The sequence below is a fragment of the Diceros bicornis genome, chromosome 4, assembly GCF_020826845.1.
Source record: "Diceros bicornis minor isolate mBicDic1 chromosome 4, mDicBic1.mat.cur, whole genome shotgun sequence".
NCBI classification, from domain to species: domain Eukaryota; kingdom Metazoa; phylum Chordata; class Mammalia; order Perissodactyla; family Rhinocerotidae; genus Diceros; species Diceros bicornis.
The window spans coordinates 97,472,224-97,542,900 of record NC_080743.1 but is presented as its reverse complement, the minus strand read 5'-3'; the positions used below and the strand labels follow the sequence as shown (position 1 = coordinate 97,542,900).

General features: G+C 40.4%; 1 protein-coding gene across 1 annotated transcript; it reads left to right on the top strand.

Moving 5' to 3' along the window:
* Window positions 1–38,019: 38,019 nt before the first annotated feature.
* TIPRL (TOR signaling pathway regulator) lies at window positions 38,020–69,405 on the top strand. Its single transcript, XM_058540122.1, has 7 exons — window positions 38,020–38,222; window positions 44,486–44,665; window positions 45,352–45,451; window positions 55,525–55,656; window positions 63,623–63,718; window positions 66,232–66,294; window positions 67,259–69,405. The coding sequence occupies exons 1-7, from the start codon at window positions 38,119–38,121 to the stop codon at window positions 67,400–67,402; spliced, it is 819 nt and encodes a 272-aa protein (XP_058396105.1). The 5' UTR covers window positions 38,020–38,118; the 3' UTR covers window positions 67,403–69,405.
* The last annotated feature ends 1,272 nt before the right edge of the window (window positions 69,406–70,677 follow it).

Genomic DNA, 70,677 nt, shown 5'->3' with positions numbered 1-70,677 from the left:
GCTACTTTAAATGTCAATGGACTAAATGCCCCAATTAAAAGGCATAGGGAGGCTGATTGGATAAAACACCAAGACCCATATATATGCTGCATACAAGAGACACACTTCAGACCTAAAGACACTCACAAACTGAAAGTGAAGGGATAGAAAAAGATACTCCACGCAAATGGCAATGAAAAGAAAGCTGGGGTAGCAGTACTCATATCAGACAAAATAGACTTTAAAACAAAAACTGTAAAAAGAGACAAAGAAGGGCATTACATAATGATCAAGGGAACAATCCAACAAGAGGATATAACACTTGTAAATATCTACGCACCCAATGTAGGTGCATCTAAATATATAAAGCAATTATTAACAGACATAAAAAGAGAAATAGACAGTAACACAATAATAGTAGGGGACTTTAACACTCCACTTACACCAATGGATAGATCATCCAAACAGAAGATCAATAAGGAAACATTGGCCTTAAATGACACACTAGAACAGATGGACCTAGTAGATATATACAGAGCATTCCATCCAAAAACCAAAGAATACATGTTCTTTTCAAATGCACATGGAACATTCTCCAGGATTGATCACATATTAGGCCACAAAACGAGTCTCCATAAATTTAAGAAGATTGAAATAATACCAAGCATCTTTTCTGACCACAATGGTATGAAACTAGAAATCAACTACAGGAAGAAAATCAGAAAAGCCACAAATATGTGGAGATTAAACAAAATGCTACTGAACAATGACTGGGTCAATGAAGAAATCAAAGAAGAAATAAAAAAATACCTGGAGACAAATGAAAATGAAAATACGACATGCCAGAATTTATGGGATACAGCAAAAGCAGTTCTAAGAGGGAAGTTTATAGCAATACAGGCCTATCTCAACAAACAAGAAAAATCTCAAATAAACAATCTAACAATGCACCTAAAGGAACTAGAAAAAGAAGAAGAAACAAAGCCCAAAATCAGTAGAAGAAGGGAAATAATAAAAATCAGAGCAGAAATAAATGAAATAGAGACTAAAATAACAATAGTAAAATTAATAAAACCAAGAGCTGGTTCTTTGAAAAGATAAACAAAATTGACAAACCTTTAGCTAGACTCACCAAGAAAAAAAGAGAGAAAGCATAAATAAGTAAAATGAGAAATGAAAGAGGAGAAATTACAACAGACACCTCAGAAATACAAAAGATTATAAGAGAATACTATGAAAAGCTATATGCCAACCAATTCGACAATCTGGAAGGAATGGATAAATTCTTAGAATCACACAACCTTCCAAAACTGGATCAAGAAGAAGTAGAGAATTTGAATAGACCAATCACCAGTAAGGAGATCGAAACAGTAATCAAAAACCTCCCCAAAAATAAAAGTCCAGGACCAGACGGCTTCCCTGGTGAATTCTACCAAACATTCAAAGAAGACTTAATACCTATCCTTCTCAAACTCTTCCAAAAACTTGAGGAAGGGGGGAAGCTCCCTAACTCATTCTACGAAGCCGACATTACCCTGATACCAAAATCAGACAAGGACAACACAAAAAAAGAAAATTACAGGCCAATATCACGGATGAATATCGATGCAAAAATCCTCAACAAAATAGTAGCAAATAGCATACAACAATACGTTAAAAAGATTATGCACCGTGATCAAGTTGGATTTATTCCAAGTATGCAGGGACGGTTCAACATTAGCAAATCAATCAACGTAATACACCACATTAATAAAATGAAGAATTAAAATCACATGATTATCTCAATAGATGCAGATAAAGCATTTGACAAGATACAGCATCCATTTATGATAAAAACTCTGAATAAAATGGGGATAGAAGGAAAGTACCTCAACATAATAAAGGCCATATATGACAAACCCACAACTAATATCATCCTCAATGGTGAAAAACTGAAACCTATCCCTCTAAGAACAGGAACCAGACAAGGATGCCCACTGTCACCACTCCTATTTAACATAGTACTGGAAGTCCTAGCCAGAGCAGTCAGGCAAGAGAAAGAAATAAAAGGGATCCAAATTGGAAAGGAAGAAGTGAAACTGTCACTATTTGCAGATGACATGATTTTATATATAGAAAACCCTAAAGAATCCTCCAGAAAACTTTTAGAAGTAATAAACGAATATGGTAAATTTGCAGGATACAAAATCAACATACAAAAATCAGTTGCATTTCTATACACTAACAACGAAGTAGCAGAAAGAGAAATTAAGAATACCATCCCATTTACAATTACAACAAAAAGAATAAAATACCTAGGAATAAACTTAACCCAAGAGGTGAAAGATCTGTACACCGAAAACTGTAAAACATAGCTGAAAGAAATTGAAGAAGACACAAAAAAATGGAAAGATATTCTGTGCTCTTGGATTGGAAGAATTAACATAGTTAAGATGTCCATACTTCCTAAAGCAATCTATGGATTCAATGCAATCCCTACCAAAGTTCCAACAACATTTTCCACAGAAAAAGAACAAAGAATCCTAAAATTTATATGGAAAAACAAAAGACCCCGGATAGGTAAAGGAATCTTGAGAAAAAAGAACAAAGCTGAAGGTATCACACTCCCTGATTTCAAAATATACTACAGAGCTATAGTAACCAAAACAGCATGGTACTGGCACAAAAACAGATACACAGATCAATGGAATAGAATCGAAAGCCCAGAAATAAACCCGCACATCTATGGACAGCTAATCTTTGACAAAGGAGCCAAGAACATACAATGGGGAAAAGAAAGTCTCTTCAACAAATGGTGTTGGGAAAACTGGATAGCCACATGCAAAAAAATGAAAGTAGACCCTTACCTTACACCATACACAAAAATTAACTCCAAATGGATTAAAGACTTGAATGTAAGACCTGAAACTATGAAACTTCTAGAAGAAAACATAGGCAGTATGCTCTTCGACGTTGGTCTTAGCAACATATTTTCAAGCACCATGTCTGACCGGGCAAGAGAAACAATAGAAAAAATAAACAAATGGGACTACATCAAACTAAAAAGCTTCTGCACAGCAAAGGAAACCATCAACAAAATGAAAAGACAGGCTAACAATTGGGAGAAGATATTTGCAAACCATACATCTGATAAAGGATTAATCTCCAAAATATGTAAAGAACTCATGCATCTCAACAACAAAAAAACTAACAACCCAATTAAAAAATGGGCAAAAGACCTGAACAGACATTTCTTCAAAGAAGATATACAGATGGCCAACAGACACATGAAAAGATGTTCAAAATCATTAACTATCAGGGAAATGCAAATCAAAACTACAATGAGATACCACTTCACGCCAGTCAGAATGGCTATAATTAACAAGACAGGAAACAACATGTGTTGGAGAGGATGTGGAGAGAAGGGAACTCTCATACACTGCTGGTGGGAGTGCAAACTGGTGCAGCCACTACAGAAAACAGTATGGAGATTCCTCAAAAAATCAAGGATAGAACTACCATATGATCCAGCTATTCCACAGCTGGGTATTTATCCAAAGAACTTGAAAACACCAATGCGTAAAGATACATGCACCCCTGTGTTCATTGCAGCATTATTCACAATAGCCAAGACTTGGAAGCAACCTAAGTGCCCATCAAGGGATGAATGGATAAAGAAGCTGTGGTATATATACACAATGGAATACTACTCAGCCATAAGAAACAATGAAATCCAGCCATTTGCGACAAGATGGATGGACATTGAGGGTATTATGCAAAGTGAAATAAGTCAGAGGGAGAAGGTCAAATACCGTATGATTTCCTTCATTAAGTAGTAGATAATAACAACAATAAACAAACGCATAGAGACAGAGATTGGATTGGTTGTCACCAGAGGGGAAGGGGGGAGGGAGGAGGGCGAAAGGGATAATTTGGCTCATGTGTGTGGTGATGGGTTGTAATTAGTATTTGGGTGGTGAACATGATGTAATCTATGCAGAGATAGAAGTATAATGATGTACACCTGAAATTTATACAATGTTATAAACCAATGTTACTGCAATAAACAAAACAAAACAAAAAAACAAACAAAAAAAATAAAATAAATGTGCCTTCTCTAGTACTATCTTTATTAGATGTTAATATAAAAATATTTACTTTCTTAAATTGTCTGTTCATTAGTAATATTATTTATAAATGACTTGTTTCTCAATTTCTTTTTTTATATATAAAGGTAAATATAGATTTGATAAATCTCTTTCCCAAATATTTCAAATCTCAAATTAAAAATTGATGAAGCTTTGCTACAAGAAAACTTTAGGTAATGGCTATCTCCACAAACCAATGACTAAATACTTAAAAAATATCTTAACTATCCATACAATGGAATACTTGAAACAATTAAAAATAATGAAATAGATCTCTCTGTGCTGACATGGAAATTTGCCCATAATATAGTAAATGAAAAAGTTCCGGAAAATATGTAAGTAGTATGGTCCCATTTTTGTAAACATGCGTGTGTCTGTGTGTACGTTTGTATGTGCATTCAAAGAAGTCTGGAAGAGTATACACCAGACCAGAAACAGTGATTCCATTTGGATGTGGGTTAGTGGAAAATGGAACTTTTACTTTTCACTTTGTACACTTTCTGTAGTGAGTTATTTCTAGTAAGTATGTGTTATTTCATTATTTTAAAAATATAAGTTTAAAATAAAAAATACAGTTAAACACTTGATAAATATATCCAAATATACATATTAATATGTTTTCATCTACAGCAAATATTTGTTGAGCACATATCATGCATGAGATACAACTGAGCAAAACAGACAAAGATCCTGCCCTCGAGAAGCTACATTCTAACCAAAATTAGAGCAGGATGAGGAGGACCTGGATGCAGAGGACAGAGGGTAGTTTTTGATATTAAATAGGGTGATCAGGGTAGGGCTTATTGAGAATCTGACACTTGAGCAAAGACCTGAAGGAGGCCAGGATGTTAATCATTAGGATTTCTGAGAAAGGGCATGGCAAACAGATGGATCAGCCAGTGCAAAGAATATAAGACAGGTGTGTGCCTTGCATCTTCAAGGAAAAGCGAGAAGATGGGGTGGCTGGAGCAGGGTGAGCAAGCCCCATCTCAGTAGTAAGAGATGGGATCAGACAGGTAAGAGAGAAGAGGGGATTCATGTAGAGCTGCACAGGCCATGGTGAGGACTTTGGCTTTTACTAGGAGTAGAATTGGAAGGATTTTGAGCAGAGGACGGTAGTGTCTTGGACCAGAATGCTGTCAGTGAAGGAGGTGAGAAAGAGTTGGATTCTCTCTATATTTTATAAGTAGAGGTAATATGATTTCCCTATACGTTAGATGTGGGGTATAAGATAGAAAGAAGTCAGGGTTGACTCCGGGGCTATTGCCCTGAGCAGCAGGAAGGATGGAGTTGCCATCAACTGAGATGGAGAACCCTGGAGGTGGAGGTAAGTGATGGAGGTCAGAAATCCAGTCTGGACATGTTGACTTTGAGATGTCTATTAGTTATCCAAGTGCGGATGTGAAGTAACAGTTGGAAAGAGGTGTGAGCCACAGATATAAATTTGGAGATCTTCAGTATACAGATAGTTTTTAGAGCTACGAGATTGGGTGTGTTAATTTCCCAGGACCGCCATAATAAAGTGACACAAACAGGGTGGCTTAAAACAAAAAATAATTATTGACTCAGTTCTGGAGGCTAGACCTCCTAAAGCAAGATGTCGGTAGGGTCATGCTCTCTCTGAAACCTGCAGAGGAGAATCCTTCCTTGCTTTTTCCTAGCTTCTGGTGGTTTGCTGGCACTCTTTGGAGTTCCTTGGCTTGCTGCCAAAGCACTTCAATCTCCACCTCTGTATTCTACCATGTTGTTCTTCTCTCCTGTATCTCTATCTCCGTGTCTCTTCTCCTCTTCTTTAAAGGACAACAGTCATATTGAGTTAAGGGCCCGTCCTACTCCAGTAGGACCTCATCTTCATCTTAACTAATTACGTCTGCAATGACCCTATTTCCAAATAAGGCCACATTCTGAGGTACTGGGGTTTAGGACTTCAGCTTATCTTTTCGGGGGACACAGTTCAACTCACAGCACTGAAGCTGGTATCACCAAGGGAGTGAGTGAAGATAGAGAAGAGAAGAGGACCAGTGACTGAGCCCTGGAGGGGTGCCACCTTGAGAGACTGAGAAAATGAGGACAGCTGGAGGAGGCTGAGAGGTGAGGCGTCCTGGAAGCCAAGTGGAGAAAGCATGTCGAAGAGGAGGGAGTGACCATCTGCACACAGGTCACGTATGAAAAGGCTTGAGAATCGATCTTTGGAATCAGTAAATTTTCCTCACAACCCTGGCAAGAGCATTTTGGAGGAGTGTGTGGGACAAAGCCTGATTGGAGTGAGTTTAAGAGCGACTAGAAGGAGAGAAGCAGGAGGAATATTGAAACTCTCATCTGAGGAGTTTTGCAGCAAAAATATAAAGTATTGAGTGGAATAGGAAATAGAGTCAAGAGAAAGGTTTTTTTTTTTCTTCTTAAATAGGAGCAGAAAGAGCGTGTTTTTATACTGATAGAAATAATCAGGTAGAAAGAAAAAAAAATCCACGTAGGAGAGCAAAAATTACGGGAGGAACGCCCTTGAGTGGCAGGAGGGCTGGGGCCCAGTGCAGAGGTGGAGGGGTTGGCTCAGGTAGGGGCACGTGGGTCGTCCGTGGTAGGAGTGTGAAGTCCCTGGACCTGGCAGTGGTGCATGTGGTGGTGGAAGTCTGTGGACATTTTCTTCTGAATGATTCAATTTTCTCAGTGAAGTAGGAAACAATATAAAAGGCCAAAATTGAGAATGAGAGTTGAGGGGAGGAAAAGAAGTTGTGAAAATATCACACAAGAGGGTGTGAACAAATGGTCCAGAGACATAGCATATGACTGCATGTCAGCATCGAGGGCCCATTAGTTTCCTGATTATGAATTTAAAGTGAGACCAGTCAGGCTGTTTTTAATCAGGCGTAGGTATACAGTATTTCATCAAATCCAAGATACCACCGATTGTAAGATACATCATGATTTCAGAGATGTTAAAATGTGGAAAAGACAAAAAAAAACTCTGTCATAGAACTGATGAAATATATCCATACATCTAATATATATGTAATATATGTATGTACATATACCAGTATACATAGATGCATACCAATACACATACACACACACACTCACATGCACACACACACACACACACACACCCCAATATACCTATATCCCAATTTTCTGGACTTTTTTACTAAGGATAGCCTGTGTCCCTCCTTGAACGCCCTGATTTAAGGCCTGCAGAGGTCTTTCAGTTCATTCAGATTTTCTCCATGTTACTAAGTGTTTTTTTCTGCCACACATTTTATTAGCTTTCCCAGGGAAATTACTATGTTATCAGTCATCTTCCATTGTGGAAACCCTGGATTCCCAGGGCAGTGAGGGACCTTCCAGCCCCACCCAGTGAGACTTTGGCAGCTACTCAACACAGCCAGGATTAACGGTTTTCCATTCTGCTGCCTCTTCGGCTAGGCCCCCTTAAATCTGAAGGGTTCTCTCGGCCCCACCTCTGGTGGGCTGGACAGGTGTGGAAGGCAGAGGTGGGGAGTCAAAAAGCCTTGGTCTCCCAGACCCCAAACTGGGTTCCAGCCAGACCCAGACCTCCCATTTACAAAATGCAAAACTTTGGGTAATTCAATTCATTTTTCCTCATCTCATTTTTCTCCAGTGCACTACCGGGGTAGTAATAACCTACCTCACAGAATTCTCATGAGAGTTAAATGTGGTAATATATACACTGGTTTTAAAACCCGAAAACTCTGGAGTCAGACTGCTAGGGTTCTAGCACTTAGTGACTGAGTATCTTCGGGCAAGTTATCCCCTTTTACTCTCCCTAAGCCTATGTTCCTCCCTTGAGAAATGGGTAGGATAATAGGACCTATTTCATAGAGTAGTCATGAGAATTACATCATATAATGCTTGTAAAATGCCTAGAACTTAGCAAGCTCTTAATGTGAGTTAGCTATCATCATCGATTTTATTATTATTATTGCTAGTATTAGAATCTGTCTTAAACTGCAACGTGCTGAATAGGAATATAAGAGATTATAATAATTTTCACCACTATTATGACTCTGCCCAGAAAATAGCATATACCAAACCAATGGAGTTTGTGTTCAGGAGGTGATTTAAGAGTTTGTTTAGGGACTGCCCCGTGGCTTAGCAGTTAAGTGCACGTGCTCCACTACTAGCAGCCCGGGTTGGGATCCTGGGCGCACACTGAAGCACTGCTTCTCCAGCCATGCTGAGGCCGCGTCCCACATATAGCAACTAGAAGGATGTGCAACTATGACATACAACTATCTACTGGGGCTTTGGGGGGAAAAAAAGGGGGGGGAGGACTGGCAATAGATGTTAGCTCAGAGCCGGTCTTCCTCAGCAAAGAGAGGAGGATTAGCATGGATGTTAGCTCAGGGCTGATCTTCCTCACAAAAAAAAAAAAAAAGAGTTTGTTTACAGGGTATATACCAAATGGATCAGAGATCTAAAAGTCAAAAATGAAACCCTGGGCCAGCCCAGTGGCATAGTAGTTAAGTTCACTGGCTCCACTTCAGCAGCCCTGGGGTTCACAAGTTGAAATCCCTGGTGAGGACCTACACACCACTCATCAAGCCATGTGTGGTGGTGTCTCATATACAAAATAGAGGAAGAGGGGCACAGATGTTAGCTCAGGGCTAATCTTCCTCAGCAAAAAGCAGAGGATTGGCGAAAGACATTAGCTCAGTGCCAATCTTCCTCACCAAAAAAAAAAAAAAAATGAAGCCCAAATAAGTTTTAGAAGAAAGCTGAAGGGCCGGCCCCGTGGCTTAGCGGGTAAGTGCTCACGCTCTGCTACTGCAGCCTGGGTTCGGATGCCGGGCATGCACCAACGCACCGCTTCTCCGGCCATGCTGAGGCCACGTCCCACATACAGCAACTAGAAGGATGTGCAACTATGACATACAACTATCTACTGGGGCTTTGGGGATAAAAAAAAAAGGGAGGAGGATTGGCAATAGAGCTCAGAGCCGGTCTTCCTCAGCAGATTAGCTCAGAGCCGGTCTTCCTCAACAAAAGGAGGAGGATTAGCATGGCTGTTAGCTCAGGGCTGATCTTCCTCACAAAAAAAGAAAAGAAAAGAAAAGAAAACTACCAGAAGAAAGCTAGATTTGTTACCAAGCCCTAAGGGACCTGTGACCCGCACGTGGGTCCTTTTGCCCGGAGGCACTCATACCAATAGAACAAGACTGGTTTGGGAATAGCAGAGCAGAAAATTTATTTGTTGATCAACAAATGGAGGAGGCAGAGCTCATGTCCTAAAACACCTTCTTGCTCAAGGGAAGATGAACAGGGTTCTTATGGGATGTGAAGAGGGAGGGGTCTCCGCATCATCGCTCGGGGCGGGGGCACTTGGGGCATGCACAGATCTTCCCTTCTTGTACATGGCACCTTTTGCACATGGCACCCCATTGCCATCTTGGACCTTTCTGGTTTGGACTGTTGTGGTTTGGTCATCCAGCAACATTCTGCCTTGGTTCCTATAAGCAAGCACAACTTAAAAACAAAGCATTAGACATGGAAAATGTTTTAGGGACTTCTCTGGGTGACAGAGTCATTCTTTTATAGCCTCAAAGTGGGAAAAACTTTCCTAACTATGATACTGTATCCAGAAGTAATAATAATAGAAAAGATAAATTTGACTACACAATTAAAAAAACATTTGTGAAAAATCACCATAAGCAAAGTCAAAAGAAAAATGATAAACTAGGGGGAAATACTTGCAACTTGCCTCACAAAGGACTAGGTGACAATTAGGATCCTGGCAGGAATCAGAATTCACTCCCAAATGGCCCTAATGAAGAGATTTTAATGAAGGAATTATATGCAAAGATAAGGCAGGGTTAAGAGAACAAACCAGGGATGTGACCCGCCCAGGAACAAGTGGCATCAGGACATCCTTAGCTCACCTAGGGCAGAAGAGACAGGGGAGAAAATAATGTTATCAGAGCCCGGTGGGAGCTGAACTATTGAGAAGGAAGTGCTCCTGAGAGCTTTATCAAGGGAGATGCAGTCCCTGCTGAAGCAGGGAGGGAGAGGGGGAAGATGGCTCCACCCCTCTCTCCTCCCACCCACCAGTCTTCTGCCAGTGCTTCTCATTGGCCACACCCACCCAGACACCAACTCACAGGGGAGTCAGGGTGATGGACCATGCAAGTGTCAGCCTCCCAGGCCCAGAGCAGGACAGCTGGATTTGCTGGGAGGTGCAAATAGATAACAACCAGCACAGGCTGCTATCTCTAATGTGTGAAGAATGGGTAAAAATTTAGAAGCAAAATATCAAACACTTAATTAAAAATGGGCAAATGATGAAGACAGTTCACAGAAAAAGAAATGTTAAATGCTCTGTGAACATAAAAAGATGCTCAGTTTCACTCTTGAAATGCAAATTAAAACTACTCTAGGACCAAGTGTTGACAAGGACGCGGAGCAACCAGTACAGCCCGCCCGTACACTGCTGTTGGGAGTGTGGACTGGTGCAATCACTTCGCAAAATGTGAACCATTCCCTCCCAAACCTACACATTCAAACCTTAGGACCTGGCAATTCAACTCCTAGCAGATATGTGTAAATATGTTCACAAAGACATATATTGAAATGTTCATAGCAGCACTGTTTATAACAGCCCCAAACTAGAAATTACCTAGAGCCCATCTGTAATGGAATGTAGAAATAAATTGTGACACATTTACACAATGGAATACTATGCAGTGATGAGAATGAATGACTTACAACCTCACACAGCGACATAGGTGGATCTCACAAGCATAATGATAAGTTAAAAAAAAAGACCCTAAGGGTCTATGTTATATGATTCCACTTATAAAAAGTACAAAAAGAGGTAAAATGAATCTCTGCTATTAGAAGTCAGGTTAGTGGGTGCAGTGAAGTGGTAGTGACAAAGGGAACTTGGTGGGGGTAGTGCTGGTAACTCTCTGTCTTTTGACCTGGGTGTTGGTTGTACAAATGTGTTCACTGTGAAATTTAATGATCTGTATACTTATGTGCACTTTCTGTAGGCATATTATACTTTAATAAATAGTTTTGAGAAACGACACTCGTGTACTATATTTCACCTCAGACTGACAAACATGCACAAGTTTAACACCGTACTCCACGGGAAGACTGTAGGGAAATAGGCCATCCCACACACTGCTAAGGAGGGCATGGAAGCTCTGCATCCCCACCACCCATGCCCTGTGCATCTCTTCCATCTGGCTGTTCCTGAGCTGTATCCCCTGTAATAAACTGGTAATAGAAAGAAAGCACTTTCCTAAGTTCTGCAAGTCATTATAGCAAGTTATCAAACCTGAGGGGGGGCTGTGGGAACCCTTGAATTTGTAGTTGGCCAGACAGAACCGTGAGTAGCCTGGGCACCCCATTTGTGGCTGGCGTCTAAAGGGGAGGCAGTCTTGTGGGACTGAGCCCTTAACCTCTGGGATCTGAGCTAGCTCCAGGAGCTAGTGTCAGAATTGAATTGAACTGTCGGATATCCAGTTGGTGTTGGAAACTCGGAGAATTGTTGGTGTTGGAAGAGACACCATGCGTTTGGCATCAGGGTAGGGAAATGATCAATTACGTATACATTTTATCTTTGATCCATAACAGTAGCATTTCTAGGAATCTATCCCAAATATAAAATGTTGCCTTCAAAAGGCGAAATTATTTATTTATAATTACAGAAGATCGAAAACACCAACCTGTCTGTCAGTAGGGGAATGGTTGAATAAGTTATGATTCAGTAGCACAAACGAATGAAGAAAATCTCTATAAACCAAGCACGGTGCAGGAATGTTTATTTATTATATGTTATCTTTTGTGTGAGAAAGGGAAAGAATATGAATATTAAAATAGCATCCATTTATTGCCTCACACTTTAGGAGGAAGTCCAGGTGGGCTCAGCTGGGTCTGCTGCTCATGGGCTCAGAATACCAAGATCAAGGTGTTGGCCTGGCTGGGCTCTTACCTGGAGACTCTGGGAGAGAATCACTTCCAAGCTCGCTCAGGTTGTTGGCAGACTTCAGTTTCTTGTGGTTGTGGGACAGAGGTCCCCATTTCCTTGTTGACTGTCAGCTGGGGGCCACGCTCTGCTTCTAGAGGCTGCCTGCATCCTTCTCATGTGGCCTCTACCATCTTGAAAGTCAGCCAAGGCACGTGAAGTCCTTCTCACATCCTCAGTCTCTCTGGCTTCCCCTTCGTTCCCTTTTCAGCCAGACAGTGCTCTTTGCTTCTCAGGGCTCATGTGATTAGCTCAGGCTTACCCAGATAGCATCCCTATTTTAAGTCAACTGTGCCATATAACATAACATAGTCACAGGAGTAATAGCATATTCACAGTTTTGGGGATTAGGGTGGATCATCTTTGTGAAGCTACCTTTGAATTCTGCCACAACAACATAGAGAAAGAATTTCAAGTGAGTTTAGAATATAGTAATTTTGACTGTACTTCTTTTCTAGTGGCATATGTTCTAAGGACAAAAAGAACCTCAAAAAAATCTTAATCTCCTTCAGTCATCTTATGTCAGTGGTAGTTTGGTATTGTTGTTTATAACAATTACAGATATTATGTAGGAAAAGCAAATAAGTAATTATGTTTATGTTGTGGGACCTGAGATTTTTAGTGATGGAAAAGAGAGATCAAGTATAAAATTGAAGAGGTTAAGCAAAAACCTGCAAAGAATAATTTGCATTGGAAATGTCAGTATGAACTCATGATTTTTCCTCTTAAAAACTCTGTATTTCGGGCCCGGCCTGGTGGCACAAGGGGTTAAGTGCGCACGCTGTGCTGCGGCGGCCCGGGGTTCGCCGGTTCGGATCCCGGGTGCGCACTGACGCACCGCTTGGCAAGCCATGCTGTGGTGGCGTCCCATATAAAGCGGAGGAAGATGGGCCCGGATGTCAGCCAAGGGCCAGTCTTCCTCAGCAGAAAAAGAGGAGGATTGGCAGATGTTAGCACAGGGCTGGTCTCCTCACACACACACACACACACACAAAATGTCTGTATTTCTAACTCTATCCACTCAAAAGGCAAGAAGAAATGACAACCCAGAGGCAATGAGCACTCCTATAGCAATGAACACCCCGAGCAACCAGATGTGGTCTCAAAAATACCATTTCTCATTAAGAGGAGCTAAAGCTTCTTGTAGAAATGGCTTATTCTGGTTCTGGACCAGAAAGTGTATAGAATGAGTCTGGAACATTTTCTTGTATCAGAAAATAATACATTTAGGGGCCGGCCCAGTGGCGCAAGTGGTTAAGTGCACGTTCTCCGCTGCAGCGGCCCGGGGTTCGCTGGCTTGGATCCCGGGTGTGCACCCATGCACCACTTGTTAAGCCATACTGTGGCGGTGTCCCATATAAAGTAGAGGGAGATGGGCACAGATGTTAGCCCAGGGCCAGTCTTCCTCAGCAAAAAAGAGGAGGATTGGCATTGGATGTTAGCTCAGGGCTGGTCCTCCTCACACACACAAAATAAATAAAATAAAATAAAATAAAAAAGAAAATAATACATTTCAATGAGGTCATTTCAAAAAAATGCAAGAGCCAAGCTGAAGGAAAAATTTGAGCAGAAAGAATAATAATTGCAATGGATTGGAACATATCCAATATGTTAAAATCTTTGAGTTTATAGTTATTTTTTAAAAAAATCTATCGGGGCCGGCCCCCTGGCTTAGTGGTTAAGTGCGAGCGCTCCGCTACTGGTGGCTCGGGTTCGGATCCTGGGCGCGCACCGACGCACCGCTTCTCTGGCCATGCTGAGACCACGTCCCACATACAGCACCTAGAAGGATGTGCAGCTATGACATACAACTATCTACTGGGGCTTTGGGGAAAAAAAAAGGAGGAGGATTGGCAATAGATGTTAGCTCAGAGCTGGTCTTCCTCAGCAAAAAGAGGAGGATTAGCACGGATCTTAGCTCAGGGCTGATCTTCCTCACCGAAGAAAAAAAAAATCTATCGCTCACCATTGGTGACTGCTAGGTAACTAACTCATTCCTCTGAAAAATTAATAAATAAAAGGAAGGAATCAAACATTTACTCCACCTTTCCTATAAGAATTGCATTTCATGGTGTTGGGAAAACTGGACAGCCACATGCAAAAGAATGAAAGTGGACCATCTGCTATCACCATTCACAAAAATTAACTCAAAATGGATCAAAGACCTGAAGGTGAGACTTGAAACTATAAAACTCAGAGAAGAAAATATAGGCAACACACTATTTGACATTGGTCATAAAGGAATCTTTTCGGATGACATGCCTACCCAGACTAGGGAAACTACAGAAAAAATAAACAAGTGGGACTTTATCAGATTAAAGAGCATCTATAAGACAAACGAAACCAGAATCAAGATGAACAGACAACCCACCAGCTGGGAGAGAATACTTGCAAAACATACATCTGACAAGGGGTTGATCTCCATAATATATAAAGAACTCACACAACTGAACAACAAAAAAACAAACAACCCGATCAAAAAATGGGGAGAGGAAATGAACAGACACTTCTCCAAAGAAGATATACAGATGGCCAACAGGCACATGAAAAGATGCTCAACATCACTAATCATCAGGGAAATGCAAATCAAAACAACACTAAGGGCCGGCCCCGTGGCTTAGCGGTTCAGTGTGCGTGCTCCACTGCTGGCGACCCGGGTTCGGATCCCGGGTGCGCACCGACACACCGCTTCTCCAGCCATGCTGAGGCCGCGTCCCACATACAGCAACTAGAAGGATGTGCAACTATGACATACAACTATCTACTGGGGCTTTGGGAGGAAAAAAATAAACAACAAAAAAAAACAACACGAAGATACCACCTCATGCCCGTTAGAATGGCTATAATCACCAAGACAAAAAACAAGTGTTGGAGAGGATGTGGAGAAACAGGAACCCTCATACACAGCTGGTGGGAATGCAAACTGGTGCAGCCTCTATGGAAAACGGTATGGAGATTCCTCAAAGACTTAAAAATAGAGATGCCCTATGACCCAGCCATCCCATTACTGGGAATCTATCCAACGAAACTGAAATCAACAATCCAAAGAGGCTTATGAACCCCTATGTTCATTGCAGCATTATTCACCATAGCAAAGAAGTGGAAGCAACCTAAGTGTCCCTCGACTAACGAATGATTAAGAAAATGTGGTATATATATACAATAGAATACTACTCAGCCATAAAAAAAGACAAAATCGTCCCATTTGCAACAACATGGATGGGCCTGGAGCATATTATGTTAAGTGAAATAAGCCAGAAAGAGAAAGACAAACACTGTATGATCTCACTCATATGTGGAATATAAACCAACACATGGACAGAGAAAACTGTACTGTGGTTACCAGGGGCAGTGGGGGTGGGGGGTGGGCACAAGGGGTGAAGGGAGACATATATATGGTGATGGGCAAACAAAAATGCACAACCCAAAATTTCACAATGTTAAAAACCATTAAAACATCAATAAAAAAAAAAAGAAGAATTACATTTCAATGTCACCAAAGAGTAGGTGAGGGAAAATTCTTCTTGATAGAAAAATTCCAGCAAATAAATGCAGAAGAAAGAACACAATTTTAAGACCACCATTTTGTAACCCTTAATGAAATAATGGTTGAAGGCAATAATCATCAGCGGATACTAAAATCATTAGTAATAGATACATCAATGGATACATCAATCATTAGGTGAATGGTCGATGGACAACTGATCAATCTTAGCATCACAAATTGGGATGCAATAGGAAGTACGTAGCACCATCTAGGAAGTATTCTTGCATAAATCTTACAACTAGGGATGGATGCTGAGCAGAGGGAAAAAAAGACCAAAAAAAGGCTGTATTCAAACTTCAAGCAATAATTACTTAGCCAACCACCAGCTGAGGGAAAGACCCAAGGGAATAGGAGGCAAAGTCAGGACTGTTACCAACACTTTCCCACCTACCTTAGATTTTACCCTGAGTGGGCTTTCCTTCCGCTGTTTATTGTCAGTTTGCTGCAGTGCTAATTTCAACTTGCCTCTTAGCAATTGGCTTTGGCCAATTGGCAATGGAATGTAAATCCAAAGTTATAGAAAGTATCCTGTCAGATTAATACATGAGTCCTTAAAAACCAGCACACTACAGGGCAGAGGAAATCAATTTCTTTCCATGAAAGTCTGAACAGCTGAGACGGCATAGATGTATTTTTTTCTGTACACTTAATTTGCTCAGTTTTAGAACTCAAGATCCTTTAATGTTGCTAGCATATTAAATGCATATCTTTCTATTCTTATTGTCACTGTCATTTTTTAAAAAATATATATCATGTTATGCATGGCCCTTTGAAGGAGGGATTCTGGTGTAAATGGCAGTCCCCAGGTTGGCAGTCAAAAGGTCTGCGTTATGATCTTGACTGTGCCCCAGGCCTGCTAACAGTCGGTCAGATGCTAGCAAGGGAAGTGGTTGAAGAGACCAAGAATTCCAATGCTGACAGTCACAGAGACCTCTAAGAGGACTAAAGAAACACCTGCAAGACTGGTGCAGGACGATCAGGAGATCTTCCCTCTGGGTCAGTGGAGGGAGAGTCAGAGATCAGGATGGCTGTGGAGGAAAGGTTCCTCAGGGAGGAGAGTCAGGAGCTGGGAGAATCCTCCCAATGTCATGCCAAGACAGATGATTAGCAGCTAAATGTTGGGAGGCAGTAAGACTCCTGCTAACCCTCCAGGCATGGCCAATTTAATTTTATCTTTGGTTTGTTTCCTCAGATAGGGAAGGAGAAGAATGAAGGCTGTGCTCAGTCATCTTTCTCTATCAAGACAGCTAAGAGTAGATTTTAGCTATCTTAAACTCAGAATCCACATTTGCTGTTTGAAGCATCTTTTCTTTATTTTATTTTGTTTTCCCTTGGTTTGTTTGGGGATATTCTTTTGAAAATACCCATGAGACTTATTTCTATTAAGCAAGTTGGAAAAGAGAAAAGACATTTTTCTCTCCTCTCAGGTCAAGGGAGCAGAGGGCCCCTAGTGGCCAATGTTGGAGCTGCAGTAGCCCCAGCAGAAGACCCAGTGGGCCTGGGAGGTGGACCTAGTGTAAACGGGGGTGGGGAGATGGGGGGAGGGAGAGGGAGATTGGGAGGGAGGAAGGAATAGAAAAGAGAAGAAAAGAATGAGAAATGCCAATACAGGATTATAAAACATATGATATATTCAATAGTTTTAGCAAATAAATACTTCTAATAATCTTATCCAATAGAATGCAATAATTTCTCTACCCAGAAAAATTAGAGCATTGAAGTATTTTTGGTTGATATTGATACTGAACCTCTTAATCTCAAGTTCATGTGCCCAATGTACAATAAGCCAATCACTGAGACACTGGTGCTTGGAGATGGAGAAAGTTATATTCGAACTGGCCAAAACGAGAACGTGGGAGGATAGGTTCTCTCAAATCCACCTTCCTGAGAGAAGAAAGCAAGGGATCTTTATAGAGCTAAGGGCTTTGGGAGGAAGTTTTGGAGAAACAAAGGGGAAATCCGTGTTTCTTTCACTCCAGATAAGCCCTTGGGCAATCAGGCTTCTGGGCATCAAAGGCAGCTGGGGGCTGGTTATCTGGTAATCGTAATTTCCTTAAATGCATCCTTTTCCTTCTGCAAAACAAACTCATAGGGGCTGGCCCTGTGGCACAGTGGTTAAGTGAGCGTGCTCCACTTCGGCGGCCCAAGGGTTCACAGGTTGGGATCCCCAGCGTGCACCAACACACCGCTTGTCAAGCCGTGCTGTGGCGGCATCCCGTATAAAATAGAGGAAGATGGGCACTGGTGTTAGCCCAGGACCAGTCTTCTTCAGCAAAAAGAGGAGGATTGGCATGGATGTTAGCTCAGGAGTGATCTGTCTCACACACACGCACAAAAAAAAAGTGCAAAAAAACCAACCAAACAAACAACAAGCTCATAAATCCTTGTGACCCTTGAGTTACCCCTCAGGTTAAACAAGAAAACAGCAAATTAACAAGATTAACTTCTTTTCACCTGTGTCTGTGTTGGGACCAAGGTTGGAGGGTAATCATGTTCTTATTGAATATTTATAGTAACCCTCAGGTACCCAGCTTCAATATAAAGGATAGAATTTCTACAGAAAAATAATATTGTTGAAAGAATTGTTCCAATTATTGCTTGAATAATGGCCATATGTTGTACATAAACTATAGACTTAATTGAATTTAAAACGTTCCAACACAGATGGCAATGTTCTACCATATGATTGTACTAACAACAAAAATTCATTAAAAGATAAACATTTCCAGTGGAGTAGACAGATAATGAGACATAAACCTAAGGTTGAATTATTAATATTTTCTTTTTTCAGTCCTGTCAGGATGTCTCTGTTACTTATACTTACAATGTTATTTGGTGATAACATGAAAAGTTTAAATTTGGGGTCCTTCGTAAAAGGAAGTCCCTATCAAATGACTTTCCTTATCCCTGCCCCTTATTCCTCCCTTGTGGTAAATCCTGCCGTGAGGCGAACCTGTGACTCTCTAATCTTACTACCTGTTAAAATTACGTGATGAGCTTTGAAAAAATTCAGGTTTCTGGGTCTCTCCGAATGCCTACTAAATGGATGTTTCTGGAGGTGGTCTCAGACCAGCGTTTGGAACAAGGGCCCTGCACTCTCAGATACTGCTGGTAAAACTGTGTATTTAGGGGCCAGCCCGGTGGTGTAGCAGTTAAGTTTTCGCACTCCACTTCAGCCGCCCGGGGTTCTCCCTCCTGGTCCCGGGCGTGGACATACAAATCGCTTGTCAAGCCGTGCTGTGGCGGCGTCCCATGTAAAGTATAGGAGGATGGGCACGGATGTTAGCCCAGGGCCAGTCTTCCTCAACAAAAAGAGGAGGATTGGCAACAGATGTTAGCTCGGGGCTGATCTTCCTCACAAATAAAACCCCTCAAAAAACTGTGTATTTATTTGAAAAGCAATCTGGCAATATCTATTAAATTAAAATAAATATATGCCCTTTGACCCAGAAATTCTACTCCTGGGAATCTATCCTGTAGAAATAAAAGCACCAGGACAGAAAAATATACATATGCAAGAAAGTTCATTGCAACTTTATCTGTTGTGGCAAAAAGTATAAACAAAGTAAATACTATCCACAGAGGAAAGGTTGAATAAAAGTCCTATGGATTATATTATTAAATAAGAAAGAGGTAAAGCGAAATCAATTGATCTGGAAGGATTTTCACAATGTATATTGCTAAGAAAATATAGCGATAAGTAAAAATATATATTTTGTAAGAGTACAGAAGTGCATAAAACTATATATTGTAAGATGTATATAAAATAAACAATGGCCAATCCCTCAATGCTTGTGTTATTTTCTGATTGTATGACTGTGGAGAGATGTATGGGAAATTCATACCAGGCTGCAATTGTCTCTGTGGGGGGGGGGGGGCAGGGAGAGGTTAAGGGTATGGTAAGAGAAACAAATACCAAGATTATAGAAATATATTTATGTGTGTATATGAAATAAAAATATGTAAGCATGATATATTTACATATAATATGTAAAATATAGAGAATATATTAAAACAATGAGACTGTAGCAGTATCATGGCAACTGAAAATGTTTACTATAAAATTCTATCTATGATATTATGGTAAATATGTAAAAATTAAGTATGCAAATGCAAAGTTCTAGAAGGTGACAGGACCAATGAAAATTGATTTGAGTTTTTATGAGACCAAGAGCAAGTTTCTTAGATTTGTTATTTAATATGGAGTTTGTAATTATGTGGGTTTTTTTTTTTAAGAGAAAGAAAAAAGAAAGCTGTGCTCTGGGCTCTAGAGGGCAAGGATTGCTTCCCTTATATGGTGCAGGGAAGAGGACTTACACTTTCGAGCCAGAGATTCTTGAGCTCGAGTTTTGATTCTATCACTTACGAGCCTTGTGATCGTAAGTAACATATTTGACTTCTCTAAGCTCTGGTTTCAACTATAAAATGGGGATAATAATTGTACCTACCTCATGGGTAAAGGGCTGGGTGTATAGTCCCTGCCACACAGCAAACTTTTAAAAAATGTGAGCTATTTGTGGTAGATTAATTTATTGAGATATTAGTTTGCGTTTTCTTTTTCTTTTTACTGCAACGGAATTATCCAAAAGAAAAAACTATCTGTGTTGTGCTCAGTATTTTTCCTCCCCTGTTCCAAAAGGGCAGCCAAGGTTTCATGGTCCTTGTTTCAAGAGAGATGTGCACTGTTTGGTGGGTGAGGGAGAGGAGAGGGTAGGTGGGAGATGGGCAAAAACAGAGACACTGAGAGTTTTCCAAACTGAGAAGGGTATCGAGAATTGGGGGACCCATGAGCGGCAGAGACCTCTCTCCCACCCGCTCTGCCCCATACATCCTGCGCCTCCTGAAGCCTGGGAAGAGAGCAGGATCTCAGAGGAATGGAAACTCCCAGGAGGCTGAGCACAGGAGCAGAGCTTCTGGATTCCAGGGAACCTGCGGGCTGGGGCTGTGGGCATCTCAGGGGTGAGAACGTGAGCCAACACCGGAGAGGCTTCCTCAAGGATTTTTCTCTGCATAAGATCTAGATCCCTAGACCTTTGTGTTATGGTAAGATAGAGGTGGGTGGTAGTGGGGTGAGGAGTCCCTATTCTATTTGGCTAAGAGTCTGAGTTGAATTTGATTTGATTTAAAGAAAATATATAGGCTATATTTCTTGTGTGGTTGCAAATACCTATCATATTTCTATTCTCTTTCTTATTTGCTTTATTACTATGTGATGCTGGGAGGTAGGTGTCTAAGTCTCTCACCCTCAGCTTCCTCACCTGTGGAATGGGCAATAATACCGCACGGCTCACAGAGCTGTGAAGGGGAGTGTGTTGATGACAGCCTCTGTAACAATCTTTAGCTGACATTGTTCTTGCCACTTTTGTCATTCTCTTGGGCATTCCCAGTTCTTGGCCTCCGGACGGGATGCTTTAGCACTTGGAGGAACTTTTCCTCCTTTGCTATTTGAATCCTACTTCATCCTTCATGTCCTGATGTAAGCACTGTCCATTTATGCCTTCCCTGACCACTAGGCAATGTTACTGCCTCTGAAGATGAATTTATTTATTTTGCTCAATTCTTCTTTCACACATCTAATGTTTCTTAAGCACCCTCTGAGTGACAGGCAGACTGAGGTGAAGTACACAAAGTCTTTGCCTTCACAGAGCTCACATAAGCAGATTATGGCCATGTCTTTTTTCTCCCCAGAGTTTTCAAGGTTTTATTTACCACGAATAAAGTGTGCACATGAGCTGTCTATTCACTTTCTTCTCTGTGCGGGTGACTGTGGGCTGCTCTTTCCATGAAGGCCTTGCGGTTCTCGGAGGAAACATTGGGAGCAATCTCAAAACGGTGATATCTGTTGCACATCAGCAGCACTTCCAGCTCCTTGACGTTGTGGACCAGGAACTTCCCGGAGCCTCTGGGCAGCATGTGCTTTGCTTTCTTGTCACTCACAGAACCATTGTTGGGCATCTCCATCTGGCCCTTGATCATGGCCACGATGCCGGGTAGGAGATGGCTGCCACCTCTGCTGGCAGAGCGGAGAAAGAGAGCTCTGTGTCTTTCTTTATGTAGATGTGTCACTTTCCCAAATACGCTATCTGCTTCCTAAGGTCAGAAGCGATGTCTTACCTCAGTATTATCTAGAGCAGTGCCTAGAATACAGAAGATATATGATGGATGCTGTCTTGACTGGGTGTGCCTTCAGTCAAGCGATTCCTCCTTGCCCTTTCTTACATACCTAGATACCCGCTTCTGTCATTAACTTTGCCGTGGCTGTTCCTGGTGTTGTGATCCATCTCACTGGTCTCTATCCCCAATCCAGCACAGACCAAGCTTGTACGTGTTGGAATACATAGAATAATACAATCTTTCCAAGATGGTCAACTGAGGATTGGGGTGTGGCTTGTGGAATGGACCTGAACAAAGTGGATGTCTAGGATTCTGGGAAGAAGCTCCCACCCAGGCCCCATTCTTTATCTGCTCTGTCACCTGAGCTGGCTTCGGAATTACTCTTAGACTTCTAGCAGAAAAAAGAGCTAAAATCAGTGGGGATTTCTAGAACTCTGTGTTAGGGATCAAGTAATAGTCCTCTGTATCTTTCCACATTTGCTTCACAATCAAGAAAATAGAGCTGCATGTTTGGACACTTTAGCTATTATAACAACTGATATTTGCATAGCAATGAATGGTTTATGAAGGGCCATCACATTTGTGAGCAAGCTAAGGAAAGTAATATTATACTATCATCAGTATTATTATTACTATTATATTACAGAAACAAAGATTCAAAAATGTTATCTAAAGCTGTTATGGAACAGCAAGGCAGTAGCAGATCCAGGAAACTAAAAGTCTACTGACTCTTAATACTGTGTTCTTTATATTGTATCACACAGTGTTTTACCTGACTTTCCCAGAAGCCCACCTCATCTAGCCCTCAAAGATTTTATTATTGTTTAGGGAGGAAAAAGGCTTATATACTCAGTCACTTCTCGACAAACCCAGTTTATAGCCAAGCTTAAGTAACCACCCTTGGTTTCTAACACCCGGCCATTTATTTAGGGAACGACCACTATGACTCCCGGAAGGTTTCACGCCAGATATGCTTTTTAGGAGGAAAAGAAAGACATTTCTCAGGGGGGTCGTTAATAGGAAAGAGATTGGGAAACTTGATGTGATATTGCAAGCGAGTTGATTTGTTAATTGTACCTTTATTAGAAGATATTTATTAAACTGAATTATGGTTATGCAGAAGTCAATTAGCTCCAGCTCTGTTAGGACAAGATAATTGTTTTCTTGTTGATGTAATAATAAAGCCCAATATAATCTGGGCCTCTTCGTTTGTTCTGCAGTTTAAGTCAGCTAATGCATTTCTCCGAAACCCTCTGAGCATTTGCAATGGCTGGCTTTTATTTCTCCTTTCCTAATGAGTTAGTCTTATTTCCAAGTCATGCCACAAGTGAGAGGAGGCAACGTTTCTTTTTTAAAAATAGATGTGGATGCAATCAACTCCGCTCTTGTCTCAGCTCCTCAAATCCTATGGGTCCTTCACATCCGCTCTCCCTACCCCCTTACCCTGCTGAAATGTTTCTATTCTCATCCCTAGCATGGCCCTCCTCTCCTTTCTGAATTCCCCAAAGTCTGAATTCTCTCATTCTCTCCTTCTCTTCCCTCCCCTCCACAGACCTGCCTCCCTTATATATTTAAGTGAATATTTGGAGGATGAGGTTGTGGACAGGGGTACTCAGGAGGTGTTGAAAGTAGCTCCTTGTTTCCACCGAGCTCCTTGGTTGCAAGGAACAGAGACTCCCCCAAGTTTTTTCAAGCTTCGAGGAACCTGATGTAACAATACACATGAGAATAAGGAAAGAGCACCCTCAGCTCAGGGACTAAGTTCTTCTCTGGTTTCTCCATGATTGAGCCTCTGCCTTGAGTAATGGACCCCTCTTTTCTGCCTCTAGTCCCGATGCTTTGACACAGTTCCCTGGCTGGCACAATAATTCTCTGTGGTTGACATTCTGCCTTCTTCTCTTACTGCTGTGGAACTAGAGTCCTGCTCTTGGTCCTCAGATCTGTGGCTGGATCTTCAGCTAGGATTGCCCCTCCCTCTTTTTATGGTGTGCTTCCCTCTGAGCAGGAGGATCTCTGCTTGCCTATTGTTGGATTTCTCCTGAGGGGGTCTGCCTGTCTCCCTGGGCTTCCTCCCACCAACTATCTCTGGAATCCACCCCAATCCCTGCCTTGACCCTGTGGGTCCATCCAGTACCCCACCTGGCCCTTCCTGCCATTGACCAAGCCCTAGATCATCTGTCCATTTCCTTGAATGGTTTGTTGAATGACTACCATTCATAGCCATTCACAGCCCAGACAGGCTCTGGAGACATAAACACGAGTAAGTGCATGGTCCTTGCGCTGGAAGAGCCCACAATTGAGGAATTTTGACAATAGCCTCAACTTAAAGGATGAATGAGTGGGGAGTTGGAAGTTATTTGGAAATGGGAGAAAGAGTACTAGGATGCAACAAATGGACCTAGGGAAGTAGAAAGGAGAGTTTGTGACATCAGGTGACGTAGGTTGTGTAAAGACAGCCCTGTAGAGCTACAGTCTGGTTCAGAGTGGTCCATTTGGAAGGTAGAATCATACTGTTAAGATGCAAAAGCAGGTATTTTATTGCTCATCCTGCTGATTGTGACTCACAGGAGACTGGACAGAGTAGAGTATGTTCGGCTCTGGGTCATTGTATCTGTGTTTGTGTAGACCCAGTCTCAGTTCTTCCGTGTGTGAGTTATAGGTACTGTGTATCTGCACATAGGTTATTCACCAGAGGGATTCTGGAAGAAAAGCTGAGTTCTAAGCTGACTTTTCTTGACACTTAGAAGGTTCCTGGGTGCTATTCTTCCCATCAGAGTTTACTCAGGGAAAATGAAACCAAATTCAAAGGCCTTCCAAATTATTTTGTTTTATTAGAAATATGTTTCATTATTGAGATCTTAGAATAATTGCATTGTCAGAAATCTCTTTTGAAGAATATTATAAAATTATTTACCTTAATGAGATTAAACTTTCATTAACTGCTTATCTATAGCATGAAAAAAAACCCCAAAACCATAATGGTTTTTGACTAAGAATAAGGTACGTTGATATGATCTAGCCTCCCAAGCTACCTGTAGTTCACCTAAGACACCACACTGTTCCTTCTTCTTGCCTTCTCTATGAGGGAATCGTGGCCCTTTTTCTTGGCCTTCTTTCACACTGGAATTCTACGACCATTCCAGTCTGGTCAGTAGCTCATTTCTCTGTATTCTCATTGCACTTCATGCATGTATCTATTAACACCAGTGACATCATCTATGTGCCTGTCTTCTATGGGTAGAAGTAAGTTCCTAAGCGTAAGTACTTTGTCTTAGTCATCTTTGATTCCTCAGGACCCAGCACAGTGCCTGCATCATGGTTGGGTCTCGACAAATGCTTATGAATGAATGAGTAAATCCAGTTACAGGCCTAAATTTTTTTTTGCAATACTTGACCTTCCTTTGTTTTTTTGTGAGGAAGATCAGCCCTGAGCTAACACCCACGCCAATCCTCCTCTTTTTGCTGAGGAAGACTGGCCCTGGGCTAACATCCGTGCCCATCTTCCTCCACTTTATGTGGGATGCCACCACAGCATGGCCTGACAAGCAGTGCGACGGCGCGCGCCTGGGATCCGAACCCGGGCCGCCAGCAGTGGTGCGCGCATGCACTTAACCACTATGCCACTGGGCTGGCCCCAATACTTGACCTTTGCAAAAAGGCATTGAAGAGCCCTGTTAAAATATAAATTCATAATTAAACTGGAGGGACATGCAAATCACTAGTAACTTGTTAAAATTAGTTACTAGACAATTTTGCTACATACTTAATGAGTACTGAGATAATGGGGCACAGGGAAGGTGAGTTTTAGCTGGTGAGGGTAGAAAGCAAGGTTTGCAAAGCAGAGCCCAAGACAGAGGACTTGTATGAGGTTCCACGATGAGCAGACGTGTAGCAGGAAGCCAGGGAAGACTGTAAGGGACTCACTGCTCATAGGGGGTTGATGTAATAGTAAAAGTAGAGGGAAAAAGGAGGGAGACTGTGATGAAACCAGTGACAAAGCTTGCTTAAAAATTTACATTAGCTTCTTTGATTTACTTGTTCAACAAATATCCATTGAAGGTTTATCACGTGCCAGACACTGTGCTAGGAATTGGGAAACATCAGCCCACAGCTTCTCTCATATAGGAGCTTTTAGCATTGATTCTTAAAGTGTGTTCCCTGGACCCACAGCACGAGCAGCACCTAGGAACTTGTTGGAAATGCAAATTCCTGATCCCTCTACACCCAGTGAATCAGAAACTCTGGGGGTGGGGCCCAGCAATCTGTTGTGATAAACCCTCCAAGCAATTCTGTTGCATACTAACATTTGAAAACCACTGGCTTATACTGTATTGAGAGAAACAGATGAACAAGCAGACAGTTACCTTATAATGAGATAAGTGCTTGAATGAGGCTAAGTAGAGGATATGGTGAGAACACTAAAGAGAGGCGTCTCCTGCCCGGGGAGTGTGGAGATGCAGAGGGAAGAGCTAGGCGAGGCTTTCTGAAAGACAGAACACCTGGGCTGATTCTGAAGGAATGTATGAGTCAACCAGATGGAGCAGGATAGGGGCATTCTCAGCCCAGAAAGGAGTTTGTGCAAAGGCCCAAAGTTAGGAAAGAGAGAGAGATTGAGAGACAAAGAGAGAGAGAGATAGAAAGAGACGGGGGTGGGACGGGGAGGGGAGGGTAAGGGAAGGAAAGGGAGGACAGGAGAAAAAGAATGAACCATAACATCATATTGAGGAAACTGAGCTAGCACAATATGACGGGAGCCTAGAGTTAAGGATTGTCCTCTGAGTCCAGAGAGGCAAGCAGAGGCCAGAACATCAGATCTTTGGGCCATCTATTTATTTTAAGAGCACTGAAATGTTGTCAGCAAAAAACCCCAACATGATCACAGCTGCATTTTAGAAAGTCACTCTGGTTTCAGGGTGCAGAGGACTGGAGAAGGGCTAGAACAGAGAAAACAATTAGGAAGCTGCTGTAGTAATCCAGGAGAGAACTGATGATAGCCTGAAGCAAAGTTGTGACAGGATGAAGGGAGGTGGACAGATTCCGGAGATATAAAGCTGCTGGAGTCAACAGACAGCACTGTGGCCTCACCAGCACTCCCCAGGATCCTGGTCTGGGTGACTGAGGGGGTGGAGGTGCCATTGACCAATATTTATGGAAAACAAATTCTCACATAAATTCTTAAACTGTTGATAGACTGCTCCTTTCAAAATCCTTAACTGAAATCTGTCTGAGGGAACTCTGCTTCCCTCACAGCCCTCCTGAGAGGGGCAGCTCATTCTTTCCCACCCCGTATACGTCCAAGACAGTGGTGGGTCTTAGCATCCTCACTCCACAATAACGCTTCAGGGCTATTGCCTTGCCAAACAATGTAAAATCCCCAACCCTTTGAGGCCTACGTCACCCAGCTCTACCACTCTCTCCCCCTCCTCCGCTCTGCCCCCTCAGGCCTGCCAGAGGATTTGGGAACTGGACTACTGTTGCCTTTCTTTCCTAAGTCCGGCCATCACCTAGGGTGACCTCAATGTCTAGCAGATAGTCCATCCATCCAAAATCCTAGCAGGACATCCTCAGGAGCTGTTTTAATTATTTGTACCCACTTGGCTGCAATTAGGATACACTACTACTAGGTTGGCAGGACACCTGGGTCATGGTCTACGGTAGTAACATCCAGGTGTCTCACAAATACGGTTAATTGAATCTGAGATCATAATATGTTTTTACGTAAAAGAAGAGTCTGAGTTAAATTTTATTCATGTTAAGAATTAAATGGGGCTGGCCTGGTGGCGCAAGTGGTTAAGTGCGCGCGCTCCGCTGCGCCGGCCCGGGGTTCACCGGTTTGGATCCTGGGCGCGCACCGACGCACCGCTTGGCAAGCCATGCTGTGGTGGCGTCCCATATAAAGCGGAGGAAAATGGGCATGGATGTTAGCCCAGGGCCAGTGTTCCTCAGCAAAAAGAGGAGGATTGGTAGATGTTAGCTCAGGGCCGATCTTCCTCACACACACACAAAAAAGAATTAAATAAACTCATGTTGTAAAACACTTCTCATGGTGCCTGGCACAGAGTAGGTACACAATAAATCATAGCTCTCATCATCAGTTTTATTATCATCAGCCTCCACCCTTTCTTCCCTAACGTGCATGTGTGTGTGAGTACACACACACACCCCTCCTTAACAGAAGAAAAGCACTGTGTCTACCAACTTGTAGAGACATTCAGTTTCATCCAGTCATCGTCTTCTCTCTCTTTCTGGTGAATGCACTAGCTTTTAAGTAGCCTCTGGGGTTCCCTTGGTCCAGAGGTGCTCTGGGTTTAGAGTATAGATTAGTTTGAGAAGCATGTTAAAAATGAAGCCCTCCTCTCAAATCAGACCCCATTCTTATAGATTCTGATTCAGTGGTTCTGGGAGAAGCAACAGGTATCTAATTTTTATCAAGAACTCCAGATTATTCTGATGCAGGTGGCCTCAGGACCACACTTTGAGAGATGGCATCACTCTGAACAACCAGCATTCACTGGGCCCCTGCAGCAACTCCAATAATACTAATGGATAGTTTATTGAGTGAGTTTATTGCGAGGTGCTGTGCTTGGTACTTGTATGTATTCTTTCATTTAATCTTCCTAACAGTCCCATGAGATATGTTTTTTTTTTTTTTGGTGAGGAAGACTGGTCCTGAGCTAACATCTATTGCCAATTCTCTTTTTGATTGAGGAAGATTGTCGCTGAGCTAATATCTGTGCCAATCTTCCTCTACTTTATATATGGGATGCTGCCACAGCATGGCATGATGTGCGGTGGGTATGTCTGCACCGCGGGCCCAAACCTGCAAACCCACGGACCCGGGCCACCTAAGTGGAGCATGAGAACCTAACCACTACACCACCCGGCAGGCCCTGAGGTATGCTATTATTGGGAATAATAATGAGAAAAAATAATGAGAAAAGTGATGCTTGGCAGAGGTCATAGAACTAGCAAGTTAGCTGAGATTTGAACCCAGGCAGCATGACTCCAGATCTCTGGTCCTTATCCACTCAAGTTCCTCCCCGAAAGCCTGTTTAGACTTCTCCCATTTCAAGGTGAATGTTGAAGGGTCCACTTGCCGAAGCCTACTTCTTTTTTCCTCTCTGTTCAAGGTGGTCTGAGTGGTCTCACTCCTGGACAACAATAGCCCCTTGGGATTTTTTTTCTTTTCTTTTTAACATCAGCCATGGAACTCACACTGCAGCTATGGGCTCTGATTCCAGGCCCACGGCCCACCCCACGGGCGTGACATCCTGCTCTTGCTCACCAAGACAGAGGCCTGACCCCAGCTGAGAATCCTCTGAGATCTCAGCCCTGGCCTTCTCTCATCCTACCCCTACCAGCTCATCCCCCTCTCCAGGTTTTGAACTCACATTTAAGCACATAACTTTAGAAAGCCTATATTTGCCCATTCAAGTTTCCTGCAAATAAATTGCCTCAGTTTCTTTTATCCTTATTTCCTCCCCAAAACAAGCAGGGAAAAGAAAGAAAAATATTTTGACTATACAGCATCCCTGGACAAAAAGAGCATGAATTTCTATTACAGTTCTATTTGGTTTTGTTTTAATCCATGTTTCCCGGGTAGCTGTCTTAAAAATCCCTGTTTCACCAGCTTCATTTCTGTCCTCAGAAATTAGCATACAATATAGTTCCCTTAGCGATGCTCTGCATCCTCTGGAGCTGATAGCTTGGCGTTTCTTTGACCTGAATTATTATTGTTATTTTTTGTGTGAGGAAGATCGGCCCTGAGCTAACATCTGCCAATCCTCCTCTTCTTGCTGAGGAACACTGGCCCTGGGCTAACATCCATGCCCATCTTCCTCCGCTTTATATGGGACGCCACCACAGCATGGCTTGCCAAGCGGTGCATCGGTGCGCGCCCGGGATCCGGGCGGCAAACCCCAGGCCGCCGCAGTGGAGCGCGCACTTAACCGCTGCGCCACCAGGCCGCCCCAACTTTGACCTGAATTAAAACACAGACATACCAAAATCTACCCTTTACTACAGTCTACTGCTAAAAAAAATTTTTTAAAGTATAATATATCTTATTAAGGAATTATCCAGTGATTTCCTGACAATCTTAAAGGTAACATTGAATCAAGGTCTTTTATATTTTGATTATATATTTTATATTTTGAATCAAGGTGTTTATATTTTTCTGAGTCCCCAAATGCATGCCTATTTATGCTAAAACACCACCAATTCTCTATGAAATGGATACAGTTACTCCAATAGTTAACATTTATTATTCTAACTGATACCGTGCCTCTGTTTCCCTTTATAAATGATTCTAAAATAGGGCTATTTACCTATGTTCCATCAGCTCTTTACTACTGTTGCACGCCATACACTTAAATCTATGCTCACAGTGTATACATGTATTATAAATATACAACGAAGCACTACAATATCTATGTAATTAAAACTTTAATGCCAGAAAGTAACATCGAAGACAAAAAAATTACAAACAATGCTACTGATTCCCGAGATTATCTCCACTAGAAGCCGGTAGAGTGCTCTGAGAGAAGGAACCACAACAGAGCCGGTCAGCTGTGAGGACGGCCACACAGTGGCTCCTGCTTCCTGGTGCTCAGCAGCTCTCCAGGCAGACGAAAATTTACTTCAGTCCTCAGAAATGCAAAGAAATGCCTTGGAAGCTGAAGTAGGAGAGTTCATTCTCATCAACAGACTTCTCATAATCCAAGTGGATATATATTGGGTTAAGATTATAGATATAAAAGACCCAGAGGGCTGATCTCTAAGTAGATAACCCCTTGTTTTGCATATTTTGTGAGTCTAGTTTTAATTTTGACTTTTGACTCCAGTTCCACAGCCCCTAGAAATACCCTAGTGCTCACCTTTAATCCATCTTTTTGTGGGTCCTCAAACCTTGCCAAGGTATGGCTTAGACATTAGGTCTGCTTTTGGCCAGAAAAAATTGTCAAGTAGGCAGAGGTTAAATTTTATAACTTCTTTTTCAACTGCTCCTTTTTTTATATTCCATTCTGCTAATATTTTCTGCCCCCATGGGGCTTGCCTATGCTAGCAGTAGCACATACTTAAAAATCATTCTGTTTCCCAAAGTCCACTGTTATAGACATTGGGGGGGTGGGGAGGTGGGGCGTGATATATGCCTACCTCTGAGAACCACTGTCTCCAGACCCCAACGGGCCTGTACCAGCATGGCCCCCTCTAGTCATGGTTGGCTGGGCCACGCTGGACACCTGACTCAAGCCGAGCCAATCAGAATCTCTATCCAGGAAATTTGAAATGTGAACAGAGAGACAGCTATCAAGATGTCTATTAGGAAGCTCTGGGGGTCACATACAGACAGGAGCAGAGAGAGCTGGTCTGCAGAGAGAGAAGGAAGCAGATGTGCAGACGGGAGGAGAGAGAAGACAGAGACTGCATAGGGCTGACCAGCACGTCAGGCTTTCCAGCTCCTGCTTCCTTCCTCCTTGCGGCCTGCTTGTTCACTTTCTCCTCGTGTTCCACGAGGTCATTCCAAATCCTTAATCACATTCTCTTTTTCAAAGAATAGACTATTTTGCTAAAGCTAGATTGAAGAGGGTTTCTATTACTTTCAACCGAAAGTAACTTGACTAAGATACTCCCTTGGGGATGTGTTTTTGTGTTTAACAATCTCATCATCCATAAACGGAGAGGGACTGAGGGCTGCTTCAGGCATTTAATTCCTGGAGACCCTTCTGGGCCCCAGGCCAACTCCTCGCTAGCTGCGCTCTTTGTCCTAGGGCTCCACCTGCCCTCTCACACATCTGCTGCCTTGGTCCGCTTTTCTCAGGAAGTTTTCCTCTCCTTGGTCCACTTCAGAACGGAACAAGGGGTCCAACTGCCACCTCCTCTGTGTTGTTTTGATAAAAGCATAATTCCTTTTGAGGATTTAAAAAAAATCAGTTTGGACAGCTAGTGAAAACAGGGAGCCAGAGAGTGGATTTTTAAAAAGACGGAGGAGGAAAATAACATATAAAGTGAGATGGGTGGTGAGAGTTAAAGCATTGCAGGGTGTGTATGCTGTTTGAGAAGAGGGTAGTAAACAGATGAATAGACTTTGCTAAGCATGCATGTTAAAAATTTCGGGGACCCAGCTCCATGGCCTAGTTGTTAAGCTTGGTGTGCTTTGCTTCGGTTGCCCGGATCTCGTTCCTGGGCACAGACCTACACCACTCCTTGGCAGCCACGCTGTGGCGGCGACCCACAAACAAAATAGAGGAAGACTGGCACAGATGTCAGCTCAGAGAGAATCAGCAAAAAAAAAGAAAAAGAAAAAAAAGGAAAAAAATTTCAGAGGCACCACTAAATACGAACAGAATCTATAACTTCAATCCTCGGCTGAGTGCATCATGAGCCAGAAAACTGGGAGGTGTCTACGGCTGCCTATTCTAAGTGTCTCTGGCCTCTTATAGTTGCTCGGCTGCAATAGCAGAAAATGAGCTGCAGTTGCAGACCTGCTGGTGGCTGAATTTCAACATAGGTTCAGTTTGCAAGCTTGCAGTTCTCTTACATGACTTTAGGACATTTATTGGACCAAGAGTGGGAAATTTAGAGTTGGAGTAGTAAGATTTGGGAAAACTTCAAGTTCCCTGACTCCACTGTCCCTACGCCCTCCTCCTTTCTGATGTGGATGGTCCTGACTTGCTTGAAGACTCTTGGATGACCTCATCTGAGGCAGATAATTTGCAAGAGGGTGCCTGTTCTTTCTATGCCCCACACCCACCACTTCTCATTGCCTCTAGATCCGTAACTATACTCACTCTCAGCATACCTGGAGGACAAGCTGCAAAGTCAAATACAGAACTCATGAACGCAAACAAATTGCAATATTTTGCTAATTTATTTGGCAAAATCCCAGGAAACAAGTGTGGGAATAAAATCTAAGGACGCTGGTCCAGTGAGAGAGGAATATAATTTTATTTATTTTTTATTTTTATTTTTTGTGTGAGGAAGATCAGCCCTGAGCTAACATCCACGCCAATCCTCTTTTTGCTGAGGAAGACTGGCCCTGGGCTAACATCTGTGCCTATCTTCCTCCACTTTATACGGGACGCCGCCACAGCATGGCCTGACAAGCGGTGCATCAGTGCGTGCCCGGGATCCAAACCCGGGCCGCCAGCAGTGGAGCGCGTGCGCTTAACCGCTACACCATGGGGCTGGCCCCCGGAATGTTATTTTAGAGTGAGCTGAATGCATTGATATGTTGATTCAGTGTGCTGGTGTGAACAGCTGGGACTGGTTTTCTCAGTAGGTGGACTGAAACCTGAACTCGATCATGAACCTTGACGACAGAACTACAGATTCTGAGTTTCCTTGGTTTGATGTGGAAGTAATCCAAAGACATAGGGTGATAAGAAAGTTGGAGTGGATTTCTCACATGTAACCTGCTTATCCATCTCCTAATTACGTCTTCTAATCCCTGGGAGGATTAGATGACTTGCCCTTTACCAAGAAATCTAGTGGTGAAAGCGGCACCACATCCTTGGAAAGTACTTCACCAGCTGACTTCTGTAGTGAGGCGATGAAGGTGGGAGATGTTCCATTTTAATAGACTCCTTGATTTCCATGGGGATGTAAGGATGTCCAAGATGGAAAAAGCCAAATAGGAGCATTTAATTGACTGAGGCAATGTGAGTACGGTAACTATAACAGGCAGCAAGGATGGAGTGATTATCAGAATGGGTTGACCCACAGAGATCTTGGGCAGGGGCAACTGATGATGGGTCCCTATGTCAGAAATAGATGGGCAATACATTAAGGTTTTATTTGGTCTATATTACCCACAGAACCCTGAGGATAGTAAAAAACTTGGACTGTGGGACCACAGGAGCCATAGCCCCTCCCCTAATTCCCAGACCTGAGTCAGTTCACAGATCCTGAACCCCTTGAATGAAGCGGAAGCTGGGAAGCCTTGTGGATGCGCAACTTGGCCAAATTATTAGAAGTTTCAAGATCATCTTTCTGCTTGCTATTCTACGGTGCAGAAAGGAACCATTCTGAGATAGAAGAGGCAGTTAAATTAAATTACAACTGATGCAGTATATAAATTTGAACAATATTGATTTCCTTTAATGACATGATCATTCATTCAGAAGTGTCCCCACATCACGCAGATATTAGCACTCATTGCCTATGTGCATCGTATGGAATTTCACACGTAGGGGAAGAAAGGGAGTTCAGACAGATCTGAAATTTCGTTTCCACAGGCTCTTCCTCAGAAAATCCAGTTTTTTTCTCTCCTTTGATATGGCCACGTCTTCTCTCGTGCTGGTCCCTGTCCTTCTTTGTCATCACAGAATACACAGGTCAGCTGACCAGTGTCCTGATTATAGCTTTGTGATCTCTAGGCCACCGACTGGATGTCTCTCCCCTTACGTTCAATCAGTCACCTAGTCGTCTCCCATGTCTGTCCTCTCCTCTCTAACCCCTCTACGACTGCCTTCAGTTAGACCAATGGTCCACAAAGTGTTTTGATCACTCGCCATTAATATCTGTAAAAAATTGAGCATGCATCCCAATATTTGTTTACAAATAAAATGCATGTGAATATATATTATTTACATTATGAAACACACAGAAATAGAACTAGCACTAAGAAAGATGAGATAAATATAAATAGACATAGTCATATTTTCTTCCTCCACTCCAGTGCATTTTGTACATACCCTGGTGTGTGTGTGTATACCTCACTTTGAAGACACAAATTTAGGCCATCATGATCTCTCATCTAGGCAGTGGCCCCTGACCACCCATTGGAAAAAATCCGAAGTTCTTTAGCACAGCATCAAGTTCCTTCATGATTTGGCCCATGCCTACCTTTCTCGACTCACCCCCTATACCCTCCCAGTAAAAGTTTATGTTCCAGCAATCCTCAACTACTTCCTGCTCCTTACTCATACCATTCTGTTCCACACTTCCATGCCTGTGCACTTGCTGTTCCTCATCCCTGAAGTGGACTGACTCCTCCTGATGAAATCTTTTACTTTTTCTTTAAAACTTTGCTCCAGCATCAGCTCCTTTGTGAATGGATCATTCCTAACCCACACAGAGAGAGTGAATTACTCCTTCTTCCTGTTCCCTGTCCGTGTACACACACGATTTTATTGCCCAGATGTCATATGGTATTGTTTGTATTTATTTACTTCGTTTCTTATACTTGAGTACAGTTGATCTTATACTTGAGATTACAGACAGTGTCTTATGTATCTATACATCCTTGGCACGCGGCACAGGTGACTTGAACAAAGTTGCTTGAGACTGGGGAGTATCATAGCTTACTCATATTATCCATTGTAATGCCTTTCTCCAAGAACTGTGCTTCAGACCTTAGAAATGTAAATATCATTGAATAAATAAGCAGATAGATGAGTGGGTGGGTGGACGGATGGATGGACAGATATATAAGTGAATGGATAAATAAAAAGACAAGGGGAAGGCATAGAAATTGTTTTAATATAAGAACAGTCATGTGGAAGAGCGAATATGTTTGTTCCATGGCACTGCAGGGGGCAAAACCAGGTTTAAATAATATAAGTAACAAGGAAGCAGATTTTAGTTTGACCTAAGAGAGAACATTCTGATCATTAGAATGTTCTTCATAAACGGCACAGGTTGTTTAAACAGAGTAAGCTTCTGCTCAACAAAGATTTTTTTTTGAAGAACTGTACATTCATTTGATAAGGTTGCTGAGAAAGAATATGGTATGGCTTCCAACATACCTACATCATGGAGCCTCTGCCTGCCTTTCTGAACTCTTCCCAATTCCCTCCAGTCCAGCCACTGGGCTTCTTGCTCTTCCTAAAATGTGACGAGCCCACTGCCTCCTTTGGGCTGAATAGCTGACACCTGGAATGTCCTTCCTCCACATTTTCTCATGGATCTCCCTTCTTATCAGCAGATCTCTGCTTAAGTGTTAGCTCCATAGACAGGGCTCTTCTGATCACTCTGTCTATACCAGTCTGCTCCCACCCCAAACACACACACTTACCCTCCCCACTTAATCTGCTTAATGTTCTGTACAGAATTTATCTATAGCTGAAATTATAAATTTTGTTTACTTGTTATTACCTGTCTTCTCTATTATAGTGTAAGCTCCAAGATGAAAGGACTCTTGCCTGTTTTTTTAACTGCGGTGTCCTTAGTACCTAAAACAATTTCTGGCACCATAGTAGGTACCAAAAAAGTTTGTTGAATGAGTGCATTTCTACAATAACCAGTTGGTTCTTCTCAGAATTGAATCTTGAGAAACTTATACAGTCTATGGTTTGATTTAGTGGCTCTAACACCCTTTGCCCAATTTGGTTGAAAATGAATTCCCTCCCTGCATCAAGTCCCAGGTATTACAGGTATTACTCCATCTCAAGAACCAGCTTTATAAAGCAGATAGTTGTTGCATGATGGTACTTGAATGGGCACTGAAAACACCCTGCCAATACCTAAATATCTTTCTAATGTGTGTGTTGTACCTTTAAAGATTCATTTCCTTGTATCCCCAAAGAATTTTAGTTTTAAAGTCCTCTAATAAATTGTTGAATTGAAGGCCATAGAGATAACTGGTTTAATTGTTATATTTTTAAATTTAAAAATACCCCTATGTGAGGAAGTCTTCATCATATCTTTCTAGGAAAATTTGGAAGGGGACGAATGTTTTGGGAGGGTAGGCAGGAAAGCACTGACTCCTCGGTTCTGGCTAGGGTGGCCTGGTACTTCTCTATCAAGGCCAGCTCATAGAAAATGAGGTAATAAAATCATTTAGACTAAGACGTAAATGACTGATTAAGCAAATCAGTGACTTGGCCTATCTAGAAGCAACTGAAATTTTAGATGAAATTGGATAGATGAGTAACATACATTTTAAGAGGCAGGGAGTCCTGCCTTGTATCTCTGAAATCATGTCTTGGAATTCCACTGTCAATCTCTGTTACAAAAAAGGGTATGAGTTGGGGCCGGCCTGGTGGTGTAGTGGTTAAGTTCACATGCTCCACTTTGGCGGCCCAGGGTTTGCAGGTTTGGATCCTGGGTGCGGACCTACGTACCGCTTATCAAGCCATGCTGTGGCAGGCATCCCACATATAAAGTAGAGGAAGGTGGGCGTGGATGTTAGCTCAGGGCTAATCTTCCTCACACACACAAAAAATAAATAAAAAATAAAAATAAAAAAGGGTATGAGTGCTATTTCGTAATAAATAAACGAATGCTTGGCAAATAGCAGGTGCTCACATTTTGGCATTCATTTGAATGAATTAATGGACAGTGATCATTGGAATGAGTGAAGTTGATTTAAATCAACATATTGCCTCACAGGAAGAATGATTAAATCCAGCTTTAGGGTTCAGGAAAAGCGTTTTGAAGATATATCAGTCCAAGGCAGATTATTCCAGGCCAGTGCAAGGCATGGGGGCTGTAGACTCTATATTTGTAAATGGTGCCAGGTTGGATCTGAAAGGGGACAGGTTTGAGCATGATGTTTCAGGCAGACAGAGCGGCAAGAACTGAGCGTAGGTGGGTAAGGCTGAGAGGGAGTTGATGGAAATGAGGCCAGAAAGACAGACTTGGGAGATGCCCTAACATCAAAACATCTCATTTTTGGGCAACTGAAGCCAATATCAATAGTTAAGTGGTTTGCCCAAGGATGCACACAACAGTGCTGCAAAAGCGGATTTAGCACCCTGTCTCCAGTGCTGTTTCCACTACACCAGGCGCCTAGGTAGCAGCTAGAAAAGCACCAGGCAAGTCTTGAAACGTCCGACGGACGAAACTTTTTGATAGTCTGTCTTAGTCAACAGTGGCTAGATGTTCACTTCTAAATCATGTAATACTTGGTGTTGGACCTCCTAAATTCTTAGGGAATACTTCTTTTGGCCTCAACAGAAAAACGTTGGGCATTTCCTCTCTACACCAATTCGCCAGCACACGACGAAGCTACGCGGCTTTGCCAGGTCTGCAAGCATCAAGCTGAACTGGCATTCTTCCCCAGCGTTCCGTAATATCCCCGAGATGACGTCATCCAATGCGCTCAGGGGGGCGGTGCGTCCCTGACCACACCCGCTGCGGCCGAAGCCCCGCCCCTCAGTATTTTCTTCTCTTTCCTTGTTCCGATGCGTCGTGACGTCAGACGTGGGGCACGCCACATTAACCACCGGTCCCGGAAGCAAAAAGCGAAGGGGCGGAGAAGAAGGCGGAAAGGAGGGCCCGCGCCTGGGTCGGCCGGCAGGGGGTGGGGCCGGGCATGGTAACGGCTCGGGGCCGACGGGGCTGGGTCGGAGGGAGGCGGAGGAACCGGTGTCCGCCGCTGCCGCCGCCTGTTCCGTGTGACCCACGCGGACCCCGCCTCGACCATGATGATCCACGGCTTCCAGAGCAGCCACGAGGACTTCTCCTTCGGGCCTTGGAAGCTGACGGCGGCCAAGACCCACATCATGAAGTCAGCGGATGTGGAGAAGTGAGGCTCCGGGGCACGGGTCGGGCGCGGGCCGGGCTGGGCCTGGGCGGAGGCTCGGTCCCTCGGGACGGGACCTTTGAATGACAACGTTAGTAGATACTCTTGCCACCACCTCCCGTCCTCCGGTTCGGGCTCGCCAGGCGCTGCCCTCGTGAACCTGTCACTCCGCCCGGCTTGGTAGAGCACGACTGTCCGGTGGACTTTGCCCTCGCCGTGGGTCTCTGCCTGCCCCACCTTGCGCCACCTTTAGAGCGTTTCTTTCTCGGTGGCTCTGACCTGTTTTCTTGCGGGTTAATAACGGGGACCATATATATGCTTGGTTTTTAGCATGTCAGGTGCTGCGCCAGGCAGTTGAGATACAGAAGATGAAAGACAACCTCTGCCGCAAGGAATTCAGAGAGAAAGACAACCATAATACAGGGCGAATAGCTGTTTGATAGAGATGTCTACGCGGCGTTATTTGAGATCTTTTAGGGGGACAAGGCGTCCGGGAAATCGGGATGCCTGAACTGAGGCTCCATAAAGTCCGGGAACTGGGATGGGGCTGGGGCACGTGTAAAGCCGGGAGGCCTGGGAGAGGAAAGCCATGACTTGTTGGTAGAATTGTGTCCGTGTGATTGGAGCGCGAGGTACCAGAGGAGGAGTGAGAAGTGCGAGGTAGGCCCCAGGGGAGTGGAGAGAGCACTGAGAAGACTTTTATGCCAGGCTAAAGAGTTTTGAATTTTTTCTGATTACCACCGGTGTAATTTTATACGAAAGAGCGACATTATCAGATATACACTCTAAAAGATTTCTCTGGAGGTGATGTGGAGGATGGATTGGAGGGCTGCAGGACTGGGCAAGGAGACCACTTAGAAGGGGAGAGAGGAGACGAGAGGTTTTAGAAGATTAAGTCCGTGGATTTGATGGCCAATTGATAGAAGGAGGAATCTATACTGATCTCAAGATTGCTGGCTTGAGCTGTTGCATGGAAAGCGTTGCCGTTGAACAAGGTGAGAAACCCAGGAAGAGGATCAGATTGGGGGCAGGTGTTGAGTGTATAAGGCAGGGAAGAGGATCATAGAGGGTGAGTAGTTTGCTGAACTGTGTGGGTCATGAAATAGAGATGTAGTAGGCATTTGGATGTTTTTATCTTGGAGCTTCAAAAAGGTGGCTTGTCCGTGGGTTTACCTTTGGGAATCATCAGTTTACAGTTGATAGGAGCCTTGGGAGTCAATTAAGTTCATCTAGAAGTCATTCAGAAGAAAAGAAAAAAGTTATGAGATGGAACCCTAGGGAGCACTGGCATTTTAAGATTTATGCAGAGGAAAGAGTGGAGGGTCAGGAAAGAGTGTTTACCTTCCTAATTTAAAGAAAAAAAAAAAAGGTAACATTCTTGCAGACTCACTAAGAAAATGTAGGAAAATACAGAAAAGAAAGGAAAAAAGTTCCATTTTTTTATGGTTTTTTTTGGGTGAGGAAGATCGGCCCTGAGGTAACATCTGCCAATCCTCCTCTTTTTTTGCTGAGGAAAACTGGCCCTGGGCTAACATCCATGCCCATCTTCCTCCACTTTATATGGGACCCCGCCACAGCACGGCTTAACGAGTAGTGCGTCGGTGCCTGCCTGGGATCCGAACTGGCAAACTCCTGGCTGCCGCAGCGGAGCGCGTGCACGTAACCGCTTGCGCCACCGGGCTGGTCCCAAAAGTTCCCTTTTTTTAAAGGTGGAGTTACTCTCTGAGTTTTCCCCTCCATATAATTTTCTGTTACATATTGCACCATATATAGTTGTATTATATAGAAAGCAGTCAGCTTCAAGTTGTGGTTACCCACATAATTAACTTACAGACTCTCTAAGAAGTACTGGATGCATGGAAAGTTTTAAGGGAATCAAATTCCAGATCTTTAATCTCTCTATTATTTCTAAAATAGATCTGCCTAGGTATACTTAGTCCTTCTTCATAAGACAAAAGAAAGGATTACCCTCACCCATCCTAAATTTTTCTGTGATGCATTGCCTTAGGGTGTTAAATAAATGGATTAGGGGAAATATTAAATTTAGGAAGATTCCTTTAATGAATTAAGGCATCTTAAACCCATAGAGGCTTCTTGTCTTCCCTGCCTTGTAAATGGTCATGCTTATCGGTTAAGAATGAAGCTCAACAGTAGACATGGGGTTAAGATACTCTGTGTTTGGCATGTGTTTAAGATACTCTGAATTTAGAACATTTGGAGTTAAGTTAGTGACAGTGTTTCTTTTACATATATAACTGTAATATTTCATAGGACTACCAAATTTTTCCAGATATAATGGGAAAAAATCCACAGAATCACTTCTTACATTATTTCATATTTGGTACGCATTATTTAGTAAAGTAGTTCAACTTATTTTATCTAATCTTTTTATGGTATTTATTCCAATTACAATTGATCTTCATCTTATTTAATTTTTAAGTATTTAATATTTTCTTTTTTTAAATATTGTTTTATTGTGGTAAGAACACTTAATATGAGATCTATTCTCTTAACAGATTTTTAAGTGTACAATACATTATTATTGACTGTCGGTACAGTGTTGTGCAGCAGATCTCTAGAGCTTATTCTTCTGGCTTTACTGAAACTTTATGCCTGTTGATTAGTAACTTCCTATTTCCCCTCCCCTCAGCCCTTGGCAACCATCATTCCACTCTTTGACTCTATGAATTTGACTATTTTAGATATCTCATATAAGTGGAATCATGTGTATTTGTCTTTCTGTGACTGGCTTATTTCACTTAGCATAATGTCCTCAAGGTTCTTCCATGTTGTTGCATATTGCAGAATTTCCTTCTTTTTTAAGGCTGCATAATATTCCATTGTATGTATAAACCACATTTTCTTTATCCATTCATCTGTCAATGGACATTTAGGTTGTTTCCTCATCTTGGCTATTGTGAATAGTGCTTCAGTGAACATGGGAGTGTTAATCTTTCTAATATTTAATATTTTCTATCTTCTAATAACAAAGAATAAATTTTATTTAAATTTATGATGAAAAATTAACATTATTAGAGATCATCCTAAAGATGTGCAACTTAAAATGTTAGATCACTGATATGTGCACATATACGTATACACACACAGATGTAATAAATATTCAGTATGTGGCTAGTTTTTTCCTTTACTATTGTATCATAAGCATTTTTTCTATATGATTATATTCTCTCTTTAAACATTTTTAATGATTCTATAATATTTCATCATATGGATATATTGTAGTTTACATACCATTTATTTCTTTGTAATTGGACATTTAGAGTATTTCTTTTTCACTATTATAAATAAGGTGATTATGGGTATTAACATGTATAGTTTTTTTCTGCATTGGGGATTATTTCTTTATTACAGATTTCCCAAAGCTGATATTTTGAGTCAAAGAGTATAAATTTGATTGAATTCTTGGTGGTTTTTGCCTAATTGTTGCCCCAGGGTGGAATGTAAATTGACACAGTCCTTCTGGAAATCCATATGAGCAAGTGCTGGTTTCCCTCATCAGCGTCAGTGCTTTTCCTTTCTTTATCACCACCTTTTAAAACTTGTAACATGTTGAGAATTTTCCTGGAAAAGTTGTTTTCCTACAAGAAACAGGATCCTTGCTGTCTTTTCTTCACAGCTATAATTAATATAATTGTTGTATAAAAACAAAAAGTTCACCAGCGATATGAAGCTTATGGAAACACAGACTATTATGCAGTAAGTCATTGCCTAGAAAGTCGTAATGGGTTTAGAACCCATCTTTGTTCTTGGAAGTGATGGGCCGTTGATGATCCAAGAATGAAATAGGTATTTCTAATAAGAACCAATATCTTTCCCATTCAAAGCCTAAATTGTTTAATTTTTCATGTAGGGTTTTTTGCTTATTTGTTTTTAATATATATACAGGATTTAATTGGTGTATCTGATTGGATCTGAAGCAATTGGAAAGAGGGTAATGGTCTTGGACTATTCATAGATCTTTTGTCGGCCTTATGTAAGAATATATTCTTTACTGTAGTATTATTTTACCTTACCTAACAAGTATAGCTATGTAGCTGTTCAAAAATCCAGAAGTCTTAAAAAGAGAGAAGAAAAGAAAGCCTTCTGATCTGGTAAAGTAGCTGTCATAGAACACTTGCACTGAAATCCTGTGCTTTATTGAGTCCCTTAGAACATCACTCAGAGCATGTTTCAACTTTTGACTCCATTGCACACTTTATAGTTATAACCATATTGGAAATGTAAGGAAGCAAAAAGTTCCCTACAGTCTCTTTGCCCTGCTAAATGAGTTGTTATTATCTTTCACGTTCTCTTATTATTCATTATGCGATTTTAAGAAGTGTGATTGTTTGCTTTTCCAGCCTGTGATAGATTAGAAACCAAATAAAAAGGGGCAAGGGTGTTTCAGGGGCAGGTACCATGTTCTGGAGCAGCTAGAGGTGTACACAGGCAATTGAACTTGAGGACATTGTCTTACAAGGTTGTTAAATGTGATGATCTCTGATCACCAAGAAAAGGTAAAATAACATTTTATATTTTTTGTTTAAGAACACAGAAAAGTCTATAATACATTTTGAAAATTTTCCAAAATCAATAAAATAAAAAATTTGGTATATAAGGTAACTGGAAAACTTACTTCCCTGGAACCTCTTATGCTAGTTATGCTTTCAGGTTGCAAGGAACAGAGACCCACGTTGCCTCAAGTAATGGGAATTTAATAGTACATGAGGAAATAATTAAACACAGGAATTATCTCAGAAAACGAACAGCAGTTCTTGTGGCCCCAACAACTATAGAAGTCTCTGTTCTTCTTATTACTATTATTTCTCAGTCTCTGCTTTGCTCTGTCTGCTTTTCTTGCTGTTACTTAACAGTTTCACTCTTTCCCCCTCACTACCTCATGGCTTCTGTTTCATGTCATGTCTCTTGGTCTGTACTTTGCTTGACTGTCATTCAGACTTATGAAAAGAGAGTGAGTTTAATTGGCCATTATGCAATTCAGCATGAGGATATGGGGCAGAGTTCTCAGGCTAAAGTTCAGAGGTTCCTGCCAGCCCATAGATCTTTGCCTTTGGTTGAGAAGCTGAACTTTCATCCCTAAATGAGAGTCTGGGTTGTGCTGAGGTGATGGGTCCCTAAGGCACGGTAACCTATACATACAGCTACTTGTTTCAGAAGTGAGTGACTAGCTGCCACTTAAAAACTTTATAACAGGGATTCTAAACTCAGCTTTCCAGAGGGCCAAGGTGACTGGTGCCCACTTAAAGGGGGCAACCTCTACTCAGCAATAGCCAACTGGTGCTATGTGGAATACAGGTCCAATGTTGCCAAGTCTTCCATTTTTTTTAGAAAAAAAGAAACCAGAAGTCCAGATTTCTCAAAAATCTCTCAATTTCCATTGGCAACTATTTCAAATATATATAAAAAAATATTGTGCAGGCTAATCAAAACACATCTGTGAATTAATAATTGTGATCCTGGCTTTATAGTATGTCTACTGTAACTTTCTTCTCTAATGAGGCTGGCAAAATGAGGTCCAATTTATATTTATAAAGCAGTCTAGTATAATGGAAAGAGGCCTGGTATTATCTCTTACTAGCTCTGTGGTCTTGAGTTAGCTACTTAAACTCTCTGAGCCTTTCATAGCTCACAAGGTAGTTTTATTTTTTTTTTTTTGTGAGAGGAAGATTAGCCCTGAGCTAACATCCGATGCCAATCCTCCTCTTCTTGCTGAGGAAGAGTGGCCCTGGGCTAACATCCATGCCCATCTCCCTCTACTTTATATGGGACTCTGCCACAGCATAACAAGCAGTGCGTCGGTCTGCGCCCAGGATCCGAACCTGCAAACCCTGGGCCACCGAAGCTGAGCGCACGAACTTAACCACTACACCGCCGGGCTGGCCCCATCACAAGGTAGTTTTGAGGCTCAAATTCAACTATCTCAGAAGTGATCTCTAATCATCCTACCTAAAATAGTGCACCCCATTACCTTGCTTTATTTTTTTGTGTATCATTTATTACTAGCTGACATTATATTACGTATTTATTTTTATATTTGTTTATTATCTGTCTTCTTTAGCCCACTACCTAGTACAGTGCCATAAAGATATACATGGAAAGAATGGATGACTTTACAAATATGTTTATTAAATCATATGTTATTTAACTCATCCAGGAATGTAGGAAGTATTCTGTTGGGATCAAAAGGAAGCAAAAGTGCCAACAGTGATATAAAAGAATCCTGCCTGACTTTTGGTTATGCATAGGTTAGCCGATGAATTGCATATGCCATCTCTCCCTGAAATGATGTTTGGAGACAACGTTTTAAGAATCCAGCATGGCTCTGGCTTTGGGATTGAGTTCAATGCTACAGATGCATTAAGATGTGTAAACAACTACCAAGGAATGCTTAAAGTAGCCTGTGCTGAAGAGTGGCAGGAGAGCAGGTGAGAATCAGGGCAGTTATGGGTTAAACAAGAAAGAGCTGAAAGAAATATTCATTCATCATGTGTGTATTTTATTAGAATGAAGGGCTAGTATTATTATTAAACTGGATAGTTGGATCATTCTAGAATTCTTTTTCTCATCCATGAAATGGAGGTTAGTTACTCACCTCTTGAATACTTGTTGAGTGAAATTGAATTATAATGGAGCTGAGCTATGTACGGTTTACTTTTTTGAGGTTTCACTGTTATTTAGTGAAGAGGCAGTACACTGTGTACTTTAATGTTCTTGTTTTTGAAGAAAAATGTTTACTTATGATTTGCATTGAAAATTTGAGGAGCGTTGAAATTAAGAAAAATATATCTTCTTTGATAATCAAATCAGCAATTATTTACTTTGTGCCTGTTATGTACTAGGACCTTGGAGGATACAAAAAAGTATAAGCTTTTAAATCATGTCCTCAGGCAGTGTACAGACTAATTGGAGAGATTACATTGGCACATGACAAGTTAAATCACGATAAATGTGCAGAAGAACTGTAAGAAAGATCTTGTATTAGTGATATTAGTGTATGTGTTTAGTAGGATATTTTACATTGTTTGTAGAATGTAATTTGATGTGCTAAATGAATCCAGATAGTCTCTGTTCTGCATCACTGACTCTGATCCTTCTCCTTTTGGTGTTTGAGGACGGAGGGTGACCACTCCAAGGAGGTTATTAAACCATACGATTGGACCTATACAACAGATTATAAGGGAACGTTACTTGGAGAATCACTTAAGTTGAAGGTAAATCTTTTTTGGTTTATGAGTCATTGTCTTGGACATTCTTTGCATTAGAACTTTCTAGTAATGGGTTATTTTTTGCTACTACTTTCATTCTACTTATTTTCTATTGCGGGAGGCTTCCGAACCTAATGTGAAGGGATTTCGCTTGTTGATTATCAGCAGAAAATAGAAGGCGGCCATAGTGGAACAATTTTTATCTTTAAAAGTGTGGTTGGTAACAATGGCAGATAATGATGTTGTCATTATCACTATCAAAAAGCATTAAAATGTTTATCTGTCCTTGCTGTAATGTATTAGGTGATTTAGATAGAACCTGCTAGATAGTAGCTTACAGTTTTAAAGATGAACAGATAGGTGGGCAAATAGGACTTTTGGTCAGGCAACTTAGGTTTTTGTCCTGCTTGTACTATGTGTGAAACTGATATGACTTTAGGCAAGTTACTTAATCTATCTGAGTCTTGGTTTAGTCAGTAAATTAGATACACAGCAATATCTACCTCACTGTAGAGTTTTGATTTGAGATAATCTATGGGAGAGCTCTCAATAAATTCTAAAGCTCTGTATTAATGTTAAGTTGCATCTGTGTAAGACCTGCTTAAGAAGAGACTCACTTCATGGTAAATGACACTAGGAAGGTGGAATTGTTAGGTCTCATATTGAGAGCTTAGCTGTATTTTGAAATCTTACAGTATAATTGAAATGAAGTCACATTGATTTCACATGAGTCACACATTCTGTCACCTTCTGTTATAGATTACATTCTAAATATCACATTCTCAGTATCACATTCTCTTAATCACATGCTATTATATATCATATTCTATTATAATGGATAATCACATTCTATTATAGAGAACAAAATTATTTCAGTGTAAACTATTTACATTAAAAGTAGTTATTGGAGACCCTATATCATCTGTTGGTGTTTAGATGGAAATGTTAAGAAGATAGGGTTGTGTGTGGGCTCCTTGTGTCTGAGAGATTTTTAGAATCTTGGGAAGATAGAAGTTCACTGCGGGAACTTCATAATTCTTAGCTTCAGTTTCTGCCACTCCTACGTTCCAAGCTTTGACTACTTTCCTGTGCTGCTTCCAGGACAAAAATACAGTTTTTGAGAAAATGTATATTCATTCATTGATTCTTGAGCTCTTACTATGTACTAGGCACTAATCCTGGGAGTCATGAATACAGCAGAGAACAGACAAAAATCCCTCCTTTTATTTTTTTAAATTAATTAATTTTTTTATTATGATTTTTTTATTGATGTCATAATACTTTATAACATTGTGAGATTCCAGTTGTACATTATTATTTGTCAGTCACCATATAAATGCACCCTTTCACCCCTTGTGCCCACCCCCCAACTCCCTTCCCCCTGGTAATCAACAAACTGTTCTGTCTGTGTGTTAGTCTATATTCCACACGTGAGTGAAGTCATACAGTGTTTGTCTTTCTCTTTCTGGCTTATTTCGCTTAACATAATACCCTCCAGGTCCATCCATGTTGTTGCAAATGGGACGATTTTGTCTTTTTTTATGGCTGAGTAGTATTCCATTTTATATATATACCACATCTTCTTTATCCATTTATCAGTCGATGGACACTTGGGTTGCTTCTACTTCTTGGCTATAGTGAATAATGCTGCAGTGAACATAGGGGTGCATACGCCTCTTTGGCTTGTTGATTTCAAGTTCTTTGGATAAATACCCAGAAGTAGGATAGCTGGATCATAAGGTATTTCTATTTTTAATTTTTTGAGGAATCTCCATACTGTTTTCCATAGAGGCCACACCAGTTTGCATTCCCACCAGCAGTGAATGAGGATTCCCTTTTCTCCACAGCCTCTCCAACATGTGTTATTTTTTGTCTTGGTAATTATAGCCATTCTCGTGGGAATAAGATGATAATCTTAGTAGTTTTGATTTGCATTTCCCTCATGATTAATGACGTTGAACATCATTTCATATGCCTATTGGCCATCTGTATATCTTCCTTGGAAAAATGTCTGTTCATGTCCTCTGCCCATTTTTGATCGGGTTGTTTGTTTTTTTTGTTGTTCAGTTGTGTGAGTTCTTTATATATTATGGAGATTAACTCCTTGTTGTATATATGATATGCAAATATCTCCTCCCAGTTGGTGGGTTGTCTTGTCATTTTGATCCTGGTTTCCTTTGCCTTGCAGGAGGTCTTTAGTCTGATGAAGTCCGACTTGTTTAAATAATTCCTCCTTGATAGGCTAATGGGGGAGGAGGGTTATATCAGTCCCTTATAATACTTCGTAGATTAATGTTCTCGTCTCTCCTCACTCTTGATTGAAAACTTTGCAAATTGCATATTTAGGCCATTTAGTATTTCCTTGCCAGGCCATTTAGTATTTCTTTGCCAGGAGTGAGGAAATGGGAACTTGTTTAACCCTCTGCAATAATGATGATGACTTACTTTGTGGGCTAATTTACAAAAAAGCCTGCTGGAGGCTATGAAGTAGCATTAGCTATGTCCAGGGAGCGAGAACCAAGGCAGTAGAAACAGGGAGTGTGAGAGTAGGAGGAGGTGAAAAGCATGCATTCAGTACTCTTATTGACACGGCCAGGCTGGAATGTAGTTTCTTCTAAGGTCTTGCCGACAAATGTCAGTGTTATCGCCTGCTAGCCGCTGGTGGGAATGAGCTAAGGCTTTGGCAGAGCACAGACCTGGGTTCAAATCCCAGCACCATCAATTAGCAGCTTGGAAAACAATTTAATCTTGCTGAGCCTTGTTTCTCACTTTGGTAAACTGGGGATAATACCAGTTGTGAGGTAGTAAAAAAAGATTGTATATGTAAAGTGCTTAGCACAGTGTCTGTTACACAGTAAGATCTCAATAATTGGCAGCTGCTGTTATTATTATGATAGTATCATACCTCAAACTTAGGGGAACTAAGTTAATATTGTTGAAATACCAAGAATAGTAGTAGACATATTGTCTGAATATTTATTCTTGCTTTATGATCTAAACAGAGCTGATGAATGTGTTCCTTTATTGCTTTAAAAAATGAAAAGACTATTTTCCAGGCAAAATTGTTAGGACCTTCTTGCTTAATCCTCAAAATAACCTTATAGGATAGATATTATCCTTATTTTGTAGATGAACAAATGGGTTCAAAATTTTAAAGTATGTGTCTCTTAATAACATAATGGCAATAACATAAATATCAAGGTTATAGCTTATTTTGAGCATGTTTGTTATATGTGGAAGATCACTTCCATAGGAACATTTTTTGCATTTAACTCTTTTAATATCTTTAAGGATTATTTGATCTATAATATTACTTGGCATTTTTAAAATTCTTTAATCTTCAGCCCTTCCCCAGTCACTATTCAAAACCCCTGGTGTGTCTAGGAAGTGTATGCCTGCATAGGAAAATATATTTTATGTGGATAGTAGGAGTGTCAGACAATGAGGTATTTGAATAAGGTCTTCGTTTTGCACTTCAATTCTTGCTTTTTAGTTGCTGGGGGCTGCTGGTCTGTGTGTGTGTGTGTTTAGTGTTTTCTCACTCTTTGGGGTTGTTTAACCTATTAATCTATGAGTTGTAGCATGCTGTTAGAGAAGAGAGCCAGTCACAGAGTTGTACTGACCTGGCTGGATTCAAATCCAGCCTTGCCATTTATTAGCTGAGCCACCATAGGCACTTCTCTAAGATTGTGTTAGGAGAATGTTATGAGAAAACAGATCAAATGCCCAATATGTATGTGGCCTATAGTAACCTATCAACATATTTCTTGTTAAATAAATAAATTGGCTCTGCAGGAGACTAGAGTTAGAAGGCTGCCTCTCCTATTTGTACTGCCTCTTAGGAATAAAATATGCCTAGTATCCATGCACTTAAAAAAGCATTTTTTTTAAAGCACATTGGAATGTTTGCTCAACTCATTCAGTGTGATTTAATATCTTGAGCTTCTTTTTTCTTTTTATTATTTTGGTAAAAAATGCGTAACATAAAATTTACCATCTTAAAAATTTCCAAGTGTATTAAGTACAGCCATGCATCGCTTAATGATAGGGATACATTCTGAGAAATGTGTCATTGGGAGATTTTGTCGTGGGAACGTCACAGAGTACACTTACACAAGCCTAGACGGTATAGTTGACCACACACCTAGGCTACATGGTGCTGATCTTATGGGACCGCCATCATTGACCAAACATCGTTATGTGGCGCCTGACTGTAGTGTTAAGTATATTCATATTGTTGTGCAACCAATCTTCAGGACTGTGTCATCTTGCAAAACTGAAACTCTATACCTATTAAACAACAACTCCCTATTTCCTCCTCTCCCTAGCACCTGTAAACCACCATTCTACCTTCTGTTTCTGTGAATTTTGACTACTCTAGATACCTCATATAAGTGGAATCATACATTATTTGTCTTTTTGTGACTGGCTTATTTCACTTAGCATAACGTCCTCAAGGTTCATCGATGTAGCATATGTCAGACTTTCCATCCTTTTTAAGGCTGAATAATATTCTATTGTATGTATATACCACATTTTATTTATCCATTCGTCAGTGGGCATTTGGGTTGCTTCTACCTCCTGGTATTGTGCTGCTATGAACATAGGTATGCAAATATTTCTTTGAGATTCTGCTTTTAGTTCTTTTGGATATATACCCAGAAGTAGAATTGCTGGATCATATGGTAATTCTATTTTTAACTTTTTGAAAAACCACCATACTATTTTCCACAGTGGCTGTGCTGTTTTACTTTCCCACCAGTAATGTATGAGGGGTTTTGATTTGCATTTCCTTAATGATTAGTGATGTTGAGCATCTTTATATATGCTTCTTGGCCGTTTGTATATCATCTTTAATATCTTCAGCTTTTAAGTCGATTTAGGGGAGAAATGTGCTGATTTAAACATTGGAAATGAATGGAGTTTGTAAGACTACAGGCAAAAGGCACTGCACATAAGTACTGTACACTAGTTGGTAACGTTGTTTTCTACAGGGGTATGGGTTAACAATGCTGATGCTGTTTCAGTTTTGCAGGATAAAAATCTTCTAGTGCTCTGTTTCACAACAACTTGAATATAGTTAACACTACTGAAATGTATGCTTAAAAATGGTTAAAATGGTAGATTTCATGTTATGTACTTTTTACTGTGATTAAAAAAAATGTTAAACATAGAGTTACCATATAACCTAGCAATTCCACTCCTAGGTATACACTCAAGAGAATTGGAAACAGATATCTACACAAAAGCCTGCACATGTTCCTAGCAGCGTTGTTCATAATAGCTAAAATGTGAAAATCCCCCTGTCCATCAATGGATAAACAGAACTAGTATATTAAGACAATGGAATATTATTCAGCCTTGAAAAAAAAGAGTGAAGTACTGATACATACTACAACGTGGATGAACCTTGAAACCATGCTAAGTGAAAGAAGCCAGACACAAAAGGGCACATATGTATGATTCCACAATGATTTGCAGAATAGACAAAGCTATAGAAACGGAAATTAGATTAGTGGTTGCCAGGAGTTGGGGGAAGAGGAGAATGGAGAGTGACTGCTAATTGGATATGGGGGTTTCTTTTTGGGGTGATGAAATGTTCGGGAATTAGGTAGTGGTGATGACTGCACAATCTTGTGAATATACTGAAAAACACTGAATTGTGCACTTTAAAACGGTGAATTGTATAGTATGGGAGTTATATCTCCATTTTTTTTTTTTTATATCTCCACTTTTTTAAAAAGAAAGAAATTGTTGTAAAACACAGCAATTTCACTATATGTTCCTAATGAGATATACTCTAAAGACAAAAAGAAAAGATATGTATTCACACACAACACACACACACTGTTTTCAGTAATTTTTAGCATTTGCTGTTAATTAACTTTATGGGATGTTAAAAAATATAAGTCAAGTAATTTCCTTATTATAAACCTCCATTGATATGAGGGAGGTCCCATTTGAAAGATGTGACCAGGACTTATTTTTCGTGTAAGGAATCAAGAATGTAGCGTTCCATGTTTTTTAAGCCTTTTTAAAATTGTGAAATAACTCAGACCGAAAAGTTGATAAAACATGAAGGTACAGTTTAATGAATTGTAAAATGTAACCACCAGGTGAAGAAATAGAATATTGCAAACACCCCCTAGCATGATGCTTCCTGATCATAATTCTTTTTTTTTTTTTTGGTAATATTTTCTAGTATCTTTTGAAATTTTCACCCTTAGCTTTTACTTCCTTGAAACTAGAGTGCATTGTTCTTTCACAGCTTGGGCCTCATATTTTCAATAGCTGAAGTCTCTAGGGTCTTTTATTGTCTTGTTATCTGTTGGTTCTGGTTTATGGTATCTAGGCTCCTAATATGCCTCTTTTTTTTTCTCTTTTTGGTGAGGAAGACTGGCCCTGAGCTAACATCTGTTGCCAATCCTCCTCTTTTTGCTTGATTAAGGTTGTCCCTGAGCTAACATCTGTGCCCATCTTCCTCTATTTTGTATGTGGGATGCTGCTACAGCATGAGTTGATGAGCGGTGTGTAGTTCCATGCCCGGGATCCGAACCTGTGAACCCCGGGCCGCTGAAGTGGAGTGTGCAAACTTAACCACTGTGCCACTGGGTCAGCCCCTATTCCTCCTTATTTTTGTTTGAATTCCAGGATGTTGTTGTTTTCCTCTAGAGAGGACTTTTGTTTTTTCTCACAGGCACTAGAGGGCATTCATAGTCAAGGACATAGGTCTGCAAACTTTTTCTCTAAAGGACCAGATAGTAAATATTTTAGGCTTTGAGGGCCATACAGTGTATGTTGCAGCTACTCAGCTTTGCTGTTGTAGTTGAAAGCAGCCATGGACAACATGTAAACAAATGGGCATGGCTATGTTTCAGTAAAATTTTATTTATGGATATGGAAATTTGAATTTCATATGATTTTCATGTGTCATGAAATATTATTTTTAAAAATTCTTTCCAATCATTTAAAACATGATTCTTAGCTCAGAGTCTATACAAAAATAGGGGCTGGGTCACATTTGGCCTGCAGGTCTTAGTTTGCCAACCTCTGTCTGGTCTAGGACCAGAGTTTGAGGTTTACTGGGCCTGTAATATAAGAGGCTATGAAACCAGTGTAGCACTTTAGGATATCATCCCAAAATTGGGAGGCGGCAGGGAATTCTCCAGGGTCCCTGCCCTTAGCGAGCACTGAGCAATGATGGCACCAAAAGCTCACAGAGTGCACCTTCTTGTCTGCATCAGCCAGTGCTGATGCTTCAGGGCCTAAGCCAGCCAAGTACAGACTCGCTTTTCTGGCCTCCCGTCCTCTCCCAGGTGTCAGCCCAGTAATTCTTCGGCGCCTTGGCCATTTGATGCTTTTAAGAAGTCTGTTTTTTCATCCTGCTTTTTAAAATGTCTTCAGCAAGAGGGTTTGGGTTATTCTGACAATACTGGAAGCCTAAAGTGCCTAATATGTCTTAAGTTAAGCTGGGTTTTTTCCCCTTTTCTTTTCAGATGCCTGAGTTCAGGGAAAAGACAAGTGGAGTTGAGGAAGAGAGAGGGCTGAGAAATATAAAGTTTTAAACATATTTCTCCTTGCAAATGAAGAAGATAGTATAGATAAGTTAAATATAATGACTGTCCCTAACCCATGTTTTATCTAATTATTTTTTGTTTTTCTCTTTCAAACATTTTATAAGAACAAGTAAATGGCAGAACTGATGGATTCATTTTGATCAATCACTTACTGAAGGTATATATGAAAAACATTGAGAACATTCATATCATGATTAGCTAATTTTTTGGAAGTCAGGAGTATCTATCTATAAGGAGGATCTTTCAAATGTGTTCCTTTGAACTGAAACTAAATAAAAAGTAAGGAATTTAGAAGTTGTGTTTAACACTCAAGTTTTATGCTCTCAGGCAGTCCTAGAGGCACCGAACTTTTGTCTTAAATAGATCACCACCATGCACGTGATGCAAGGGGCTGGGTATATATGCTGCTTTGTCCCTATCTACCCCTCCCCCCCAATTTACACCTTCAGATGTGGTCTCATGTCTGCTTCAGATACAGTTTGGAATAAAATTGCAGAGGATTAAAGTGTTACCTGTAGGTCAGCATGGAAGAACTGTGGGCATTTTTTTCACTTCTTGGGGATCATATACAAACTGCTCATTTCTTTTCTTTCTTCTTTTTTTTTAAATATGTTGTTATTTATTTATTTATTTTTTGCTGAGGAAGATTCACCCTGGGCTAACATCTGTTGCCGGTCTTCTTGTTTTTCTTGCTTGAGGAAGATTAGCCCTGAGCTAACATCTGTGCCTATCTTCCTCTATTTTGTATGTGGGTTGCTGCCACAGCATGGCTGACAAGTGGTGTAGGTCCAAGCCTGGGATCTGAACCTGCCAACCTGGGCCGCTGAAGTGGAGCCTGCTGAACTTAACCACTACACCATGGGGCCAGCCCCCTGCTCATTTCTTTTCATTGCAACCTCTTTTCCCCCTAGATCGCACTTAATACGCCCTTAGACCATTTTCCCCAAAAAAATCTATGCAGTCTCTTGAATATACTGTATCATTTTCTTCTTCTTTTTTGTTTTTTGTTTGTTTGTTTGTTTTGTGTGTGTGAGAAAGACCAGCCCTGAGCTAACATCCGATGCCAATCCTTTTCTTTTTTGCTGAGGAAGACTGGCCCTGGGCTAACATCCGTGCCCATCTTCCTCCACTTCACATGGGATGCTGCCACAGCATGGCTTAACAAGCGGTGTGTCGGTGTGCGCTCAGGATCCGAACTGGCGAACCCCGGGCCGCCGCAGCAGAGCACGTGCACTTAACCACTTGCACCACTGGGCCGGCCCCTGTATCATTTTCTTCTAATTCTTGTCCAGTTATCTCAAGCTACTCTCCATGAGTCACACAAATGATCTAATCGTGGCTGTTAAGTAAAGCAAAATAATAGCTACCATTTACTGAATACCTATGGTTTAATAAGCAGTGTTGTGTTTATTTAGGATACAACCATGTCAAAGAATAGAAAATCTTTGTACTGAAATTGGATATAGTAAAGAATGGTATCACCAATCATGCTTTAGTGCTGCTATTAGGAGACACTTGGATTTAGTGAGCCACTGCTATGGCCATGACCCTCCTTCAGGCTGTTGATGCTTCTGCTGCATTATGTGTGTGTGTGTGTCTGTGAGCTACAAAGTAATACATTGAAAAAATTGCCAGCATCTTTTAAAGCCTTTTGGAATGCTAGGAGTTTCCCCTCAGAATTTCTCTAAAAATTCTTATTTAGCTCATTACTTAAAGCACTTTATTTTGTTTGTATGTTTTGGGGAACTAGGCTGGGAATCTAAAATATATAACATCATTCTAATGGGAAAAATTTTTTTCTTCTTTTTTTTTTTTTTTGTGAGGAAGATCAGCCCTGAGCTAACATCCATGCTAATCCTCCTCTTTTTGCTGAGGAAGACCGGCTCTGAGCTAACATCTACTGCCAATCCTCCTCCTTCCCACCCCCCAAAGCCCCAGTAGATAGTTGTATGTCATAGTTGCACATCCTTCTAGTTGCTGTATGTGGGACGTGGCCTCAGCATGGCTGGACAAGTGGTGCGTTGGTGAGCGCCTGGGATCCGAACCTGGGCTGCCAGTAGCGGAATGCGTGCACTTAACTGCTAAGCCACGGGGCCGGCCCGAAAAAATTTTTTTTTTAAGTTCCAAATGAATGTCTTAGAAGTGGATTTGCACAGCACAAAACTGCTTTGAACTTTTAGGATAGTAGTTGTTTACCACACTGACTAATGTTCAGCTGATTAATTTTCTCATAGGCACAGCAGAACACTTGATTTTAATTTGACTTGTGAAAGATGATGAATTTTCACTCTATTTTTTTGTGAAGCTATAGTATCAGCCATGTATAGTGTCTTAAGTTTTTCAGAGGCAAAGCACATATCTCGTCTTTCATGTCTACTGATGACACCCAAATTGAGAACCATGTGCTCTGGCTGTGCAGAAAAGACTGGTAGGAAAAACTACTTTCCTATGTCTCTAGCTCCTTAAATTTTTTTTTATGTGTTCCTTCTTTTTTTCTTTCAGGTTGTGCCTACAACAGATCACATAGATACAGAGAAATTGAAAGCCAGAGAACAGATTAAGTTTTTTGAAGAAGTTCTCCTATTTGAGGATGAACTTCATGATCATGGAGTTTCAAGCCTGAGTGTAAAAGTTGTGAGTATTATGATTTTTGTTTAAAATTTCTTTCTTTCTTCCCTTCTTACCATTGGTCAGAAATACAAGACTCACTTCAAATCACACTGTCTTAACATGATGTCATGTAAAGTTTCACTTGGTCTAGAGTACATCTTACTAATATCCATTATACAAGTCACAAAATCTTAGTATATTGTTAAGACTTCAGTTTAGCAAAGCGATGTTTTAATACTTACCTGGCCACTCTGTAGTTTGTTTGCCTATTATTTAATTTGAATGAGAACTATGGCTTAAGTCTCCAGCATACAAGTGGAAAACAGAAAATGATGAGTGTAAAATCCCTTCTCCTTTTGTATTCTTTTCTATCAGTGGAGGACAAACTGCTTCCATTAACAATGTCGTTGGTGGAACATGCTTAAAAAGAATAATAAATAGGCCACTAGCAGTTATTCATATTTGTTAACTATTAGGTTGTAATTGAGTTTCTAACATTTTCCAGAAAAACTTCAACTGAAACTTTTAATTAAATACCTTATCCCTTAAGACCCAGCTAAAATGTCACCTCCTTTGTAGGGCCTTTCACAGCTCCCATAGGCAGAGTTAAATATCCCTTTTCCGTACTCCTGTAAGTACTTTTTTTTTTACCCCTCAATTATAACACTTATTGTAAGGTCTGTCAAAGACAGGTCCCAGCATCAAGCATTGTTCTTGGAGCATAATGATTGTGGGTGTTGTGATTTAAACAATAATGAAATGAAAACAATAAATATATAAATAATAAGTAAGTAATGAATGAAAATAGTAAATCAAAAGCAGCAATAATTTTTTTTTTTTTTTTGTGAGGACGATCAGCCCTGAGCTAACATCTGCCAACCTCCTCCTTTTGCTGAGGAAAACTGGCCCTGGGCTAACATCCATGCCCATCTTCCTCCACGTTATATGGGATGCCGCCACAGCATGGCTTGCCAAGCGGTGCGTTGGTGTGCACCCGGGATCCGAACTGGTGAACCCCGGGCCGCTGCAGCGGAGCGCACGCACTTAACGGCTTGCACCACCAGGCCGGCCCCCTCTCCTTTTTTTTTTTTTTTGTGAGGAAGATCAGCCCTGAGCTAACATCTGCCAATCCTCCTCTTTTTTTTTTGCTGAGGAAGACTGGCCCTGGGCTAACATCCATGCCCATCTTCCTCCATTTTATATGGGACACCGCCACAGCATGGCTCGACAAGCGGTGAGTCGGTGCGCGCCTGGGATCCGAACCGGCGAACCCTGGGCTGCTGCAGCAGAGCGCCTGCACCTAACCACTTCCGCCACTGGGCCAGGCCCAATAATTTTGTTTTAAAGTCAGGTTTTTTTGTAGACTCGTAGAGTTTTGGGATTGTAATGAATTTTTATAGAATCATTTAGTCTAGCCCTCTGTATTTTATAGCCGAGGCCCAAAAGGTTAGTTTATCTAAGGTCGTGAAACTAGTTAGCGACAAAGTTTTCTTTGTACTACCTAATATATCTCATCATGCTAGCATTAGATAATTGTTTTCTTAGCACGTTACTCCCTTGTTCGCCTATAACTCTCCCCCAGTTTATCTTTTGTCAATTAGATTGGATGATCTTTGACTCATCCAGTCAGGTGCCTTTCCACTTGTCTACCCACCTACAGAACTGACTTTGTTGAATGTTCATTATGAGTTTGCATATCTGGGTTTGCATTTGTATCCAAGTGGGTGGATATTCTATGATGTATACAAGTGGGTGGGTACGTGGGGAGCACATGTGTTTTTTGTGGATGAAGGAGTTTAAGAGGATATGGGCATAAATGAATTATGTGTGTACCAGAGTAAATAGTAAGTCTCAAGCTGAAGAGTAACGTATCTTAAAATGTTCTTTTTTCTTATCCAGCATAACTTTTTGAAAGTTATGTGCTAGAGTTGCATTTTGAGAATGCCTGGAAGAATTTCATTAGAATAGTGTCTTTCTGGGTTGGTTTCTTTCCAACAATGTGACAGATATTGCTGTGAATAAATGCCATAGTTACAGGTGTAGAGGCAATGGGGTATGGGCAAATGAAGTTCCCTTCTGTAGAAGTGAAGACTAGCCTGGAAATACAGGTGCAGGTGAGAAAGCGGGAATGTGGTGCTTGGGCAGCTGCCGGAGTAGGACTTTGCAAGAAGAGGGCATGAAGGTCAGTATCATGCTGTAAAGAGGTGTTGTAAGCTTAGAATAGGATGGTGTCTACTAGACTCAAACATTTGTTTATTGGTTTTAGCAATTAGAATATTGTTATTCACCTTGGCAAGAACAGTTTAAGTTACATGGTCAGGGAGTAAATGACAGATGTGGAGCTGGACACGGAGTGTGGCTGTAGACCAAACTTTCAGAAAGCTTTACTGGTATAGAAGAAACAGAAACGTGGCTAGATAGACCATGAGGTTGACAGAGGCGTGTGCGTGTGTGTGCGCACGCCTTGTTTTTAAATATGGGGAAGACTTGAGCATGTTTAGGTGCTCATAGGAAGGAATCACTTGTAGAGAGGGGAGAAAATGGATGGAGTGAGGTTTCTGAGGAGGAGGAGTAGGGGAGGAAGAGAAAGGCTTTGAGCCTTTACTGTATGTGAGACACTGAGTTGGAAGAACTCCAGTCTTCTCCTGTGTTTCTTCTTTACTGTCACACTCACAACACTTCTGACACTAGATGTGTGGCTGTTTTCCCCACACCCAGCAATTCTGCAACACCAGCTGGGTGTCCTATAATTTAACTCAGTTCTGACACTATCTACCTGGAGATAGCGTCAGATCCCATAGATTAAGGCCTCAGTCCCACAAGACTGCCCCCACCCCACTTCAGATGCCAATCGCAAGTAGTGGGTTCCCAGGTTACCCACAACTTCTGTCCAACTTGACTGCAAATTGGAGGTTCCCATGACCTCCTCCCCCTTGGATGCGGTTATTTGCTAGAACAGCTCATAGAACTGAGGGAAACACTGATGTTTACCAGTTTATTAAAGGATGTGACAGATGAACCGCCAGATGAAGAGATAGATAGGGCGAGGTCTGGGAGGGTCTCAGGCGAAGGAGCTCCGTCCATGTGGAATTGGGATGTGTTCACTAACATGGAAGCTCTCTGAACCCTGTACTGTTGGGATTTTATGGAGGCTTCCTCACGTAGGCATGATCAATTATTAACTCCATTTCCACCCCCTCTCCCCTCTCTGGAGGATGGGGTGGTGGGGCTGAAAATTCCAAGCTTCTAATCATGGCTTGGTCTTTCTAGGAGCAGCCCCCATCCCGGAGCCACCCAGAGTCCCCTCGTTAGAATAAAAGATGCTCCTAGTGCTCTTATCACTTAGGAATTTACGAGAGTTTCAGAAGCCCTGTGTCAGGAACCAGGGGCAGAGACTAATATATATATTTTCTATTATCTCACAGACACAATGCTAGATAATTATATTATCTCACTTAATCTTCAGGAAAATTCTATGCAGTGGATACTTTAATATCCTTATTTTACAGATAAGGAAATGGAGGGTCAGATATATTAAGTAACTGGCCCAAGATCAATCACACAGCAGACCAGTTTGAGTCTCTGCCCTTGCTCATAGTCTTCTAGGAACTAGATCACAGAGTAGAAGGATTAGCCTTAGACAGGAGAGAGAGATGCTTCTTCCATGGTGATAGGAGGAAAGGGGGACAGGATGTCAATAAGTCAGCCTCTATTCCAGTGATCCCCGAACCTGGAGTTTTATCAGAATTACCTTAGGCAGATTATGGATTTAGTTGTCTTTTAACACTATAGGAGCACAGAGAATATTTCCTACTTGATTATACATAGTACATTTGCTGTGTGTTTGTTGACTGGAAAGATGGATAGACAGATGTGGGAATGGAGGGAATAGGTCAGGAAAGGCTTTTTAGAGGAGGTAGTCCCTGATCTGAGTTTTAGGTGTATAAGTTTCTCTGGCTGGACCAGGGAGGGGCCTGGTGCTAGAACACAGTGACATCGATGTATTTTCTGAGCTGGTCATCTGTGCGAGTTGCTAATTGCTTCAGGCTGTCATATTACTGGCTGCTGCCAGAGGATGAAGTATGATGATCATTTCCAAAGCCTTTGCTGGGTCCTTTCCACTTAAAGTTCACTTAAGGAAGTTGTTTAATTGGCCTTTTTCCATAGAGCTTTTCCTGACTTACAATCTACATTTTCCTAGTTGCTTTCAAATAAAATGTGAACCATCACAGATTATTTTTAGTTTAACAAAGCTTTCCAAGGAACTTCTAAAAAAAAAGTATATATTTTTGAGAACTACCTTATATCTTTCCTTGTTCCTAGAAGTTTGATTGGGGATATGGAATATGTAGATATCATCTCACTTTCAAAATGTTCTTAGAATCATCTGGGGTAATGGTAGTAGTGTTCATTCCTTTTATTTGGTGTTTGAACCTTGGCTGGAAAACTGCTAAAAAGTTCTTGTTTTAGAATTGCAAAACTAATTTCTTATGAATGTTTGTTTTTTTAGGTTTCCATAATGATTATAAAACACTCTAAAAAGAAATGCTATTGAAATATGGAAGCTGCTTGTATAAACAAAGTAACTTACTTTAAAGTCCTCATATTGTTAGATGGAACCTTTTAGATTGCTCTGAATTTATTTCACTGTTTCAGGTTTTAAAGTGTTTTTTCCACCTTAATTTTTAATTCTAAACCTAGTCAATTTTTATTTTAAAAAACCCCATAATTTCCTTGTGATACAGTTCCCCAGGGAGAAAGAGTAGATTTAGAGCTCTGTGCACCATGAGGTCTGGGATGTTAATGGATTTACTTCATTGAGTTTATTATGAGTTTTGATAACTTCATATGAGTGGCATTACTTATATCTAATTAGAAGATATTTGTTTCAGAAATTAATTTATCTTTTGTATTTCTAAATTAGCTTTTCTCAGCAATGTTTGTTTTTAGGATTAGGATTAAATTACAATGTTTGTGATTAGGATTTTGTGTCCTAATCTACTGTCCTTGGTAGGGCTTACAGTTTGTAGGACTGTGTTCTAACAGAGAGCTAAAGAGAAGCTCTTCTCGTGCTAATATGTTATTTTTTAACTTGCAGAGAAAATAAATTTCCTATCTACCAAATAGTGGCATTGCTGTGATGTTCTGTAGTGGTTTTTACAGCTAATGGTTAGTTCATTCTTAGTAGAGTCAGGAGTGAGTGTTGTCACCTTCTGCTTCCATGTTTTACTTAGAATCCGCGTATACTCGACAGGGACACATCTTTCATCTCTGTTGTACAAGGAATTCCACAATGCCTGTGCAGAGGTAGCTTTTGTCAGAAATGTAGTCCTGCAGAATTGTCACATTTTATAGAGACAGGACCTAAGAGATTGTTTCCTCACATCCTCTATTGTTATAAATGAAAGAGGAGACTTAACTTGCTCTAGGTTAGTGATTCTCAACCTTATCAGACCCATTGCTCCACTTTTTTTGCCAAATACTTTTAAGCACCCCCTCGCTTTTACTACCCTGAAATGAAATTCTTAGATAATATAACCCACCTTCTTTCCAATAAATCAACAGACTGTCCTAATTATAAAATAAAAGGGAAATAAAAAGAAATTGATTTAGAATAAAATGATATGTATTTCAATATGTAAATATATAATATGACTGCACTAAAAGACATAATGAAGTAGTCAGGTACTCATATTTGCATATTGAATCTCTGTGAATGCGACAGCTACAAGTGTAAGCTGACAGAGATGCCAGGTGTCAGTCAGTGACTCAGATAACACAGTTGGGACGCCAGTGGTGATGTAATTTTTCAAAATGGTGAGCTACTCTGAGTAAAGTTCCAAATAAAACAAAGTATAATCTTCCCTTGATTTATAAGGTAATTGCCTTCCTGGAAATTGAGTAAATTTTGTATTTATGTGTGAAATGGAATTAGGTTCTAAGGTCAGTTACTTTTAAATCAATTTTTTCTCCCACATAAATGCCAGGTGAGATATTTGGAAGTTTTGTGGGATGGAAGATTGGATTTTGTTTTATAGGATCGTCCTGTGCATTATAGAACATCTAACGTCTCTGATCTTTAACTGCTAAAAGTTAGTATTGGTTGTTTATCATTGTGACAACGAAAAATACCCTCAGAAATTTCCAGATGTCCCCTAGGAGAGAACTACTGCCTTAAAATATACAGTTGAATTGTAGAATTGGGACTAGAACTCGGGTCTCCTAATTCCTAGTCTCTCCACTATGTCATGCAGAAATGATACTTCATCTTGCTTCTTGTGTGTGACTGTTAGTAGCTAATTTTGAAATTTGAAGAAATGTGTATTAGTCTTTCCAGTAATTACAAATAGCACTCTGTCTGGTAATGGTGTGCTTCCCCATCAATTTATTGTGACGTATCAAGTTGTTGTAAGTCACGTTCTTCCTCCAGCTCTTCTTTACTGTAAGTCTTGCTTTTCAGGCTATTGCTGATAACCCCATCAGAATGCAGTTTGACCCAGAGCCTTTTCTCCAGCAAAGATAGCTTCTAGCCTTTATTTCATTCAGCCAGTAGCTAATGAGCACCTGCTGTGTGCTAGCTAGGACACAGTGATGAACAAAGCCATATTCCCACTGTCCTGGAGCCTACGGTCAAGTGGAGGGAGATAGGCTTTAAGCAAGTAAACACAAAAATGAATATAGTTACAAATCTGTTCATTTGTAATGGACTACTATGAGAGAATAATAAGAGAAATCTGCTATCATGGAATGGTAGGAAAGGCCTCGCTGTAGAAGTGACATTTCCACTGAGATCTGAAGGATGAGTGAGCATTAGCTGGGAGAACACGCCAGGTCAGGGAACGGGGTGTGTAAAGGTCCTAGGGCAGGAGAGCTTGGCCTTCGGCTGGTGACTCTCCAGGTAGTAAAGCCACTATCATTATTGGGTTATCTTGTTATTTCTTCTTTCTTCATTAATGTTGCCCTGTGCTTGTATGGAATTGCAGGCAGTTTCCTGAATAACTTTACTATTTCATGCCTTAGTACTTTTTGTACATGCTGTTTCCTCTTTCTGGAATTCTCCTTCCCACCCCCAGATCTTCTTTCCATGGTTAGCTCAAGCATTACCTTCTCTGACTTTCTTCAGCAGCCTTAAATACTTCTTTCTTTGAATGCTTCTTGAACCTTGTGCATACCTCTGTTATAGCAGCTACCACTCATTTTATCTGTCTGTTTTCCTCTTTGATAGACTTCTTGAGCATTGGGATTGTAACTTTCTATTTTTATAAATCCAAGACCTACTATAGTAAGAACTGGACACTTAGTAGATAACAAGTGTTTATTTAGTGAATGGTCAAGCATATTCATTTTAAAGACCCCACACTCATCTAACCCCTCCCTCCCTGCCACTAGGACCCACCTTCTTACTCTCCACTAATTTGGGCTTTCTTCAGTGATGATACTTGGAAAACAGAAATGTGTAGAAGGGACACAGATGAAAGATGTTAAGAACATGTTACAATGACCTCATAAACCAGTCTTAGTATGAGATAGCACTTAATTGGTTGCACTGAATCAGAGCATTCCATTTAAGGTCTCCTGTCTTTATTTATGTAAAGTGAATAAAAGATGAGTAGCAACAAAGAACCAAATTGTTCTTTCATTTTGATGTTACTGGTGTTGACATTTACTATAAGTACTATTGTTTTTTAAAGTGAACATTATAATTTTCACATTACTTAGGAATGTTTTAAGTCTTTTTAACCTGAGTATCTTTTGACCTAGAAAAAAATATTTTTCTCTTATAGGAAAGTGAAACCAGTATGTTAAATAATCCCATATAAACAAGGTTTTGAGCCTTAGTTGGAGCTAGGAAAAAGAACCTCTAGTTCAGAGATTTCTGTATACTGCTAATTCAGCCTTCTTCTGATGCCTTTTTAAAAAACTTTTTTCTTTTAGAAAAGTAATAAAATCTTATTTTTCATTACAATATTAATGTACTTTTTTTTTTCAGAGAGTAATGCCTTCTAGCTTCTTCCTGCTGTTGCGGTTTTTCTTGAGAATTGATGGGGTGCTTATCAGAATGAACGACACAAGACTTTACCATGAGGTATCAGTTCTCATTTATGACTATACTGATTGATACTGGGCTGGGCCATGTTGTTTCATTGTCAGTCTGAGAAGTTGAAATTAAATGATGCTGTTTATTATACAGTGATCCTTCTAACCTTTGAGATTGGGTGTTGCGCATTCACTGTTGATGCACAGTTATTGAAACATTGTATGTTCTTTTCCAGAAGTTCTGGTAGCTGAAAGTGTTTTCTAAAAGACCCTCCCCTGGTGGGGGAGTCTCATGCTTTGAAAAAAATCTCATGTGTACTTAATCTGTTTAAGAAAACTGTCCCTTAACTTTTACCTTTGTTTATAGTATGTATTGTTTATATAATGTCCTAATATTAGGAATACCAATCACGTGGCTTCCTGAAATTTGTATTATATCATTATTTTGATAGTTGTTCTCAAGTTTGAAAGCTCTGTGCTCCATCTGAAGAAACTGTTAACATACAAGGTTTAAAAAAAAAAAGTGTTAAGGGGGGGCGGCTTAAATTGAGTCATGAAAATTCTTCTAGTAGCTTTCTAGAAGCCTATCCTTTTTGAATGACTTTTTAACTTCAGATTTTTGATCATGTAGAATGATGACTTAGAGAAGAGATCACCAGTATCAGTCAGGGTAATTGTAGTAAGGGTCAACTCTCACAACAGCTCTATGAAATAAATGCTTTTATTTTCTCTGTTTTATAGCTGAGGCAACTAAGGCAAAGAGAGATTAAGTAACTTGCCCAAGTTAACAGGTAGCAGAGCTGGGATTTGAACCCACTAGGATGGGATTGGATTGGTGTAGGTCCAAATCCTGCACTTAGGATGGTGTCTTTTTTTCTTTGAAATAACACAGTGGCTGTGATGGACCTTTTTCTTTTTAAAAGTGGTAGCAAAGTACTAAAAATAGGCTTCATTATTCTCCCTCAGAAAAATGAAATCTAAATTTTAAAAATGCTTATGTTTTAACTCAACAGTGTTGAATTTTAAAGGAATTTGTCCTAAAAAGAATTCTTATATACAGTAATCCACAAATATTAATCAGGCAGTCATAAAGAGTTGTATTTATATGGATGTTCATGGCAATGCTATTGTTTCTAATAGCAAAAAGAAGAGAAGGAAGGAACTTAATACCCATTCAATGGGCATTGATTAAATTGTTTATATCCATATAGTAGAAAAATATACAACCATTAAAATTAATGGCAGAGAGTTATATTTAACTGATTTGGAAAGATGTGCATCTCAGTGTTGAATTTTAAGAAGCAAATATGAATCTATTTATATAAGATTTTGTGTAGAGATTTCTAAATGTTAAGGGTAGTGTTGTCTATAGAAGTTCTGATTGCTGATGATTTATACTCTATTCTTTTATATTATTTGATTTTTTTTACAATGAGCATTAATCTGTTTTTATTGATATAAAAGATTGAAACTTTAAGAGAATATAATCTTGTGATTTTCCTTTTATTAAATAATGTTTCACCAAAAAAAAATTGTAATAAATTGCTTTCTAAAACCTAACTTTAAAAAGTCTTAAATGGGAAAAAATTGAAGTACCAAAAGAGTAATTTTATTTATTGATTGATTGATTGATTGATTGATTTTGAGGAAGATCAGCCCTGAGCTAACATCAATGCCAATCCTCCTCTTTTTGCTGAGGAAGACTGGCCCTGAGCTAACATCCATGCCCATCTTCCTCCACTTTATGTGGGACGCCGCCACAGCAGGGCCTGACAAGCGGTGCATTGGTGCACACCCGGGATCTGAACCCGGGCCGCCAGGTTCAAGTTGCGCACACACTTAACCACTATGCCACGGGGCCACCCCCAAAAAAGTAATTTTTTTTTAATTATTATTATTTTTTTATTTTTCCCCCAAAGCCCCAGTAGATAGTTGTATGTCATAGTTGCACAACCTTCTAGTTGCTGTATGTGGGACGCGGCCTCAGCATGGCCGGAGAAGCGGTGCGTCGGTGCGCGCCCAGGATCCGAACCCTGGGCCGCCAACAGCGGAGTGCGTGCACTTAACCACTAAGCCATGGGGCCGGCCCAAAAAAAAAGTAATTTTAAATAAGCAGTTTGGCAAGAATTTTGTGGAAATGGGAGAGAATAAAATTTGTTTGAAGTTTTTTTGGGAACATAAAAGTAGCCACAGTTATGTAGGTAGATGATAATATAGCTTAAGGAAAAGATGTAGTTCCAAACTTGAAGTAATATTAAAATGTCTTGCATATCTCATTACAAACATATTTTCTTTCAAAGTAAAACATGTGCTTGTGTTTTTCTTACACAGTATTATTAAATCTGTTTACATATGTGTCTGATATTACTGTGATTTATAGAGATTGGAATTAATTCAGAATTCTTGGTGAGAACTAGTTATCTCACTGTAGATATTCTTGTCAAACTTCATGCTACTTTCACAATCTGTTCTAAAGTGTAGACAGTTCTGTTTAGTAGGAAGGATTTTATAAGTCAGTATAAATAAATTTATTACAACCTTTTTTTTTATTTTTAAACATAGGCCGACAAGACTTACATGTTACGAGAATATACATCACGAGAGAGCAAGATTGCTAATTTAATGGTAATCTGTATTTAAATATCAGTTTTTAGAAGTTGAATTTTAATGTTTCACTTTAAGTATGGTATCTCCCAATATCCCACCCATCCACCCAAATCTACATCGCTAAATCCATTCGTTTACCTAATAGGGCTCTAGAGGATAAATCCCACTGGAGCATAACTTTTCTGAACTTACGTCAAATACAAGAACAGTTAGACTTGTTAGGTACCTTAGCCGTCATCCAACCTAATTTCATTAGATTGCAATTGCATTTCAGATTCAATCAGATTGCATTTTATTCTAGAAAAACTGAGTCCCAGAGGTGTGACTTACCCAAGTCTCACAGCTGGTTGGTGGTGGCACTGCAATTGTCACCAGTTGGGTGTTCTTTCCACTTATCACTCTGTCACCCTATAATTTCTTTCTACCCACTCTCCTTTTTTCTTCCTAAAATTTGTAATTCTGTACCATGACTTGTTTGTTTTGGTATAGTTTTCCTTTATTTTTTGCTCCCCTGGGGCTTGTAAAGAGCTTCTGCAGGTCTGTAGGATTCTCTAATGGGTTGCTTAAAAAGTGACACCTTCTTCCAAACTTGATATTCTTTTTTCACCCTTAGTGCTATTCCTGTCTGGGTATAGAATATACGTGGGTTAGAAAAGTTACTTAGAGTCTGTTGTAGACCACAGACTGGGCTCTAACCGAAGGCTGGTGCTTTCAGGGTACAAAAGCAACAGGAAAAGGGGATTAGATTAAGATGTATTAAATTCTTAGGACATTTATGGGAGCATTATAAATAACAGAGCTGAATGATTCGGTAACAAGAGATGGCTGTTATTATTAGGAACACTTAATGATGCTCCTTATATCTGTATATTGCACTTCATTTTAAAATTGGCATGCTTTATGAATGCTTGCACCAAAGCATTTCTAAAGAGTATCAATGCAATAACTGAGTATATGCTAATATGATTTATATATTTCCTAGCATGTTTCACCTTCGCTCTTCACGGAACCTAATGAAATATCACAGTATTTACCGATAAAGGAGGCGGTTTGTGAGAAGCTAGTATTTCCAGAAAGAATTGATCCTAACCCTGCAGACTCACAAGAAAGTACACCTGTGGAATAGAATGTGATACAACATACACTGACCGTGGAATCTGACTGGAGACCTTGGCTTTGTGGAGGGGGTATTTTTATTATGAGAATTAATTGCCTTGTCTATGTGCAGTTTTTCTGTAGCCTTTAAGGAAAAAAAATAAAAGATTGTTGCAGGCAGTTTCCACTCAACTGCTCTTTGTACTGTCTATCTTCACATTCATATTCCAGATTTATATTTTCTGGAGTTAAAATCGGATTTCTAAATTATCACAAAGTGAGACCTCACCAGTAGTGATGTGTGTGTGTCTCATGTGCAGTGGGCATAATCTTCATCCATCATGAAACACTGTTTTCTACCATGAGGAGGTTAATTTAAATCACTGAATCGCAACACCTTGTGATTTGTGTAGGATTCCTGATCATGCATGTTGATGTACTGGCTCTTTACCTTGGGCTTTTTGATGTTTATTCGCATTTCTGGAGAGTCATGACTTGCCTCTTAGGAAATTGATCTCATACTAATGATCTTTACCCACAAATTAAAAAAAAAAAATTCCCCTCCCCCCAAATTTAAATTGGCTTTTGAAGTTTAAAGAATGTTTCAGACATAGACCCAAATAACCTAGGTTTTTGGAGCACTTAAGGTATTATGTCCATGGAAACACATGAACATGGTTTGCCACTGACAGGTAGGATGTCAGAGCTGTCCTTCTTCCATCGTTAGGTGCTTTTTCTTAGGTGCAGTTCCACTTGTACTGACATTTTTTACTTCCATCCTCCATGCAACCTCAGAGTGAATAAATCCTCTGGATATTGAATTTGATATTGGTCCTAAAAAGTTCGAAGAGATAATATGGACTGTTTTAAGCAAATATTACATCCACCCCTTAAGCAATCAGATTAATTTGCTGCTTGATATTTGAAGGGTAGCTGTGGAGGGAGAAAGCTTATTTTAAAATGTAAAAGCCAGTTTTTCTATTTTAAGATACATGTTTTTAACATTATAGGAGATCCAGTAAAATGTAATTAATTAGTACAAGACCTAGGTAGTACAGAAAGTACACAAAAGTAAGTTTAAAATCCCATTTGGTTATTTTGATGATGACCCTTTAAACATTTTATATTCTTTTCTGCCTTTCTAAATGGTCTTCATAAACTGGAAAGTAGCTATAGAGCACCAAGTTAGGAATTACTTGAAATGGGTTTTTAAAAATAATTTTTTACAGAGCAGGGGGGAAAAATCACTCCTTTTTTTCTGGTTTGAAATAACCATTGTATGTATTTCCGCTTGATGCATAAATCATTAAATAAGATTTAATTTGAAAGTATTAGCAGAGCTCTTCAGGTATTGGCCCAAAGAGAAATTTTAGTGAAATAAATACAATTGGATAGTCATCATTGCTGAGACTCTGGTATATTGTCGTGTGTGTTTTTGTTTAGCTCAATTTGGTCATAAACGCCTCTGGTATGTGTTTGCCTTCTGCTGCATCACCTGCAAGGTGTAGGAGATCAGGATTTTGTCGGCTTTAAGGGAATATGTGGCGTGTTCACTGTATATTAGATATGCCTGTATTTAATGTTTTCTCTTAGGACAGAAAGGCGTATATATTTCCTCAGCTTTCTGTTTTACTTTATTGGCTATGAGATTTGAACAGAACAGACTCTTTATTCATACAAATTATAAGAAATGAGAAACTTGTAAGAATACTCATTAGTTGAAGTTTCTGGGCAGCATCATATATATACATTTTTAACTTGATTCAGGATGTCTTATCCCTGAGTCAGTCTTAAGTTACTTATTTTTAGAATCCGTTGTTAAAAATTGTAGGGAATTAAAAGAATTGACCTTTTTATAGAGGGCGGGGGATAGATAGGATGCATGTACTTCTGAAAACTTCATTAGTTTATTCCTGTGGAGAATACCAAGAAAACCTGTACTTGGCCATTGCTAAAGAAGACATATACCATTTTATATTTATTTGTTCCTAGTGTCTTTTTGTAAGAGGAGAATAAACAATAAGGAATTACTGATCTATGTTTTGCTATTTCATTTATCAGTTTTTCTTGAAGCTTAATTAAAGAATGGTTTGGTATACCTTTCTCATTTGTGCTTTATGTTTTGAACTTGGTCAGTATTGTAGCCAGATTGTACAGACAGATTATAAATGGAAATGTAACAGATAGTTCATAATATCACCCCCCAGCTTAGCTTTGGGCTCTTGTTCCTCCTCTCCCTCTGTCCCTTAGTACTTCTATGGATGTTAATTAGCCAGTGTTTTCTGTATGTTGGGTTAATGTTCTCTGTTTTTACAGTTTTGTTTTGTTTTGCTGAGGAAGATTCACTGTGAGCTAATATCTATTGCCAGTCTTCCTCCTTTTTTGCTGAGGAAGATTTGCCCTGAGCTAACATCTGTGCCAGTCTTCCTCTATTTTGTATGTGAGCCACCATCACAGCATGGCCACTGACCAGTGGTGTAGGTCTGTAGCCAGAAACCGAACCCAGGCCACTGAAGTGGAGCACGCCAAACTTAACCACTAGGCCACCGGTGCTGGCCCTGTTTTTAAAAATATAAATACCACTAATCATCAGGGAAATGCAAATCAAAACAACACTAAGATACCACCTCACGCCCGTTAGAATGGCTATAATCACCAAGACAAAAAACAACAAATGTTGGAGAGGATGTGGAGAAACAGGAAGCCTCATACACAGCTGGTGGGAATGCAAATTGGTGCAGCCTCTATGGAAAACGGTATGGAGATTCCTCAAAGAATTAAAAATAGAGATGCCCTATGATCCAGCCATCCCACTACTGGGAATCTATCCAACGCACCTGAAATCAACAATCCAAAGAGGCTTATGCACCCCTATGTTCATTGCAGCATTATTCACCATAGCCAAGAAGTGGAAGCAACCTAAGTGTCCCTCGACTGACGATTGGATTAAGAAAATGTGGTATATATATACAATGGAATACTACTCAGCCATAAAAAAAGACAAAATCGTCCCATTTGCAACAACATGGATGGGCCTGGAGCGTATTATGTTAAGTGAAATAAGCCAGAAAGAGAAAGACAAACACTGTATGATCTCACTCATATGTGGAATATAAACAAACACATGGACAGAGAAAACTGGACTGTGGTTACCCGGGAAGTGGGGGTGGGGGGTGGGGGGTGGGCACAAGGGGTGAAGGGAGTCATATATGGGGTGAAGGACAAACAAAAATGTACAACCCAAAATCTCACAATGTTAGAAACCATTAAAATATCAATAAAAATGTAAAAAAAAAAAAAAAAAAA

Excerpts from the sequence above, each read along its gene's own strand:
- TIPRL (XM_058540122.1), top strand. The coding sequence starts at position 38,119 with ATGATGATCCACGGCTTCCAGAGCAGCCACGAGGACTTCTCCTTCGGG. Across the intron at positions 38,223-44,485 it reads AAGTCAGCGGATGTGGAGAA|GTTAGCCGATGAATTGCATA; the intron begins GTGAGGCTCCGG and ends GGTTATGCATAG. Across the intron at positions 45,452-55,524 it reads GAGAATCACTTAAGTTGAAG|GTTGTGCCTACAACAGATCA; the intron begins GTAAATCTTTTT and ends TTTTTCTTTCAG.